This window comes from Schistocerca americana, chromosome 3 (assembly GCF_021461395.2).
Source record: "Schistocerca americana isolate TAMUIC-IGC-003095 chromosome 3, iqSchAmer2.1, whole genome shotgun sequence".
Taxonomy (NCBI): domain Eukaryota; kingdom Metazoa; phylum Arthropoda; class Insecta; order Orthoptera; family Acrididae; genus Schistocerca; species Schistocerca americana.
Window position 1 is genome coordinate 730,689,320 of NC_060121.1, and position 72,089 is coordinate 730,761,408.

Below are 72,089 nucleotides of genomic sequence, written 5' to 3' on the forward strand. Positions count from 1 at the left end.
CGCATGTTCTTTGAATTACACACGCTAGAAGGGTAAAACAGGCCTCATCAGAAGAACTGAAAAATTAAAGTTCGTCTGTACGCTTTAACTCGTGTACAGCACTAAACTTATAAGGATACAGATGCAGGTAATTTTTGATACTGTCTCGACACATCGATCTCTTTGCACATACAAATGATGAGATTTCGTCTTTTTTAAGCTTTCTCCACTCGAGGAAACTTTGCTGCTTTTCGAACTCGTTTTCGGATAGTTACGGTTTTCATTCGCTACAGACACCGTTTCGCGTCAATTTGCCACTAAGATTTGCATTACAAACTTTTCCTGAAGGTCTTGCCAAAACGCTTCCAGTCTTAAAACTCTTGCACAAACAATTTCGCACACGTTTTATTACTAATTGTTCTTCGCGCAACACTCGACAATGAACAATTGCTGTTTTATCGTGAGCACCATTTTGCTTTGTATTCAACTCTTCTCTACACACGCCTGCTTTTGTCACACACTCAGACGTTATGATGTAGCGAAGTACTCTGAACAGAGCACGCGCAGAACGGTATCAGCAACCGTATCGTGCACCGGAATTACAGTTTAGAGCATATTCTGTGACAGGTAGTTATTCCGTTTATTAGCAAGGATCAATTCTGTGTCAATTTTACAAGTATCTTCCGGGCCAGATTTACTGCGGTACAGCTAATGAGATTTTGTGGCTAATTAGATTAGCAGAACCGTCACAAGATTGATAATTGTTACGAAGGTAGGGCGCAGTAATTAAGCCTCGCTCCATGTTCAGTGGATTGTTTTAACGGTTGCTGATAGTGACCGTAGCTTTGTTTCTGTGTCCTTGAGCACCCAGCATGCTTCGGCGACGCATTCCGCGGCAGCAGCAACAACATCCAAGCTTGACTTACTTTTGGACAAGCGAAACGTTTGAGCTGTATTGAAAAGAACGAAGCTCCCTCAAGAGAAGCGAGTTAATTTCGGTTCGCCCAGCGAAACTTGAATATGAAGCATAATGTAGAGCCACAGCTGCGTTTATTGTGCTCCGAAAATCCTCATGTTCAGTTCGATAAACACGTTAATCTATCGGCTGTTCATGTGTGGTGTGGTGTGGTGTGCTCTGGTCTGTCATCGTGCGACATGAATGGGCCATTATTCTTTGAAGGTTCCGTAACTGGTGAGGTGTATCTTCGCATGCTGCAAACACCGATTTTAGCTGCAATCCGAGAGGTGTTCGGAAATGAAAGATTTTACCTACAACAAGCTGGGGCTCCGCCTCACTACAACGGAGGTGTCAGAGCCTCCTTGGATGAAAATCTACCTGGACGATGGATAGGTCGAAGAGGAGCTGCCGAGTACCCACCACGGTCGCCAGACCTTACAACTTTTGAGTCTACCTATGGGGGACCTTAAAAAACTATCGAGGAGTTGTAACATTATGTGATAGCCCTACCATTTTAAATCATTCACTAACCGAGCAGTCGCTCAGCAACAGCTATAGTTAGCAAATAACGTCCTATGACGTGACGTGTTTATTGTGGAAGATCCGTCAGAGATACAGTGAATTATTGGCTTTGAAAGCAGCTGTGCGAAAGGCGGACAACAGAAGAACATTTTTACACATTCTTCTGATGAACGAGATATTTTCGATGAACAGTTACTCATTCTTCTGTCTCCCGTAATTGGCGTCGGGCACGCATGTCTTGCCACCGTATTATTATTGTTTAAAAAATATTATTTTAGTGTAGTGTTAAAGTGCCATACTGCATAGCAGTAGATTCATGTGAGAAGCTATATTGTGCGACGTGTATCTGGAAATGTTAAAAGATATAAGTTCGTTATATATCGACTGCCATAAATTCAAAGTTAAATGGAACTTGTGTATGGATTAATTATTTAGTATGGAACCAATGTCTCACTACTTCATGACCATACTTATTTAATTTTCTTTTATGTTTCTGCAAATTTTGATGGTTCACAGTCACAAATTGCTTCGTCGAAATCGGACGGCAGTTGCATACGGCGAAAAAGTTTCTCCGCACCTTATTCTAGTGGTAAATGCATGATAAACTTAGGTCCCTTAGGAAATTCATGTTGAGCTATCCAAAAACAATTATATTTTCAATAGTCATTTAGCCCTGACCAGTAAAGGTATTCAAAACCACTACAATAACTAGTTATGTCTATTGGCCTAAAATGCAATATATATATACCATTAATTGCTCTTCTCTGGAAATATATTTCCACCGCCAATTCTAGCTGTATGTTAACGCACAAAAGTGAATATATTGTTATAGAGTCCTGTGCGGCAATCACACCGGCAACACTGATAGCCGAGGTGCGGTCAACAATTCAGCGGCATCGACTTTGGCTGCTAATGGGGGGTCACTTTGAACAAATAAAATAGCCCTTGCCCTGTGCAAGAATTGTAACAGTATGTTATTTTGTTCAATTAATACTGACTATGAAAGAGTGGCTACATTTTTCTGGACACACACAAAAATATATAATACTGCTGTTACACGAGTGGTTTCGAAATGAAACCTCTGGAGCAGCATGTACTTTCGAATTGGAATTTATTGAATTTTAGGCCCATTTTCGCTTGTTATTTAGGATTATAATTTGTTTTAGGCATTATGAGTTCACAGAAGGATAGAGATGTGGAACTGTGTCTAGAAGAAACGCGAAATTGCTTTCAAATATATCCCTTGAAATGATGAGTGTTCGAAACTGTATCTCCCAGTAGTTTCAAAGTGAAACCACAACTTTAGAACAATTGATTGTTTATTCTTTGCCAATTTCTTCTTGTATTTGTTGCTTACTGTTGTGATACAGGTCAATTCCGTGAAGGATTTTAAAATTACATTTTTTTATATTCTTGAGACTCAAAGGGTTAAGCAATGTGCAAATGCTGAATGTGACGATATATTTGAGTCTTTAGTCACCTTTTCACTAAACTGCGTGAGACCGGTCCTGTACCCAGCAGTCACGTTTCATATTACATGTGCACGACTTCTACCCTTACCATTTACACCGGATTCAACACCTCCGAGAAGGAGACGACGGTAGACGGTTGCAATTTTGTCATTGGATAATTACAAGTCATCGCAAGTAATCGTATTAATACAGTTTAAAACACTTCCACTCGTAACGGTGCCAGTAATTAACACCTGACGACAGCACAAATATCTCTGTGGAGACACTTTTTCGAAAACGGTTCTCAGTAAATATGTGATCCGGTATGATACGACAATCAGCTGACTGGGTGTCTTGTGTTGTCCTATGGTCCTACAAGGGCCCGTTATCTAGTCTTTCTTGAAAACGAGCTTCCAGCATTAGTGGAACAGGTTCCTTCGGCTACAAGGATGAGTATGTTTTTCCAGCATGACGGAGCCCTTATGCATCCCAGTCGTCAGGTGTACACATCATCTACATAACCTCAACCTAACGTTCCCCAGAAGATACATCGGCAAGAATGGTCACGTTTCTTGAGCACTAAGATCTCGGGAGCTGGTTGCTTAAGGTATTTGCCTGTGGTGACGGCTGAAAGACGAAATCTACAAAGAAAAAGTGGACGCAAGAGATGAACAGTGGTGCCTCCATAAAAGAAAGCCAAGATTGCCCGAGAAGAGTTACACGCGCTGTCAAGCGAACTCGAAAGTGTATTCGGTTTACACTCTAACACCTCTGTCACTGCAACCAATAAAAATAGGGCACATGTATTATGGAGTGTTTTGTTCGAGTAACGTTATAGCGCCACCATCTCCTAAGACATTTACTGTTTGTCTTGACATGCTCCGTGTATTGCAAAATAAAACCGTTCATAAGGATAAAAACAATTACAACCGTTTATATGGGGAAGCATTTAAAACAGGCAACTATCGTCATCTTCGTATACTTCCAGTGAGCCGAATAGATTGTTTATGAACAATTTGCCTTGATATTGCTCCCTCTACATATACTTCTTGTCTTGATATTGTTTCCCAGTTTTCTCCTCCAGTCTTCAGATCTTCCTTCATCTGACCCAGCCTTCTTTTTCTCGCAAGTCCTATACCTCTTTTGTCCTGCACATTTCAATCCAAGTACTGTTAAAGGTTTTCCACTGCATTGCGTGGTGATAGAGCAACCAATATGTGGCATGAGGAGAAGAAACCAAGTCTGAGTTGCGAGGCTGAAATTAATTTTACTTATTCACCAAAGACGAGCGTCTCGCATTATTCGAAGACATTTTCAGACTGGCCGATTAATTTAGATAAGCAAGTTATGGATATCGGTGAAAAAACATCCGCATAAATAAATTGCCCTCGTCACGTGCAAGAAAAATAGTCGAGGCTGATACATGCTCCTGTCATGTATTTAAAAGTGTAACACCCGATAACCTTGCCGGGACGCGTAATGTGGTCCAGTGAATACAAGGCAGGATCAGGCCCTATAATCTGTCACATGGCAAATATGCTGGAAGACTCGATCTACATTCTGCGGCCACATACTTGTATTGTATTGTATTTTATGTTAACCGGGGACCTAGAAACGACGGAGAGGCTCCGTCCCCGCCGCAGCCACAGTGGTCCACAACCCCACGACGAATACCGCAGTCCACTTCACACCTCCGCCGCCCCACACCGAACCCAGGGTTATCGCGCGGTTCGGCCCCCGGTGGAGCCCCCAGGGAACGTCTCACACCAGACGAGTGTAGCCCTTATGTTTGCGTGGTGTACGCGTACGTGGAGAACTTGTTTGTGCAGCAATCGCCGGTATAGTGTAGCTGAGGCGGAATAAGGGGAACCAGCCCGCATTCGCCGAGGCAGATGGAAAACCGTCTAAAAACTATCCACAGACTGGCCGGTTCACCGGACCTCGATACAAATCCGCCGGGCGGATTCGTGCCGGGGACCAGGCGCTCCTTCCCGCCCGGAAAGCCGGGCCACATACTTACTGCATATCCGGTACTATTCAGCACTCTGTATGTGGACACAACATACAGAAGGACGCTTCCAGCATATTTACCGTCTGACATGGCACGGGCCTGATCCTGCTTTGTATTCACTGGACCACATTACGCGTCCCGGTAGGGTTATCGGGTGTTACACTTTTAAATACATGACAGGAGCATGTATGAGCCTCGACTATTTTTCTTGCACTTGACGGGGGCAATTTATTTATGCGCATGTTTCCTCATCGGTATTCACAACTTGCTTATCTACATTTACCGCCCAATATAAAGATGAATTAGGCAAAACGCGTGTCCTTAATGAACAAATAAATACTGATTTCAGCATCGTACCCAAGGCTTTTCTTCCTCTATTAATGTTCTGACAGGCAGTTAGTCTACAGCATTTTCAGATGTCCAAACCACTTGAGCTGTGCATCACTTAGTCTCTCATTCACTTAGAGACAATGGCATCTCACCTCTGATGACTTCATTGCTATTTTCTCTCTTCTCGTCTACTGCACTGGTGATGGCAGTAACTTCATTTCACATTATTGTAACTTGCACAAATCTGCACTGTTAATTAAACAGCACTCAAAGCTGTACTCCCTACCTCCGCACAAGATTCCGCACTTTACGAATCATTATCAATTTTTTTTTTCTGCTTTCAAACGCTCATTTCGGCATCTTTTGGATATGACAAAGATACCGTTTGAAAACGGACGCTGTTGGCCAGCTTGTTGGACCTGAATACTGTTTCGTCGCTGACCATTTGTACAGACAATATTCCCGTCCAACTAAACGACGCCTGCCTACTGCCAGCTGGAGTCTAAAAATAGAACGAGAATTGCTAGACGTCTGCGGGGGCTGGTGAACGGCGCAGAGGCTAAACGAGCGAGCTGAATGAGTGAGTCATTGGCAGGAAGTGGCGTCCTTGATGGAGCCGTATCGCGCGCGCTGTTTCGCAAAGTTATCTGCCCGCTGTCGCGGGGTCACGGCACGGAGCCCACAGCTGCTAGCACAGTAGCTGTCCCCGCCTCCCCTCCCGAAACACACACACACACACACACACACACACACACACACACACACACACAGTGCCGCCTCTCAACACCACCGCCGCCACTGGCGCCCGCGGCCCGGGTCACGCCTGGCCGCCGCCCGCCGGCAAAACCAGCGGCCGTCAGCTTCCGGCAGGCCCGCCCGCGAGCAACGACCGCTTCACCACAGTGCTGGCTATTTGTAACACTTCGTGTTCGTGGGCAGTTGAGAATAACCAACTTCGACAGCGAAACAGCTCGTATTTACACTACTGGTCATTAAAATTGCTACACCAAGAAGAAATGCAGATGATAGACGGGTATTCATTGGACAAATATACCGTAACTGACATGCGATTACATTTTCACGCAATTTGGGTGCGTAGATCCTGAGAAATCAGTACCCAGAACAACCACCTCTGGCCGTAATAACGGCCTAGATACGCTTCTGCATTGGGTCAAACAGAGCTTGGATGGCGTGTACTGCCCATGCAGCTTCAACACGATACCACAGTTCATCAAGAGTAGTGACTGGCGTATTGTGACAAGCTAGTTGCTCGGCCACCATTCACCAGACGTTTTCAGTTGGTGAGAGATCTGGAGAATGTGCTGGCCAGGGCAGCAGTGGAACATTTTCTCTCTCCAGAAAAGCCCGTACAGGACCTGCAACATGCGGTCATGCATTATCCTGCTGAAATGTAGGGTTTCGCAGGGATCGAATGAAGGGTAGAGCCACGGGTCGTATCACATCTGAAATGTAACGTCCACTTTTCAAAGTGCCGTCAATGCGAACAAGAGGTGACCCAGACGTATAACCAATGGCACCCAACACCATCACGCCGGGTGATACGCCAGTATGGCGATGACGAATACACGCTTCCGATGTGCGTTCACCGCGATATCGCCAAACGCGGATGCGACCATCATGATGCTGTAAACAGAACCTGGATTCATCCGAAAAAATGACGTTTTGCCATTCGTGCACCCAGGTTCGCCGTTGAGTACACCAACGCAGGCGCTCCTGTCTGTGATGCAGCGTCAAGGGTAACAGCAGCCATGATCTCCGAGCTGATAGTCCTGCTGCTGCAAACGTCGTCAAACTGTTCGTGCAGATGGTTGTTGTCATGCAAACGTCCCCATCTGTTGACTCGGGGATCGAGACGTGGCTGCACGATTCGTTACAGCCATGCGGATAAGATGCCTGTCATCTCGACTGCTAGTGATACGAGGCCGTTGGGATCCAGCACGGCGTTCGGTATTACCCTCCTGAACCCAGCGATACGATATTCTGCTAACAGTCATTGGATCTCGACAAACGCGAGCAGCAGTGTCGCAATACGATAAACCGCAATCGCGATAGGCTACAATCCGACCTTTATCAAAGTCGGAAACGTGATGGTACGCATTTCTCCTCCTTACACGATGCATCACAACAACGTTTCACCAGGCAACGCCGTTCAACTGCTGTTTGTCTATGAGAAATCGGTCGGAAACTTTCCTCATGTCAGCACGTTGTAGGTGTCGCCAGCGCCGCCAACCTTGTGTGAATGCTCTGAAAAGCTAATCGTTTGCATATGACAGCATCTTCTTCCTGTCGGTTAAATTTCGAATCTGTAGCACGTCATCTTCGTGGTGTAGCAATTTTAATGGCCAGTAGTGTAAATACAAACGAATGTTTGATATACTTTTTTTAAATCTAGAAAAGGAAAAAAAATCCTAGCCCCATACAGATTCCTAAACCCATTCACATAGGCTTGAAAATTAATGACAGTTTTTAACAGCTATCAAAATATTTGTACGATTTAAAACGAGAACAGTGGGGCGCATGCAACACGTAACACACTGAAGAGCGAAAGAAACTGGTACACTTGCTTAATATTGTGTAGGGGGCCCGCGAGCACGCAGAAGTACCGCAACACGACGTGGCATGGACTCGACTAATCTCTAAAGTAGTGCTGGAGGGAACTGACATCAAGAGTCCTGCAGGACCGTCGACAAAACCCGTAAGAGTACGAGGTGGGGGGGGATCTCTTATCTCTTCCGAACAGCACGTTGCAAGGCATCCAAGATATGCTCACTAATGTTCATTTCTGGGGAGACTGGTGGCCAGTGGAAGTGTTCAAACTTAACAGAGTGCTCGTGGAGCCGCTCTGTAGCAATTCTGCACGTGTGGGGTGTCGCGTTGTCCCGCTGGAGTTGCCGAAGTCCGTTGGAATGCACAATGGACATGAATGAATGCAGGTTATCAGACAGGATGCTAACGTACGCCTCAACTGTCAGAGTCGTATCTAGACGTATCCGGGGTCCCATATCACTCCAACTGCACACGCCCCACACCATTAAAAAGCACCAACAAGTTTGAACACTCTCCTGCTGAAATGCAGTGCCCATGGATTCATGAAGCTGCCTCATACGCGTACACGTCCATCCGCTCGATGCAATTTGAGACGAGACTCGTCTGACCAGGCAACATGTTTCCAGTCATCAACCGTCCAAGGTCGGCGTTTGACGGGCCCGGGCGAGGCGTCAAGCTGTGTGCCGTGCAGTCATCAAGGATACCAGAGTGGGTCTTCGGCTCCGAAAGTCCTTATCGATATTATTCGTTGAATGGTTGGCACGCTGACACTTGGTGATCGCCCAGCATTGAAATCTGCACCAGTTTGCGGAAGGGTTGCACTTCTGTCACATCGAACGATTCTCTTCAGTTGGCGTTGCTCCGTTCTTGCAGGATCTTTTTCCGGTCGCAGCGATGTCGGCGATTTGACGTTTTACCGGATCCTTGATATTCACAGTACACTCGTGAAATGGTTGTAGGGAAAATCCCCACTCCATCGCTACCTCGGAGTTGCCGTGTCTCATCGCTCGGGCGCCGACTATAACACCACGTTCAGACTCACTTAAATCTTGATAACCTGCCATTGTAGCAGCAGTAACCGATCTAACAACTGCGCCAGACACTTGCTGTGTTATATAGGCCAGCGTCATATGTTTACATAACTCTGTATTTGGATATGCATGCCTATTCCAGTTCCTTTCGAGCTTCAGTGTAGTAAGTGAACTATTTCTTCGTTATTAAGTCAGTAGTGTAAGAGTAAGGAGCTAAAATACTCATGCATCAATATCTGTTGTATGCTCCCCACATTTTTAGTTTTAAATCTTACAGCTTTTTCATAGACGTTGAAATTTCACAATTTTTCAGTACTATCTGTATGGAGTTAGGAATCTGTATGGGCTAGGAGAAATTTTATACTTTTTAGTCAGTTTTAAAACCGTATATTAAAAATTAATTTTTATTTAAATCATAATTTTCTGCTCTTTAGTCTAGATATGAAAAATTTTTCAATCGATTTCAAACATTTTGATGAAATTACAACAGAGACAAGTAGTAAATTTAGGATTTATTTCAGTTTCTCTTTAGCTGACTGAACCATTATATAACTTCCTCCTACATCTACATCTACATCTATACTCCGCGAGCCACCTTACGGTGTGTGACGGAGGGTACTTATTGTACCACTATCTGATCCCCCCTTCCCTGTTCCATTCACGAATTGTGCGTGGGAAGAACGACTGCTTGTAAGTCTCCGTATTTGCTCTAATTTCTCGGATCTTTTCGTTGTGATCATTACGCGAGATATATGTGGGCGGTAGTAATATGTTGCCCATCTCTTCCCGAAATGTGCTCTCTCGTAATTTTGATAATAAACCTCTCCGTATTGCGTAACGCCTTTCTTGAAGTGTCCGCCACTGGAGCTTGTTCAGCATCTCCGTAACGCTCTCGCGCTGACTAAATGTCCCCATGACGAATCGCGCTGCTTTTCGCTGGATCATGTCTATCTCTTCTATTAATCCAACCTGGTAAGGGTCCCATACTGATGAGCAATACTCAAGAATCGGACGAACAAGCGTTTTGTAAGCTACTTCTTTCGTCGATGAGTCACATTTTCTTAGAATTCTTCCTATGAATCTCAACCTGGCGCCTGCTTTTCCCACTATTTGTTTTATGTGATCATTCCACTTCAGATCGCTCCGGATAGTAACTCCTAAGTATTTTACGGTCGTTACCGCTTCCAATGATTTACCACCTATGGCATAATCGTACTGGAATGGATTTCTGCCCCTATGTATGCGCATTATATTACATTTATCTACGTTTAGGGAAAGCTGCCAGCTGTCGCACCATGCATTAATCCTCTGCAGGTCCTCCTGGAGTACGTACGAGTCTTCTGATGTTGCTACTTTCTTGTAGACAACCGTGTCATCTGCAAATAGCCTCACGGAGCTACCGATGTTGTCAACTAAGTCATTTATGTATATTGTAAACAATAAAGGTCCTATCACGCTTCCCTGCGGTACTCCCGAAATTACCCCTACATCTGCAGATTTTGAACCGTTAAGAATGACATGTTGTGTTCTTTCTTCTAGGAAATCCTGAATCCAATCACAAACCTGGTCCGATATTCCGTAAGCTCGTATTTTTTTCACTAAACGTAAGTGCGGAACCGTATCAAATGCCTTCCTGAAGTCCAGGAATACGGCATCAATCTGCTCGCCAGTGTCTACGGCACTGTGAATTTCTTGGGCAAATAGGGCGAGCTGAGTTTCACATGATCTCTGTTTGCGGAATCCATGTTGGTTATGATGAAGGAGATTTGTATTATCTAAGAACGTCATAATACGAGAACACAAAACATGTTCCATTATTCTACAACAGATTGACGTAAGCGAAATAGGCCTATAATTATTCGCATCTGATTTATGACCCTTCTTGAAAATGGGAACGACCTGCGCTTTCTTCCAGTCGCTAGGTACTTTACGTTCTTCCAGCGATCTACGATAAATTGCTGATAGAAAGGGGGCAAGTTCTTGAGCATAATCACTGTAGAATCTTAAGGGTATCTCGTCTGGTCCGGATGCTTTTCCGCTACTAAGTGATAGCAGTTGTTTTTCAATTCCGATATCGTTTATTTCAATATTTTCCATTTTGGCGTCCGTGCGACGGCTGAAGTCAGGGACCGTGTTACGATTTTCCGCAGTGAAACAGTTTCGGAACACTGAATTCAGTATTTCTGCCTTTCTTCGGTCGTCCTCTGTTTCGGTGCCATCGTGGTCAACGAGTGACTGAATAGGGGATTTAGATCCGCTTACCGATTTTACATATGACCAAAACTTTTTAGGGTTCTTGTTTAGATTGTTTGCCAATGTTTTATGTTCGAATTCGTTGAATGCTTCTCTCATTGCTCTCTTTACGCTCTTTTTCGCTTCGTTCAGCTTTTCCTTATCAGCTATGATTCGACTACTCTTAAACCTATGATGAAGCTTTCTTTGTTTCCGTAGTACCTTTCGTACATGATTGTTATACCACGGTGGATCTTTCCCCTCGCTTTGGACCTTAGTCGGTACGAACTTATCTAAGGCGTACTGGACGATGTTTCTGAATTTTTTCCATTTTTGTTCCACATCCTCTTCCTCAGAAATGAACGTTTGATGGTGGTCACTCAGATATTCTGCGATTTGTGCCCTATCACTCTTGTTAAGCAAATATATTTTCCTTCCTTTCTTGGCATTTCTTATTACACTTGTAGTCATTGATGCAACCACTGACTTATGATCACTGATACCCTCTTCTACATTCACGGAGTCGAAAAGTTCCGGTCTATTTGTTGCTATGAGGTCTAAAACGTTAGCTTCACGAGTTGGTTCTCTAACTATCTGCTCGAAGTAATTCTCGGACAAGGCAGTCAGGATAATGTCACAAGAGTCTCTGTCCCTGGCTCCAGTTCTGATTGTGTGACTATCCCATTCTATACCTGGTAGATTGAAGTCTCCCCCTATTACAATAGTATGATCACGAAACTTCATCACGACGTTCTGCAGGTTCTCTCTGAGGCGCTCAACTACTACGGTTGCTGATGCAGGTGGTCTATAGAAGCATCCGACTATCATATCTGACCCACCTTTGATACTTAACCCAGATTATTTCACATTCGCATTCGCTAATAACTTCACTGGATATTATTGAATTCTTTGCTGCTATAAATACTCCTCCACCATTGGCGTTTATCCTATCCTTGCGGTATATATTCCATTCTGTGTCTAGGATTTCGTTACTGTTCACTCCCGGTTTTAACCAACTTTCCGTTCCTAATACTATATGCGCACTATTTCCTTCAATAAGAGATACTAATTCAGGAACCTTGCCCTGGATACTCCTGCAGTTTACCAATATTACGTTAACTTTTCCTGTTTTTGGTCTCTGAGGACGGACGTTCTTTATCAACGATGATAATGTCCTCTCTGGTAAGCCGTCAGGTATTTTATCGTTTCGCCCAAGGGGGGGTCCCTCTAACCTAAAAAACCCCGTGTGCACGCCACACGTACTCTGCTACCCTAGTAGCTGCTTCCGGTGTGTAGTGCACGCCTGACCTGTCTAGGGGGGCCCTACAGTTCTCCACCCAATAACGGAGGTCGATGAATTTGCAACCATTATAGTCGCAGAGTCGTCTGAGCCTCTGGTTTAGACCCTCCACACGGCTCCAAACCAGAGGACCGCGATCGACTCTGGGCACTATGCTGCAGATATTAAGCTCAGCTTGCGCTCCGCGTGCGATGCTGGTTGTCTTCACCAAATCAGCCAGCCGCCGGAAGGAACCAAGGATGGCCTCAGAACCCAAGCGGCAGGCGTCATTCGTTCCGACATGTGCTACTATCTGCAGCCGGTCACACCCAGTGCGTTCAATAGCTGCCGGAAGGGTCTCCTCCACATTACGGACGAGACCCCCCGGCAAGCACACCGAGTGCACACTGGCATTCTTCCCCGACCTACCCGCTATTTTCCTGAGGGGCTCCATAACCCGCCTAACGTTGGAGCTCCCTATAACTAATAGGCCCGCCCTCTGTGACTGTCGGGACCTTGCCGGAGAATCGGCCACTGGCCCAACAGGCGAGGCATCCTGTGGTGGCTCGGAAACGATGTCATCACCACTAGGAAGCACCCCGTACCTGTTGGAAACGGGTAAGGCAGCTGCCACGCGGCCAGATCCCACCTTCGCCTATCGGCCAGGCACGCGCGAGCCCACCACTGTCCGCCATTCACCCTGGAGTGATGGCTGACCGGTAAGATGCTCACTGCCGGAAGACGCAGCGACACCAGGGGTTCCATGTGATTCCAAGGCCACCGAAGTAGGCATAGGTCTCACCACAGTTGCCCCAACGCCACTACGAGCCGACGCCTGCGCCTCGAGCTCGATGAGCCTAACAGACAAAGCCTCCACCTGCCCCCGAAGAGTGGCCAATTCTCCTTGCGTCCGCTCACAACAACCACAGTCCCTACACATGACTATGTTTACCCCACTCTATACGGTGACAAATTCCCAAGATAATCTTCTGATGAGCTACTCTGATAATCAAGAAACACTCACTGAAATACGAGACGCGAAAACTACGCTAGGTTTTCCCAGAAAAACTATTTAAAAGCTAAGCGCAGCAAATAAGTACAAAAACGCTTTATACAAACAGTACTCGCTGCTGCTGGTGCTCTCGCTCTGGCTGTCACAAGACGTGTATCTCGCGAAAAGACAGTGAAAATAAAATTAAGAGATTCCAGCTCACACGGAGGTTCACCAGCAATCTTTCTTCCCACGAACCATTCATGCACGGAACATGAAAACAGAGAAATTGCACCGGTACACTAAGTAACCCCCCCCCCACGCCAGACAAGAAAACGAGTAAATATTGCATTGTCGTCCTGTTTTCAGAGCAACATTACCAAATAAATAGTTAAAATAATCCCTATAACGAAAAGAAAGAAACTGACAGCAGACGATTACTACATTGGTGGTGAACACGTTTAGTACGTTACTCCGTGTAAGTGTTAAGGTGTAAGACTAAAGAGTGATATGAAATGGGACGATCACGTAAAATTAATATTGGAGAAGGCGAAGATTTACTTGGATGCGTTCTGGGAACGCGCAGCGCAACTGTAAAAGAATTCGCATAAAAGACCCTAGCGCGACTAATTCTAGAGTGCTGTTCCACTGCTCTGAGACATTGTTCAGTAGGCGTGACAAACATCTAACGAATTCAGAACGTGTTACTCAAAAATGGCTCTGAGCACTATGGGACTCAACTGCTGTGGTCATAAGGCCCCTAGAACTTAGAACTACTTAAACCTAACTAATCTAAGGACAGCACACAACACCCAGCCATCACGAGGCAGAGAAAATCCCTGACCCCGGAACGTGTTACTAGGAGCGTAACATGCCCATATCGACTACACCAATGTCTAACTGAAATACTCAGACAACTTAAATGGGAATCCTTGGCAGAGAGACGACGAGCTTTCGTCAAACTTGTTGGGTAAATTTAGAGAACTTGAATTCCAAGAAGACTGCGTCACTACAGCACTGACACCATCGTAGATTTCGCGTTGGGATCATGAGAATAAAATGAGAGAGACTGGAGCACGTACAGAGGTTATTTTTCCCTCGTACAGTACGGTAATTGGCCTGCACACGATCAACAACATTGGTACTATGTACCCTCAATAATGCACTGTACGGTAGCTTGTGGAGTATATGAGACGGTACCCAAAAGTTCCCAAAATTTATGTGGCACGCGCTTACACACGGTAGCACACCCAAACGCAGCTAAGAGCAGCGTAATACACGTTTCGTGCATCGGTATACCTAGCGGCTTCGATGTATGTAGGCGCGTTTATTGTTCCGCAGTTTTCCATATTGACGTTTGCTTATGTTGCGATTTTGCAATGACCTACCTGAGAGAACGTTAGGGACGACCATCCGCCGGTATTACACAAGAAAATGACAATGTTGTTAGGCATGAGATTGTGACGGATCGTAGGCAGACCATCCACGACGTCTGGAACACCGTGGGATTGTCACGTGGAACACATGTCAGCCGATTTTGTCAGAAACATGGGACATAAGAAGGATTACTGCAAAGTTCGTGCCACGGCTCCAAAAGGAGCACCGCATGAATGCAGGGAACTGATAGCACTACTGCGAACGGACTCCAATTGTCTTTCTAAGTTCCTTACAGGTGACGAAATTTGCGTTTATTGTTATGACCCTCAAACGAAAGAGCAATCATCCACGTGGAAAAGCCAATCTTCACCTCGGCCAAAGAAAGCAGTCAATTTAAAAGAAACGTCAAATCCTTCCTGATCTGTTTCTTCCATACTGATGGGATAATCCACAAGTATGTCGTGGTCAACGATTACTGGAGAATTCTATAGTTATGTCCTGAAGTGGCTAAGAGAGGACGTGAGAAAGAAACGTCCAGAATTTGGCGCAGGAATGACCGGGTCCTTCACCAACGCGAGGCCAGGATTCACATGACCTTGGCTCTATGAGATTTCTTTCTGTTTCCCAAGTTGAACATAAAGTTGACGGGACGAAGATTTGACACGACAGAAAAGATTCAAGCTACTTAGCCTGGTAACTCCACTTAACACGAGCAATACTAATGCACTCTCGGTAGCCGTTCACCCTGTTACGAAGAACTGCAAGCGTAATCATTTACATTCCAGCCGACAGTGTGTACTTCGGCATCTGATCACGTGTTAGTGAGCTTAACTGTTTTTGGTTCCAGGCAGTGTATGTCAATCATATTGCCATTGCGAGAATGTTACAAAGATTTCAGAAAATGAAATTGCCAGCTTGCTACGTGCCGTGTTGTGACTGATACAAGCTTTGTGCGTGCGTGTGCGTGCGCACATATTCGAGTTCAGATTAAGACTACTATAACAGAACCATTATTAGCTGCCGAAAATTAAGGGGCCTTAGAATGCTAATTTCTTAACCTTCCAACGCAGGGAATGTCTTCAGAAGAGGAGGACTCCAGCATTTGAAATTTTTCGGGTAACATAGCGGAGTATGATGGACGGCCACTTAGCTATGGCCAGCTAGTTGGAGCAAAGCACAGTAAGGTGTGAGAAACGTGTATGGAAGGAAAGATAAGTAACTCAGCAGTATTTTGTGTGTGGTGTGAAAAAGAGACTCCAGTTGTACACCTTACATCTTAGCAGTTACGAAACAAGTTGGGCGTTCTGCAGAAGTGCGACAATCAAAACCAGAGTACCGCAAATCACTGTATTCAACATGAAATAGTGATACGAGTGATTTCCTTCCGCCATCCAAACCAATTGGCCTTGTACAGCAAATCATTCGAGACTGTTTTAGTAATTTCCGGATTTCCATTATTGCACAGTTGAGGAAGGAAGTGTGTGCTGGTTATGGATTTCCAGTAAGATGACTTTTAGCATAGTTCAATAAATTTTGTTAAAGTGAGTGTATGCATGTTTTAGTAAACGGTTAATTTTTGAGGATGAACAAGCTAGATTAATTGACATTTTCCGTTTGATTTTGTATCACTAAAATCTGTATTCTTGTTTTAGCCGGCCGGAGTGCCGAGCGGTTCTAGGCGCTACAGTCTGGAACCGCGCGACCGCTACGGTCGCACGTTCGAATCCTGCCTCGGGCATGGATGTGTGTGACGTCCTTAGGTTAGTTAGGTTTAAGTAGTTCTAAGTTCGATGGGACTGATGACCTCAGATGTTAAGTCCCATAGTGCTCAGAGCCATTTGAACCATTTGTATTCTTGTTTCTATTCTATTACTAGCTGAATAAGATCATTTCTCTTGGATTTATTTTCATGTGTTTTCTGCGAACATTCCAGATCATTCGGGAACACAGTAAAAATGAACATTCAAAAAATTGTAAAAATGTTAGTATGCAACACTAAAAACTACTCTCGAATACTCAAAAACACTCACCAGTACTCTTGAATCCAGAAGTGTTCAGCAATGACCTGATTTGAAATAAGGTACTATGCCAGTTACTTCGTTATAGAACACAGAGAACATTCCAAAACACTCAAGAACATTTAAAAAATTCAGGAACCTTCTAAAATCCAGAAAATTCAGTAATATTTTAGAACATTCGTTGACATTCAGAAATATTCATAAAAGCTCTGACAACATAGAACTTTTTTTACCGTGAAATATAAAATGCTGCGAAAGAGACGGAAGATGCCCTTGTAATCAGCACTATGTGATAGCGACCACTTCACTCAATCACATCTTCAGAATCATAACAGCTACCACAACCATTAAAGTACACAACTGAATCAAGGGTAGCACCTGACACGAAAACCAGTGACTCGCGGTAGTCGCATAATACAAGATTTTTATTCGCCACCGTACCCTTCAAAGTAGCTGTAGATGTAACTTATGATTGTCTACAGTTTGCGTTTATCGCACCGGACATTAATTCTGCGTAAGTCATGCTGAATCGCACAAGTCAGAAAATGACGACTCTTTCATGCCCACACTAGCGTTTACGTATACCTCTCGACTTCGAGAATGTATGTATCGAGGCCGTCGTGAACGGCACGTTGAACTTTGACCTTCCTTTCTCAATAAGACTACACGTTTGGAGGTAACAGATCCGCTATACCGGAAGACAGGAACGAGGGATGGAAAATTCGACCGGAGTCGCATCGCGGAGCAGCTCTGCCGAGTGGCAAGTCGTGCGCCGCCTCGGCTGCCGCTGCCGCCCACTTTGCTTTAGCGTCGCCGCCCGCCTGGGACAGCCATTGTGTTTTTTTGCCCTTCGCGGCATCTGTGCATCGCGTCCGGGAACCGAGCCACCCAGCAGAACAGCTTTCGCATATGCTCCGACTCTCTGACACGCAAACAAGTATCTTGTTCCTCAACACATTCCGTACCTCTGAAAACAGATTTCTTCCCTCTGCCGGCAATTGGCACTTTTTCAACAAACGGAACACAGCAGCTCGGGAATAAAATACTTGATCACCTCGTTCTTGCCTGTTTCTTGACGAGTATCTGAAACGTACTATGGCGATCGCAGTCATTGCTACAGAAATGCCATGGAAGTCATAAAGCTACGCTGCAAATTTTTTCAGATTCCCAAAGCACAAAACTAAACTGTTCTGTTACGTTTATTTGTTTGATTTTCAAAAATTTCCCTCTTACAATACGTAGTTTAACATGAGTATTAAAGTTAAACAGATGTCTTTGAGATGTTGCTTACCTCCTGTGGAATTTCTTTGGTGGGAGAGAGGGAGGAGGGAGGAGGGGGTGCGGGAAGAGGGGATGAAGCGTCTGGTCTACAAGAAGACACACATACAAATTCCACTGGTTGCCCGTTTGGCTGAAGCTGCAGCCGTTATTTATTTAAGGGGAGTTAGAATGGGAAAAAATTTTCACATTTTCGCATTTTTCTCTCATTATGAAATTTGCAATTTTCGAAATAAAATGGTATATACATCACTTATAAACTCACATGGGAAGTATTTTATTGTTTTAAATAGAACATACACCGGTTGAACATGTTAAAATTTTTGTGTGCATTACTTCAAGATCTAATAAAATCTGTAATTTGTTTATATAGAAGGCTGTGGATCGCTGTGTTATAAACGTTATGTCCAGACGAAAATGGGCACCAGGTTGAGGAAGTTGAAACAAAGTTTGAGAGACAAGAAACTTTATGATAAGAGGCAGGCTGACAGACAAAATGATTGATGATCTACAGCAGTGTTATCGGATGGCCATTAGAAATAATACTGAGGATCTGTTGAAAATGAAGCTGGCAGTATGAGCTACCTTATTCCACAGACTGTCAACTGATGAAAAACCAACACACCACCTTTGCCCTCCTGGACCTGATTCATGGTGCAATTACCGCAATGATCAATACTCAAACAGTTCATACAGCCATAAAAATTCCATTACTGCAGCAGTCATGGATATCATAAAAACTATTTACAGAGACCTGGCAAATCCTGAATTACTGAAGAAGTGTCTGCATGGTCAGACTCAAAATCCCAATGAGTCGTTCAATAATGTTATATGGACTCGCTTACCAAAAAATGTTTTTGTTGGAATGAAAGTAGGGTCTCATTGATGCTGTTATTGCTTTTCATGATGGCAACATTGGTAGGGTGAAAGTGCTACAGCATATGGGAATTAATCCTGGAGCAAACTGCATCAGAGAACTTGAAAGGATGGACAAGGTTCGCATTGATAAAGCAGAGTATACAGCACAATTGGCCACTAAGGATCCCAGAAAGAACAAAAGAAGGAAAAACTTGGAAAAAGATCAAGATGATGATATACCGTATGGTGCAAGGTGCTTCTGAGTGAGTTACAGTCGTTTGAAACTTTAGAAGCCGTTCCTGAACATTCACATTTTCTGTTGCATTTTTCCCTAAATCTCAGAAACCACTTCGAGTAGAGTATTCAGATTTTCAGGGAGTATTAACATACATATCCTAAATCTACTGAACTAACAGGAGGACATAATGTTACGTATAATTAAAATTATTTAGGATAACGTACAAAAAAGTACACAAAATTTTAACCGTGTAATTAAAAAATTGTATTTCCGAAAGCAGTGGCTGAAATGCAATTATTGTACTTCAGTAGACTCAGAGCATACAGTTTAATGTCCTGTAAAAGTTTCATGTCAATGGCTACAGCCGTTCCTGAAATACAGGAAAGCCAAAAGTCACTAAATTTAACATTGTCGGGATAGGGCGTTCCAACTCCCCTTAACACGTGATTGTTTTGAGCATGTCACACAATCATCAGCACGAAGATGCCACTTGTGAACAAATTCTAACGAACGACACTTTCAGGAACATCTCTAAAACAATATTCATTGCACGGCAGTTTGAACGCCGTCTCTGAAAATCACTAGCGTCAAAGCCTACATTGACATTCAGCGGGCAAACAGTGCATCTGCGACATTTTTGTCACACAAAAAAGTGTTCTATCTCCTCTAACCGCTATACATATAAATATTTACACGGTGCATGTGTTACTACACCGTGAGTTAGAGATATATTACGATTTCACAGAAAAAAATTGTTTCAGAAATTCATCGTCAATCATGCTTCAGGTCAGATACGCGAAAATTATCTCAGCATTCTAGCAACACCGATCATTACTCAAGGGGCGTGGTACGCATGAAAAAAAGGTCTATTTGCTGAAGGTTTTCAAAGTTAAAGACTAGAACGAAGCGTCTCGTGTGTACTGCAGCTGCACATCTGTCTGATTTCCGACAGCTGAAAGTGAAAGGGAATACTTGAGTGATTCGGCCAATTTCGGGCAACAGTACGGAGCACCTACGTGTTTGCACTGCAGCAAAACGCGCACAGCGAAAAAGGTATACTACACACCAATTACGGGGACCAAACATCGTTTCCGTTGGCGCAAAGCCGTGCACACGGCGCCGGTATTGCGCCGGTAAATATTATGACGAAGCTGTTCGCCGGTAACACGTGCACACACAGGACATGCGGGGGCGGCTATTTGTTTACTTCTGAAGCGCACGCGTGGCACGAGGCGTGTTCCGAGGCACGCGCATGCGCAGTAACGCGCTTCTGAACAAAACGCTGCGCCGCGCCGGCCAGAGAGCGTTGCACATTGAAATGGGCATCAGAGCGCTGCCGGCCTGACGTTTTTTCAACGCCAGTCTTACTTTGTGCAGTTAGCTTGTGCTGTGATAATGAGTTTACCGACTGGATCTAAGTCAAAACCTACTAAAGAATGGATCATGAGCGAGTGAGGGCCCAACGCGAACTCTATAAACACACTCAACAAGTTGGGCTCAGGCAAACAAAAAAGGAAATGATATAGCACTGTGTTCTTGCCGGCCGGGGTGGCCGAGCGGTTCTAGGCGCTACAATCTGGAACCGCACGACCGCTACGGTCGCAGATTCGAATCCTGCCTCGGGCATGGATGTGTGTGATGTCCTTAGGTTAGTTAGGTTTAAGTAGTTCTAGGGGACTGATGACCTCAGAAGTTAAGTCCCATAGTGCTCAGAGCCATTTGAACCACTGTGTTCTTCATTCCTGGTGGCCTTTGTTCTTGCTCCAATTTTTAGACTGAGGAAATTAATTTTCTAAATGACATTTATCACAGCAACATCTCCTAGAAGCTCCTCCAACAGCCACGCCAGTTTTTCAGTCCTGCCAATTTAGGTTTTCCAACAAAAATAACGTCATCATGTACACAGGTCCAGTTTGAAAAGAATGCGACAGATAGTCGGCCGTAACCTTATAGCTGGAACCATGCGGCATTTGTCTGAAATAATTTATGGATACAATGCAAAACCTAAATTTAAGCTGGCCGGATGAAGACTGGAGCCTCCACACTCCCGATTACAAGGCGACTCTTGTTTAAAACAGTGCTATCTCATTCGATTTATCCCAAGTATACAATACCGTTCTCGCACTCCTGTAAACGTGGCGATGTTGTTAGAGTTCGTATTCCAAACACCAACTACTACTGGATTTCATGGCAATTTATGTTATGATTGTCAAAATCACACAATAAATGTTATTTTCAGGCTGGTTCCATTACTAGAAATTTTAAAGCCAAAGGAAGAACACATTTAATTGATACTTTACTAACGGCTGTTCTGTTGTGATGAAATCTCTTCTGTGCATCGAGCGTGTCCACTTCTCGCGTAACTTTTTGTCAATTCGGAAACTTAACACACTATCTTTTGGTCGCGACAAGTGTTTGCTTTTACAGACAGGGACACAGCACTTCTGTGTAATTCAGCAGATATAGTTGACAGTGTTACTAACAACAGCTGACTCACATATAACTGCATCAATTCAGGAAGACGGCGATGGCTGTTGTAACACTACCTTTCGTTGTTATACTGTTCTTGAGAACAGTCCAAATGACGTGTGACTTCCATGGTAGTATGAATACCGTGATACAGATGTTGCGCAGGTTTAGTTGCTACTGAGATCGCTGCCAGATCCTGATAACTTGTCACTGCGCTAACTGTGAATTTACAATAATGTGTCACACAGTTACGTCATTTCTTGTCCACTCATATTTTATAACAAGTCCATGGTGACCGGCGAAAGTTTGGCGGAATCTCCACCGGGCGCAGAGACTTGCCTTGAGGATGGCTAAATTCACGACACGAGGCATGGCTATCAATGGGGCCAGACCCTAATGAACGTAAAATTACTGCCCCAATTACAATCCAAATTGAAGATTTAATCGTCCCTACATATTTGGAAATAGTGAATTCGTCCAGCAGCTAATGATAATAGCCGTCCCACTGCGCGAAAGCCGGCCAGGGTGGCCGAGCGGTTCTAGGCGCTACAGTCTGGGACCGCGCGACCGCTACGGTCGCAGGTTCGAATCCTGCATCGGGCATGGATGTGTGTGATGTCCTTAGGTCGGTTAGGTTTAAGTAGTTCTAAGTTCTAGGGGACTGATGACCTCAGATGTTAAGTCCCACAGTGCTCAGAGACATGTTTTTGTACCGTTCCACCCTCGAACAGCGCGCGGGAAAAACAAACACCTATATCCTTCCGTGCGAGCTCTGATTTCTCTTATTTTATTATGATGACCATTTCTCCCTATACAGGGTGTTACAAAAACCTACGGCCAAACTGTCAGGAAACATTCCTCACACACAAATAAAGAAAAGGTGTTATGTGGACATGTGTCCGGAAACGATTAATTTCCATGTTAAAGCTCATTTTAGTTTCGTCAGTATGTACTGTACTTCCTCGATTCACCACCAGTTGGCCCAATAGAAGAAATGTAATGTTGATTTCGGTGCTTGTGTTGACATGCGACTCATTGCTCACATCAGTACGTAGTGTTCGTACGCTTCTCAACAACAGATTCGGTGACCGATGGAGTGGTAGAGGCGGACCAATTCCATGGCCTCTACGCTCTCCTGACCTCAACCCTCTTGACTTTCATTTACGGGGGCATTTGAAAGCTCGTGTCTACGCAACCCAGGTACCATACGTACAGACTCTTCGTGCTCGTAGTGTGGACGGCTGTGATACAATACGCCATTCTCCAGGGCTGCATCAGCGCATCCGGAATTCCATGCGACGGAGGGTGGATGCATGTATCCTCGCTAACGGAGGACATTTTGAACATTTCCTGTAACATAAAGTGTTTGAAGTCACGCTGGTACGTTCTGTTGCTGTGTGTTTCCATTCCATGATTAATGTGATTTGAAGAGAAGTAATAAAATGAGCTCTAACATGGAAAGTAAGCGTTTCCGGACACATGTCCACGTAACATATTTTCTTTCTTTGTGTGTGAGGAATGTTTCCTGAAAGTTTGGCCGTACCTTTTTGTAACACCCTGTATAGGTGCGCGCCAACAAAATATTTTCACACTCTGAAGAGAAAGTTGATGACTGAAATTTTACGAGGAGGTCCTGCCGCGCTGAAAAACGTCTTTGTTTTCCATGTGCAAAATGTAGTATCGTAGCTTATCGATAATGCCGGAGCTGGCGACTCGATGACGATTCCTGCAGGTGCCACGAACGGCGCTTTGAACATCGCCGCCAACTCGCTGACCTGACCGGTGAAGAACCTGGGCCGCCGACCAGAGAAGACCGCCAGGACGATGTTACAAGCAGTAGTTGGGCGCCTTCTTCTACTTAGAGATTAGTTGCGTGTTGCTGGTTGTGTAAGATCCTCATTTGTTTTCTGTTATTGTGAATAACTCACCTTTACTGTACTGGGACGAAGACGAATGAGCACACTACGTGAGTAGTGAATAAGATCCTTGACACTGTTGAGTTTCATCTGTGGCTGACTTGCTAGTTAGTCAGTCGTGTACCGCTGGGGCATTCTTACTGGAGGCATAGTAGTGAGCAGTTGAGGTTTTTAGAGAATGAGATCCGTTTTCTGCGAATCTGCGAAAAGTTATCTGGAATGCTTTATTGTCGAGGTGAAAACTCTTGTATAATACTTTCTTGTTCCTTTTACTGATGGAGAAGAAGTGCTTGTGACATTCTGAAATACCCAGGTACAGTCTCGGTCTTTTCCTCAGCGCACACTGTCAAGATTTCGTATTTTTGTAGTGCAGTTTTTTGTTTGTGTCGTTACGAGAGAGTCAGTTTTGCTCAGCAATTGAACACGATACTGTGTATGTTACAGGAGAAAAAAGTTTATTCAGTTTTCTCTCACATACAGACAAATTTTTTTTAGGTAGCTTGCGGTTGGTGCCGACGATTACACCGAACCGTTGATAGCTAGCACTACCGGCAAACATTCAGTGTACAACATAGGCACACGCCCGTGTTGGGCTTCTGCTTATAGGGAGCCACGGCTGCCCCAAGTTGTGGACAGTGCAACAGTTCAGCACAAGTTGAGTAAAATATATTATTCAAGATGTACAAATCTGCTTCCCTGCCCAGATTCCTACGGCGACAGATCCTTTTGGTCACCTTCTACCCATTAATCATCAGCAACGAGTACATGACATTTGGTTCCTCGGAACACAACGGCTACAGACTCTCATAGCAACTCAAAATGTCTTGTTCTATACCGTACTGCAATCGTACATTTTACGAGGGTTTAGTAATCCACGGTTAATGGAATACAGAACGAGCGTGCACCATTCCTAGGTGTTCCAAAGAGCAAGGTACCTCCTTTTCTCGCAGTCCGCCTCCGCGGCTGAGTGGTCGGCGCTGCTGGCTGCCTTCGGGAGGACCCGGGTTCGATTTCCAGTACAGCCAGTGACTTTTCTTTGGTGGGAGGACTTGTACGGGGTGCACTCAGCCTCGTGAGGCCAGATGAGGAGCTACTCGATCGCTTAGTAGCGGTTCCGAGTTCAAGCAACCTGGCACCGAGCGGGACAGCGCTGTGCTGACCGCAGCCCCTACATACAGCACCTAATGACGCCACTCGCAGAGGGTGATGCGGCGGTCGGTCGGCTCCGATTGACCCGTCTAGGGCCAGAACGCTGAATTTTACCTGTCTTACCTTATCTTTTTCTCCTCCTTCTGATACCGCTGCTCCTGCAGCAAGCCAGTAATTAAGTGATTCAATGACTAAATAATAATGTGCTTGCCGAAAGAAGAAACAGCCCTCTTTCAAGAGTGCCACATGAGTCGCTCGCTTTTTTTATGCACTCTAAAAAAATGTGTATGCTACTTACTTAATTTACCTGAGGTTTTCGTCCTCTGATGCCTTCTCAAGACTAACTTACGTCACATTTTTATACTTGTGCCGCCTTGTCGTTCTAATCTTTTATGGAGCGACTGTTCTACGAAGGCCGTCACATTCCCGGCATTATCTCTTCCTATAATCGTCACAACTGGTTTGCATTAATGAAACCGACAGACTGCACTCAATTACCGAGGACGCTAAAGCGTTTCTACGGCTATATCAGTAAACCATTTGCCACCGTACGGCGTTTGGTGGAGGAAACGTAATTTACTAGCACCACGCTACCCCATGGTACTTCATTAGTGATTGATGGGTTGTTAGAACGACGGTTTTTTTTTTTTTTTTGGTAGGGTTTAAGGGCGCTCAACTGCTGAGGTCATTAGCGCCCAGTCACTGGTGTTAGAGCACAAGGAACCTGCTAAAACTCAAGGGGATTGGGGGACATCAAAAGGACCTGACAAAGATGCAGATGAAATAAGTAAAAGGTTAAATGTCTTTGGTCAAGCCAGTTAAAGTTATAAAACGCAGAAGACGAGCAGTTGCTCGAGCGTCATCAGCTAAAACATCCGGTAAGGTAGATGGCAGGGACAGGACAACACGAAATTGACTAAAACGGGGACACGACAATAAAACATGGCGCACCGTTAATGCCTGACCACAAGGGCACTGCGGGGCTGGGTCACCAGAGAGCAGGTAGCGGTGGCTAAACCGGCAATGCCCAATCCGCAACCTGGTCAGAAGGACCTCCTCGCGCCGAGATGGTCGGGAGGAAGTTGTCCAAGCAGTTGGGAGCGGTTTTACTGCCCGGAGCTTGTTTCCTTGGAGGGATGACCAAGCATCCCACCACAAGGACACAAGCCTCTTACATACATCCCCACAAACGTCAGATGACGGGACACAATGGGAGGCTGGCCGAGGCTGGAGGACTGCAGCCTTGGCTGCAGCATCCGCAGCCTCATTCCCAGGCACTCCTACATGTCCGGGGACCCACAGAAAGCTGACAGAACCGCCATTATCAGCGAAACAATGGAGGGACTGCTGTATTCGTTGAATCAAGGGATGGACCGGATAGGGAGCCCCAAGGCTCTGAAGAGCACTGAGTGAGTCAGTGCAGAGGACATACGATGAATGGCGGTGGCGGCGGGCATACTGAATGGCCTGATGGAGAGCAAAAAGCTCGGCCGTAAAGCTGGAACATTGGTCAAGGAGCCGGTATTTAAAGGTGGCGGTCCCGACGACAAAGGCACAGCCGACACCATCGTCAGTTTTGGAGCCATCGGTGTAAATAAAGGTGTGACCAGCAAGTCGAGCACGAAGTTCGACGAACCGTGAGCAATACACTGCAGCCGGAGTACCCTCCTTCGGGAGTGCGCTGAGGTCGAGATAAATACGAACCGGAACCTGGAGCCAAGGTGGTGTCGGGCTCTCACCCTCTCTGAAGGTGGTAGGGAGGGCAAAATCCAATTGTAGAAGCAGGCGACGGAAGCGGACTCCGGGGGGCAGCAGGGCAGACACATATAACCCGTACTGACGGTCGAGAGAATCAGCGAAGAAGGACTTGTAAGAGGGGTGTTCGGGCATAGACAACAGCCGGCAGGCATACCGACACAGCAGTATGTCGCGCCGGTAGGTCAACGGTAACTCGGCAGCTTCAGCGTAAAGACTCTCGACAGGACTAGTGTAGAAGGCTCCGGTCGCAAGACGTATCCCCCGATGGTGGATGGAGTTGAGCCGGCGTAAGAGGGATGGCCGAGCGGACGAGTAGACGAAGCTCCCATAATCCAGCTTCGATCGGACTATGGACCGATACAAGCGAAGCAGGACAGTGCGATCCGCTCCCCAAGATGAACCGCTAAGAACTCTGAGGACATTAAGGGAACGTGTACAACGGGCCGCCAAATAAGAGACATGTGGAGACCAACACAGTTTCCGGTCCAACGTGAGCCCTAGAAACTTAGTTGTGTCCACGAATGGGAGAACAACGGGACCGAGATGTAAGGATGGCGGAAGGAACGCTTTATATCTCCAAAAGTTGATACAAACCGTCTTCTCTTCAGAGAACCGGAAGCCATTTGCCACGCTCCATGAGTAGAGGCTGTCTAGACAACGCTGGAGGCAGCGCTCCAGGAGGCATGTTCTCTGGGCACTGCAGTAGATCGCGAAGTCATCGACAAAGAGAGAGCCTGAGACATTAGGTGGAATGCAATCCATAATTGGATTGATCGCGATGGCAAAAAGGGCTACGCTCAAGACGGAGCCCTGAGGCACTCCGTTCTCCTGGAGGAAGACGTCGGACAATACGGAACCCACACGTACCCTAAACTTTCGATCCGTTAAAAAGGAATCAATAAAAAGGGGCAGACGACCGCGTAGGCCCCACTTGTGCATAGTGCGGAGGATACCTCCTCTCCAACAGGTATCATAAGCCTTCTCCAAGTCGAAGAACACGGCTACCGTTTGGCGCCTTCGCAAAAAGTTGTTCATGATGAATGTCGACAAGGTCACAAGGTGGTCAACAGCGGAGCGGCGGCGACGAAAGCCGCATTGGACATTAGTAAGTAGTCGTCGAGATTCAAGAATCCAAACTAACCGAGCATTAACCATGCGCTCCATCACCTTACAGACACAGCTTGTAAGGGAAATGGGGCGGTAACTAGAAGGAAGGTGTCTATCCTTCCCGGGTTTGGGTAGAGGAACAACAACAGCGTCGCGCCAACACATGGGGACCTGACCTTCGGTCCAGACGCGATTGTAGGTACGAAGAAGGAAGCTTTTGCCCGCCGGAGAAAGGTGGGCCAGCATCTGAACGTGAATGGCATCTGGCCCCGGAGCAGAGGACCGGGACAGTGCAAGCGCACGTTCGAGTTCCCGCATAGTAAATAGGGCATTGTAAGTCTCCAGATTCAGCGAGTGGAAGGAAGGTCGCCGAGCCTCGTCTGCCTCTTTCCTGGGAAGGAAGGCAGGATGGTAATGGGCGGAGCTTGAAACCTCCGCGAAAAAGCGGCCAAAGGCGTTGGAGACAGCCACAGGATCAACAAGGACCTCATTACCTGAGGTCAGGCCAGGTACTGAGGAGTGGGCCTTAATGCCCGACAGCCGGCGCAGGCTACCCCAAACAACGGAAGAGGGAGTAAAACTGGTAAAGGAGCTCGTGAAAGAGGCCCAGCAAGCTTTTTTGCTGTCTTTGATGACTCTACGGCATTGCGCTCGGAGTCGTTTGTATTCAATACAATTCGCCAACGTAGGATGGCGGCGAAAGGTGCGTAAAGCACGTCGTCGAGCACGGATAGCGTCCCTACAAGCCTCGTTCCACCAGGGGACGGAAACGCGACATGAAGAAGAAGTAGTACGAGGTATGGAACGTTCGGCAGCATTGATAATAACAGCCGTGAGGTATTCGACCTGACTGTCACAACTGGAAAAATCGCGGTCCGGAAAGGTCGCCAGGGAGGAGTAAAGTCCCCAGTCAGCTTTCAGTATGTTCCAGCGCGAAGGACGTGGGGATGGGGTGTGGTGCAGGAGACGAACGACACAGGGGAAGTGGTCGCTCGAATAGGTGTCAGAAAGGACATACCACTCGAACCGACGGGCAAGAGTGGTAGAACAGATCGAGAGGTCCAAGTGGGAGTAGGTATGAGTAGAGTCCGAGAGGAAAGTCGGGGCGCCGGTATTGAGGCAGACAAGATTGAGATGGTTGAAGACATCCGCCAAGAGTGAGCCTCTTTGACAGGATGCAGGAGAGCCCCAAAGGGGATGATGGGCATTGAAGTCGCCAAACAATAAGAACGGCGGGGGAAGCTGATCGATCAGGTGCATCATGTCAGCCCGACTAACAGCAGATGACGGTGGAGTGTAGACGGTACAAACGGAAAAAGTAAAAGCAGAAAGAGTAATGCGGATAGCTATTGCTTGGAGTGGGGTGGTCAATGGGATGGGACGGTAATATACATCGTCCCGAACGAGCAACATGACCCCACCATGAGCTGGGATACCGTCCACAGGGGCGAGGTCATACCGCTCCGAGGTATAGTGGGAAAAGGCAATACGGTCAGTCGGGCGCAACTTGGTTTCCTGGAGACCAAGGACGAGCGGACAGTGCAGGCGGAGGAGCAGTTGTAATTCCTCCCGATTAGATCGAATACCCCTTATGTTCCAATGAAACAACGCCATTGCTAGTCAAAAAGTTGGGGGAACGAGACGGGGAAGAGCTGGTCACCTCGATGGCCGCGGAGGGCCAGGTTGCGAGGCAACAACGCTACAACTGACGGTAGGCGGATCCGGTTCCATCGACTCGTCGCCAGCTGCGGCCGCTGTCCCTGATTGTGTAGGAGGGGCCGCATCATTTGCCGACAAAAGGCCGGCGGAACGCCTGGCAGCAGAGCGTCCCGGCGAAACTGAGGACGGCCGGGAGCAGCGACTCACGGATGAAGCGTCAGATGAAACGCGCCGGGGTGGAGAGGGGGATAGAGATTTCTTCTTGGAGGCCTTCTTGGAAGGCCGAGGAGGCACAGGGATGGTGGGCTGCACCCGAAGAAGGTCCTCACGCGCGGGGTCCGTTTTGGAACGCCGGACCTCGGAAGCTGGGGTCCGGAACGTTTCCCCGATGGACGCCTGAGAAGAGGATCGCTTCTCAGGTGGCGTGGGGGGAGGAGGAGGAGGAAGGGTGGCCCCTGGGGCAGGGGGGGTGGGGGCCGCGGGGGAGGAGGATTTGGAAGGGAGGGATTTGGGAGGCGGAGGCAGAGCCCCCTGACGGGCAGAGGAGGCGGAGGGGGGACAGGATAGAGGTGAGGATACAGCGGAAGGAGTGGACACAACTGAGGCAAACGAAGTGGCCAGTGACACGGGATGAAGGCGGTCATACTTCTTCCTGGCCTCAGAATAAGAGAGCCGATCCAAAGTTTTGAGTTCCTGTATCTTTTTCTCCTTCTGATAGGCGGGGCAGTCCGGGGACCTAGGCGAGTGGACGCCAGGACAATTAGGGCACCGAGGTGGTGGGGTGCAAGTATGTTCCTCACGAAGAGGACGTCCACAGTCGCCACAAAGGGGCTCAGCCTCACACCGGGACGACATGTGCCCAAAGCGCAAACACCTAAAACAGCGCATAGGAGGCGGGACGTAAGGTCGCACGTCGCACCGGTAGCACATCACCTTTACCTTCTCCGGGAGAACGTCCCCCTCGAAGGCGAGGATAAAGGCCCCGGTGTCGATGCGACGGTCCTTGGGGCCGCGCTGGACTCGCCGGACGAAATGCACGCCGCGGCGCTCCAGGTTGGCCCTGAGCTCCTCATCAGATTGTAGCAGGAGGTCACGATGAAAAATGACCCCCTGCGTCCTATTGAGTGCCAGATGTGGGACAATGGAGACTGGGATGTCCCCTAGGCGGTCGCACGCCTGGAGTGCCGCCGATTGTGTGGCAGAGGTGGTCTTGATAAGAACGGACCCTGATCTCATCTTGCTGAGAGCCTCGATTTCCCCGAAGACGTCCTCAATGTGTTGAACAAAGAACATGGGCTTGGAGGTGGCGAACGTCCCCCCATCTGTTCGAGAACAGACCAAATAGCGGGGGAAGTACTTCGCCCCAAGCCGGCGGGCCTGTCCCTCCTCCCATGGAGTGGCCAAGGGGGAAAGGGCAGGAGAACCAGAACTAGAAACGGTACCTTTTCTTTTGGAAGACTCGGCCGCAGAGCGACCTGATACATGTTGACGTTTCATGTGCGAAACGTCCGCCCCGATACCACCCACTCCGACCAGGGGCTCTCCCCACGGGCGCCACCCAGCCGCAGCAAGGGCCACCTGGCAGGATGACCATTGCCGGGAGTCCTGATGCCCCAAGGAGACGGGCATCTACTCCTTGGCCAACGTGGGGAGGGTGCAGCTCAGGTATCGGCAGTACGATCCCTGTGTTGTCAGGGGGCTACAACCTAGAGGGTACATGACGACCCCACCACAACGGGCTGGCTACCGTGCTGGATTTCTGGTGCCATGGAAAGTCCATCATGATCGCTGGTGCAGATGGAGAGGCACTATGGGCGTAACGTGGACAACCCATCAGGCGTTTAGGCCCAATTTAAGGAATAATGGGTATGGTGACAACGCCGGTGCAATGCTGAGTGCCAAGGTCTTAGTGCACTTAGGACCAGTGGTACACCATGTAAGGTGTCCTTCCCCAAAAGGCTCGTACTTCTGTAGAATTTTGAAAAATGGAGGTCAAACCCCAAGGGGGACCATCACATTAAGGCCAAAACATTTGAGACTCCTTTTAGTCGCCTCTTACGACAGGCAGGAATACCGCGGGCCTATTCTAATCCCCGGACCCGCAGGGGGGAGAACGACGGTGTAAGCTCTAACTCATTACCTAATTTTACTGCCACGTACTCGCGGTATTTTTAGAAAAATTGATGGTTTCTTGACTCATCCTTGAACGTGGCTAGTCGAAATTTTTAGACTGAGCTTTTCCGAGATTAGAATTGTCCTTGCCGTAGCAATTTCCACTGTAGACTGCTGAAAATTTCCGAGACGCTCTTTAGTTGATTAAACAAATTTGTGTCGAATTGCTCAGTTCTTTTATTAACATCCATAACTTTTCCCTTACTCCAACCCAGACAAATCAACTGTCGATTCTCATTCGACCGATTATTTTCCTTGCGACCGTCTTTGTGCGTGCAGTGCACTTTCTTAAGGTTCTTAAATCCTCGGAACGTATTTCGACGGTTTCCTCGCGTACAATCACGCTCAATATCTCCGATGAGGACAGTACCATTCAGCAGCATTAGAAAGCGTTACGAGTAGAGGAGCTATAACGCACGCAAGGACGTCGTGAATCGTGTCTTCTTCGATAGGTTTTTGGAGCCTCACACAAGGCATTCGGGTTTAGCTTCTCTGTCAACCTTTGGTTATAATAATAATAAAAGTAATAATAATAATTCCCGTGGAGGCCCGGGAAAAGAATAGGCCTCCGGTATGTTCTGCCAGTCGTAAAAGGCGACGAAAAGAACAAACCACTAATAGGGCTAACCCCCCCTTTTAGTGTGATTAGTTGGTTCAGGACAGAACTAAAGAAGCCTCGGACAAGCGCCGTCATGGTCGGGAACGACGCTTGAACCCTATGCCCGCCCACAATGGTAACGACACTGCTAGCCAACTGGAAAATGATTCAAATCCAAATAGAGGTGTTTTGTAGGATATGCTTCCTGCAACCACCCTCGAAGGAAAACAAAGACAGAGGATGAGATGGTCAGATGAAGTTAATCGACACCTCATGTTTTGTTATTACCAAGCAACAAACCTAGGAACCAACGCAACTGGATACAGATCACAAGTATACACAACATTTATTACCAGATACCCAGAATTAAAATTTTTAACAGAACAAAGACTACTTGATCAGATCCGTGTAATAATCAAAAATAACAGGATACCCCAGTCAGAATTAGAAAACATCAAACAACAAGTACAACAAATACTGGAACAAAATAATGTGCAATCAGAAGAAGAAGAAGAAAATACAGAAAAGGACTCAAACATCCCAGAGCAAACAAACGAAGAACAACACGCATCAATTAAACAATCAGAGGAAAACGAAATCTTAAGACAGCCACCAGAGCAAGCACAAATACAACACGAAGTAACACACATGTTAGATATAGAAGAAAAATTTAAGCTGACATATGTAGAATACAAAGTCACAAATACAGACATTAGACCATTCTTGCATAGACCGCCAAATAACCCACAAGTCGAAACAACAATAAAAACTATCAACACAATCATACACAACAAAATAAATGAAAACACAACTATGGAAGAGTTACAACTACTGGTTTATATAGGAGCACTCACTACACTAAATGTACACACTAGGCAGAGATCAGAACCAACCAACACACAGAAGAAACCCACAAAACCAGCATGGCAACACAGGCTACAGATCAGAATAGAAAAACTGAGAAAAGACATCGGACAGCTGACACAATTTATAAGAAATGAAATGTCGGAAAAAAAAACGATAAAGGTTAGGTACAATCTCACAACAAGAAGTGATAGAGCAATTAGATGCAAAGAAGCAGAAATTACAAGCATTGGCCAAACGGCTTACAAGATACATAGAAAGTGAAAATAGAAGGAAACAAAACCAAACATTCAACACAAACCAAAAGAAATTTTACCAGACAATAGGTAACACACGCATTAAAATAGACACTCCACTAAACATAACAGACATGGAACACTTCTGGAGCAACATATGGTCAAACCCGGTACAACATAACAGGCATGCACGGTGGATGCAAGCAGAAACAGACACATACAAGATGATACCACAAATGCCTGAAGTGATAATTTTGCAACATGAAGTCACCCAAGCAATTAATTCTACTCACAATTGGAAAGCCCCTGGAAAAGGTAAAATAGCAAATTTCTGGCTAAAGAAATTCACCTCAACACATTCACAACTAACTAAATTATTTAACAGTTACATTGCAGACCCATACACATTCCCTGACACACTTACACATGGAATAACTTATCTGAAACCTAAAGATCAAGCAGACACAGCAAACCCAGCTAAATATCGCCCCATAACATGCCTACCAACAATATACAAAATATTAACTTCGGTCATTACACAGAAATTAATGACACATACAACACAGAACAAAATTATAAATGAAGAACAAAATGGCTGTTGCAAAGGAGCACGAGGATGTAAAGAGCAACTGATAATAGATGCAGAGGTGACATATCAAGCTAAAACTAAACAAAGGTCGCTACACTATGCATACATTGATTACCAAAAAGCTTTTGATAGTGTACCCCACTCATGGTTACTACAAATATTAGAAATATGCAAAGTAGATCCTAAATTGATACAGTTCCTAAACATAGTAATGAAAAATTGGAAAACCACACTTAATATCCAAACAAATTCAAATAATATCACATCATAGCCAATACAGATTAAGCGTGGAATATACCAAGGAGATTCATTAAGTCCTTTCTGGTTCTGCCTTGCTATGAACCCACTATCCAAAATGCTAAATAATACAAATTATGGATACAATATTACTGGAACATACCCACACAAAATCACACATTTGCTATACATGGATGATCTAAAACTACTGGCAACAACAAATCAACAATCCAATTACTAAAGATAACAGAAGTATTCAGCAATGATATAAGGCTTTTGGAACAGACAAATGTAAGAAAAATAGCATAGTCAAGGGAAAACACACTAAACAGGAAGATTACATATTGGATAACCACAGCGACTGCATAGAAGCGATGGAAGAAACAGATGCCTATAAATATCTAGGATACAGACAAAAAATAGGAATAGATAATACAAATATTAAAGAAGAACTAAAAGAAAAATATAGACAAAGACTAACAAAAATACTGAAAACAGAATTGACAGCAAGAAACAAGACAAAAGCTATAAATACTTATGCTATACCAATATTGACCTACTCATTTGGAGTAGTGAAATGGAGTAACACAGACCTAGAAGCACTCAATACACTTACACGATCACAATGCCACAAATATAGAATACATCACATACAGTCAGCAACTGAAAGATTCACATTAAGCAGAAAAGAAGGAGGAAGGGGATTTATCGACATAAAAAACCTGCATTATGGACAGGTAGACAATTTAAGAAAATTCTTTATAGAACGAGCAGAAACTAGCAAAATACACAAAGCAATCACTCATATAAATGCATCGGCTACACCACTGCAATTTCATAACCACTTCTAGAACCCTTTAGATCACATAACATCAACAGATACGAAGAAAGTAAATTGGAAAAAGAAAACACTACATGGCAAGCACACGTATCATCTAACACAGCCACACATCGATCAAGACGCATCCAACACATGGCTAAGAAAAGGCAATATATACAGTGAGACAGAAGGATTCATGATTGCATTACAGGATCAAACAATAAACACCAGATATTACAGAAAGCATAATATTAAAGATCCAAATACCACAATAGATAAATGCAGACTTTGCAAACAACAAATAGAAACAGTAGATCACATCACAAGCGAATGTACAATACTAGCAAATATAGAATACACCAGAAGACATGACAGCGTAGCAAAAATAATACATCAACAGCTTGCCTTACAACATAAACTTATAAAACAATATGTTCCCACATACAAGTATGCACCACAAAATGTACTGGAGAACGATGAATACAAATTATACTGGAACAGAACCATTATAACAGATAAAACAACACCACATAACAAACCTGACATCATACTCACCAATAAAAAGAAGAAATTAACACACCTAATCGGAATATCCATACCCAATACAACAAATATACAAAAGAAAACAGGAGAAAAAATTGAAAAATACATCGAACTGGCTGAGGAAGTCAAGGGCATGTGGCATCAGGATAAAGTTGACATTATACCAATTATACTATCAACTACAGGAGTCATACCACACAATATCCACCAGTACATCAATGCAATACAGCTACATCCAAACTTATATAGACAACTACAGAAATCTGTAATTATTGACACTTGTTCAATTACCCGAAAGTTCCTAAATGCAATGTAACATATACCGTACAGTTAAAAGGAAGTCACGCTTGATCAAGTCCGAGTCACCTTCCATTTTTAACCAGACATAACTTCTGAGACAAGAAAAAATGGTTCAAATGGCTCTGAGCACTATGGGACTCAACTGCTGAGGTCATTAGTCCCCTAGAACTTAGAACTAGTTAAAACTAACTAACCTAACGACATCACAAACATCCATGCCCGAGGCAGGATTCGAACCTGCGACCGTAGCGGTCTTGCGGTTCCAGGCTGCAGCGCCTTTAACCGCACGGCCACTTCGGCCGGCTGAGACAAGAAAGAAATAATAATAATAATAATAATAATAATAATAATAATAATAATAATAAAGCGTTACAGGGGAGCGCAAAAACTGCAGAAACATCTCAGGCAACATACTAACGAGTTAAATTTGGCATGTAAAGGAGAACTGGAAGTTTGTGGTAAGGACTATGGGACCAAACTGCTGATGTCATCGGTCACTAGGCTTACACACTACTTAATCTAACTTAAACTAACTAAGCTAAGGACAACACACACCCATGCCCAAGGGAGGACTCGAAGCTCCGACGGGGGAGCCGCACGGACCGTGACAAGGCGCCTAAGACCGCACGGCCACCCCGCGCGGCAGACAGAGAGAGAGAGAGAGAGAGAGAGAGAGAGAGAGAGAGAGAGAGAGAGACAGGTGGGGGGGGGGTTAGATGGGATTTTTTTTATTTGTTTATCCATATTGATTAAATCTTCAAAAACATTGTTGAATGATACTATTACAGGTATATAAAAAATAGTAAACATCACATCCGGACACGAATATTCAGGCTTTTGTCGATTACACTTTACGCTGTAGGCGACATATTCGTCTTGTCAGTAACAGCAAATGTATTGATGATTTTTTTTTTTTGTTGTGGTTTTACGGCGCACAACTTCAATGGTCATTAGCGCCCAGACTACGTTAGGAATGCACCGCGAGGCACAAGTTTAAAACAGCAACTAAAAGGGAAAACACGATAAAAGACAGACTGACAGGCATAGGATTAAAAGAGAACAGCATAATCAAGTGTTCTTAGAGAGGTTTGTCAAGTTGATAAAACGAAGAACGCGAGCAGCTGCTCTTGGGTCATCCGCTAAAATGTCATCTAGAGTACATGGCAGGCCAAGATCAAGACGCAGTGTGTTAAAATCTGGACACGACGTTAAAATGTGGCGGACCGTCAGCAATTGCCCACATGGGCAGAACGGCGCCGGCGCAGCCGTCAGCAGATGGCGATGGCTGAACTGGCAGTGTCCAATTCGTAACCGGGCCAAAACGACCTCCTCCCGTCGAGAAGGGCGGGAGGAGGACGTCCAAGTCGCGGGAAGAGGTTTCAAGGCCCGAAGCTGCTTGTCCGTAAGTGCAGCCCAATCGGCATGCCACAGCGATAAAATGCGCCGACAAATGGCCTTGCTACAATCTGACGAAGGGACACAACAAGAAGCTGTCCGAGGCTGGAAGACCGCAGCCTTGGCCGCAGCATCTGCAGCTTCGTTCCCAGGGATACCGACATGGCCAGGAACCCACATAAAGCTAACCGGAGAACCGACGTCCACCAGCTGCTGAAGAGAGCGTTGGATCCGGTGCACGAAAGGGTGAACCGGGTACGGATCACTGAGGCTCTGGATGGCGCTCAGGGAATCGGAGCAGATGACATATGCAGAATGTCGGTGGCGGCAGATGTAAAGAACAGCCTGGTAGAGGGCAAAAAGCTCAGCTGTGAAGACCGAACAATGGCCATGGAGCCGGTATTTGAAACTTTGTGCCCCGACAATAAAAGAACACCCGACCCCGTCATTGGTCTTAGAGCCATCTGTATAAATGAAGGTCATATTAATGAACTTCAATCGAAGTTCGACAAAACGGGAGTGGTAGACCGAACCGGGGGTAACCTCCTTTGGGAGCGAGCTGAGGTCAAGGTGTACGCGAACCTGAGCCTGGAGCCAAGGTGGCGTGTGGCTCTTGCCCACTCGAAAGGCTGCAGGGAGTGAAAAATCAAGGTGTTGAAGGAGGCGACGAAAGCGAACTCCAGGGGGTAGCAGGGCAGAGACATACAACCCGTATTGACGGTCGAGAGAGTCGTCAAAAAAGGAACGATAAGACGGGTGGTCGGGCATTGACAGTAGCCGACAGGCATACCGACAAAGCAGTATATCGCGCCGGTAGGTGAGTGGCAATTCACCAGTATCAGCATGAAGACTCTCGACGGGACTAGTATAAAACGCTCCGATCGCAAGTCGTAAACCCCGATGTTGTATGGAGTTGAGTCGGCGTAAGATGGACGGCCGTGCAGAGGAGTATACGAAGCTCCCATAATCCAGCTTGGAGCGGACGATCGACCGATAGAGACGAAGTAAGACGGTTCGATCCGCTCCCCACGACATACCACTGAGAACACGGAGGACATTTAGAGAACGGGTACAACGGGCAGCCAAATATGACACATGTGGAGACCAGCTAAGTTTCCTGTCAAATGTAAGGCCTAAAAATTTTGTTGTCTTCACGAATGGGAGAGCAACGGGACCGAGTCGTAAGGACGGTGGGAGAAACTCTTTGTAGCGCCAGAAGTTAATACAGACCGTCTTCTCGGCAGAAAAACGGAAGCCATTGGCGACACTCCAGGAGTAAAGACGGTCAAGAGAACGCTGAAGACAGCGCTCCAGGAAACATGTACGCTGCGCGCTGCAATAGATGGTAAAATCGTCCACGAAAAGGGAGCCCGATACATCAGCTGGGAGGCAATCCATTATTGGATTGATCGCTATGGCGAAGAGAGCGATGCTCAAAACTGAGCCCTGTGGCACCCCATTCTCCTGGCGAAAGGTGTCTGACAGGACAGAACCCACACGTACCCTGAACTGTCGATCCATTAAAAAGGAACGAATAAAAAGAGGGAGGCGACCGCGAAGGCCCCATGTATGCATGGTGCGGAGAATGCCCGCCCTCCAACAGGTGTCGTAAGCCTTCTCTAAACCAAACAACACAGCCGCGGTCGGGCGCTTCCGCAAGAAGTTATTCATAATGAAGGTCGACAAGGTAACCAGATGGGCAACAGCAGAGCGGCGCCTACGAAATCCACATTGTACATTGGTAAGTAGGCGTCGAGACTCGATCAGCCAAACCAATCGAGAGTTAACCATTCGCTCCATCACCTTACAGACACAGCTGGTAAGCGAGATGGGTCGATAACTGGAAGGCAAGTGCTTGTCCTTCCCCGGCTTAGGAATCGGTACGACAATAGACTCGCGCCAGTATGCGGGAACATGTCCCTTAATCCAGATGCGATTATAAGTACGAAGAAGGAAACCTTTATCCGCAGGAGAAAGGTTCTTCAGCATCTGAATATGAATAGAATCAGGCCCTGGAGCGGAGGACCGTGACCGGGCAAGTGCATTTTCGAGTTCCCGCATGGTGAATGGGGCATTATAACTTTCACGATTCGAGGAGCGGAAGTTAGGTGGCCTAACCTCCTCTGCCTGTTTTCGGGGGAGGAAGGAAGGGTGGTAATGAGCGGAGCTCGAAACCTCTGCGAAAAAGCGGCCGAAGGCATTGGAGACATCCTCAGGGGCCACAAGGACGTCATTCGCGACCGTCAAGCCAGAAACTGGTGAGTGGACCTTAGTGCCAGATAGCCGGCGCAGGCTACCCCAGACAATAGAAGAAGGAGTAAAACTGTGGAAGGTGCTTGTGAAAGCGGCCCAGCTGGCTTTCTTGCTTTCTTTGATAATACGACGACACTGAGCACGTAATCGTTTATAAGTGATACAATGCGCCACTGTCGGGTGGCGTTAAAAGGTGCGTAAAGCACGTCGACAAGCACGTAAAGCGTCTCTACATGCTGCGGTCCACCAGGGGACCGGTACGCGACGTGGAGAAGAAGTAGTGTGAGGGATGGAATATTCAGCAGCAGTGAGAATGACTTCCGTGAGGTGTGCGACCTGACGACCGCAGCTTGTGAAGGTTTAATCCTGAAAGGTCGCCCTGGAAGAGAAGAGCCCCCAGTCTGCTTTGGAGATGGTCCAACTAGATGAGCACGGAGAGGGGGTATGCTGCAGGAGATGGATAACACACGGGAAGTGGTCGCTCGAATATGTATCAGAAAGTGCATACCACTCAAACCAGCGTGCAAGTTGGGTAGTGCATATAGAGAGGTCTAAATGGGTTGGTTGGTTGGTTGTTTGAGGTTAAAGGGACCAAACAGCAAGGTCATCAGTCCCTTGTTTCAAATAGACTCCATTCTGCTAACGGGACATCTCAGTATAGTCAGAAAAATAAAACGGATAAAGGGGAAACGTAAAAGGGCAGTCACGTTGTCATTAGTAAAAACAAATGAGGGAAGTTGGCAAGAGAACGAACCCAACACTATGCTGAAACAGCATAGGCAAGACCACCTGTGACTTAAAAGGTACAACTGCTATAATGCAGAAAGTACGTATGGGAATAGAAAAACTAACCAAGCCTTAAAAAGAAGGGGTAAAAACAGAGTAAAAGAGAAAGAAAAGAGGATTCCGGTCAGGGAGGTGAATCGGGAATCTCTGAACACTGCCTACAGTGGGAGACACCCAAACACTCACCGCCCTGCCCCAACACCAGAGGGAGATTAAAAACTTTAAAACTGAGAATAAAAACCACTCTCCCGGAGGAAACCTAGAACCAGAGAGACCATCCGGGAATCGTCAGCCAACATCAAAGGTAAAGTGTGGGGGAGTCTGTACTTAGCACGCAGAGCCAAAAGAAGGGGGCATTCAACCAAAATGTGGGCCACTGACTGGAAGGCTCCACAACCACATAGCGGGGGTGGCTCATCACGCAAAAGGAAACCATGGGTCAGCCTGGTATGGCCAATGCGGAGACGACACAGTGTGGTCGAGTCCTTGCGGGAGAGGCTAAAGGAAGAACGCAATGGGCCTGTATTCACCTTAATGGCACGAAGTTTATTAGACAGTGGAGTAGCCTCCCAAGAATTGGCCCACGACTGTGCAAAGTGGGATTTGATGTGAAGCCGTAAATCCGCTGCAGGAGGGGTTACAGAAAACGGGGGGTAAGTAACTGCTCCCCCAGCCAAACGATCAGCGAGCTCATTACCCGGGATACCCACATGGCCCGGGACCCATAGGAAGTCAATGGAACAAGCAGCACGGTGAAGATCAGCGAGATGGTCATGGATGGCAGAGACCAAGGGATGGCGCGAAAAACACCGGTCAATAGCAAGAAGGCCACTCATCGAGTCCGTACATAACAAAACGCGGTTGTGTTGGGATTGTTTAATAAAGGTAAGGGCCCGGGAAATTGCCATCAATTCCGCAGTAAACACCCCACATGAGGGTGGCAGTAGATGATTTTCCGTTCCAACAAAGGACGTGAAGGCATACGCAACATGATCAGCAGATTTAGAGCCATCAGTGTAAAAAACAACAGCATCCCGAAACTCCCATAAAATTTGGCGGAAAAAGGAACGGAACACCACCGGGGGGATAGAATCTTTCGGACCGCGGCGGAGATCCATCCGAATTCGAGGCCGAGGAACTAACCAAGGAGGGGTGGAGGGGAGGGAGCGAGGAAGACAGGACAAAGAAGGAAGCCGAAAATCACGGGTAAGAGACGCAAGGCGCAGCCCAACCGGTAAACCCGCCCGAGGGCGGGAGTCAGGCGGGCGACGTCTTTGGTCTGGGAATAGGATAGAATAGGAAGGATGAGCGGGAGAAGAACGGATAGTAAGGGCATAAGACACCAGAAGCTGGGACCGCCGAACAGAAAGGGGGGGGGATCCCAGCTTCAACCAGGAGACTATCAACAGGGCTAGTAGGGAAGGCACCGGTGGCCAAACGGATACCACGATGGTGGACTGGATCCAGCACGTGCAGCGTGGAAGGAGCAGCTGAACCATAAACTTGACAACCATAGTCCAAACGTGACAGAACTAGAGCACGATAAAGACGGAGGAGGAGGGAACGGTCCGCACCCCAGGAGGAGTGGGCAAGGAAGCGAAGGACATTGAGTTTACGGAAACATCCTACCTTCAGGAGTCTGATATGGGGCAGCCAAGTGAGCTTGCTGTCGAAAAGAAGACCTAGGAAACGAAACTGTGGAACCACAGGCAATCTTTGTGCAGCGAGATAGAGCTCTGGATCAGGGTGGACCGTAGTACGGCGACAGAAGTGGACCACCCGCGATTTTAAAGGAGAGAATTGAAACCCGTGGGAGAGGGTCCATGCAGAGGCACGCCGTATAGCCACCTGGAGCTGCCGTTCTGCAGATGGCATCGAGGAGGAACTAACCCAAATGCAGAAATCATCCACATACAGGGCAGGGGCGACCAAGGGACCGGCAGAGGCCACAAGTCCATCGATAGCAATGAGGAAAAGAAGGACACTCAAGACAGAACCCTGTGGGATGCCCGTCTCCTGGGTCCGTGGAGAACTAAAAGCAGTACCAACTCGAACTCTGAATGACCGATGGATCAGGAACTGGCGGATAAAAATCGGGAGTGGGCCCCGAAGACCCCACTGATGAAGGGTTAGTAAGATGTGATGGCGCCAGGCCGTGTCATAGGCCTTGCGAAGGTCAAAAAACACTGCAACCAAATGGCGGCGCTGGGAAAAAGCCTGCCGAACTGCGGATTCCAAGCGAAGCAAATGATCGATTGGAGATCGTCCCTCTCGAAAGCCACACTGGTAAGGGGACAATAGATCCCGAGATTCGAGGACCCAAGTGAGCCGACGGGCTACCAGCCGTTCAAGTAACTTACAACCAACATTGGTCAAATTAATTGGCCGATAGCTGTCAACAGATAGGGGGTTCTGACCAGGCTTAAGGACAGGAACCACAACGCTATCCCTCCACTGAGAAGGGAAGTCACCCTGGAGCCAGATACGGTTAAACACCCGAAGAAGATGGTGCCGTTGTGGAGCACTGAGATGTTGAAGCAGCTGGTTATGAATGGAATCTGGGCCAGGAGCCGTATCATGAGAAGCAGATAGAGCAGAAAGAAATTCCCATTCAGTGAAAGGTTCGTTGTAAGATTCTGACTCACAAGTGGTGAAACATAAGGTGACAGCTTCAGCCTGCTGTTTTTGATGAAGGAAAGCAGCTGGATAGGAGGCCGACGCTGATGCCACTGCAAAATGGGTCGCAAGATGTTCTGCGAGAACTAATGGGTCCGTACAAATGCCATCTGGGAGGTGAAGGCCTGGGAGGGTGGACTGCCGATGGCAACCTTGGAGAGAGCGAAGTGTAGCCCATACCCGTGACAGAGGGACAGTGGAACCAAGGGAAGAAACGAATCGTTCCCAACATATCCGCTTGCTCTGTTTGACTAAATAACGGGCTTTAGCGCGAAGGCGCTTAAAGGTAGAAAGGCTGGCTACAGATGGGTGCCTCTTAAACTGTTGCAAAGCTCGACGGCGATCACGGATGGCAATGGCAATGGCCGTACTCCACCACGGGACTTGCCGACGACGAAATTGTCCAGATGAGTGCGGGACAGCAAGGTTAGCAGCGCGAACAATCGCGTCAGACACGTCACGTAGGACGTCATCAATACAACCCGACAAAGAGGGAGAAAACTCGACCTGTGCAGTATATAGAGGCCAATCGGCGCGGTGGAAAGACCAACGAGGTAACCTCTCCATCGGGGAGCGGGAAGGGAGCGTGATAATCAACGGGAAATGGTCACTATCACAAAGGTCGTCGTGTGGCGACCAGTGTAATGAAGGGAGGAGAGAGGGAGAAGAAAGAGAAAGATCAATGGCAGAAAAGGTACCATGACCAGCACTGAAATGAGTAGGGGAGCCATCATTAAGAAGGCACAGGTCGTGGTCTGCAATAAATTGGTCGATAAGAAGACCTCGTCTAGATGGAAAGGCACTGCCCCACAAAGGATGATGAGCATTAAAATCCCCAAGGAGGAGGAAGGGAGGAGGAAGTTGCTGAAGAAGGGTGGTTAAGGCAGCAGGTGTAAGAGTCCTGTCGGGAGGGAGATAAAGATTGCATACTGTGACTGCAGAGTCTAAGTGGACCCTGACAGCAACTGCTTCCAATGTAGTTTGGAGAGGAATCCACGTGCTAGCAATGTCTGTACGGACCAACGTACAAACGCCACCAGAAGCCCGCAAGGGTCCGACCCGATTTCGACAGAAAACACGGAACCCACGGAGGGTCGGTGAGTGAGCATCAGTAAAATGAGATTCCTGAAGAACCACACAAGCTGCTGAGTAGGACGAAAGAAGGGATTTCAATTCCGGAAGGTGACGATAGTAGCCATTACAATTCCATTGGAGAACCACAGAACGATGGTTTAAATGAGGGCTGAACACGCTAAATCCAGTCATACCGCCGGGTCCCCACCCGTCACCGACAAGGAGGGGGCGACATCCATAAACGACAGGTCAGAATCCGGTTGTGAAGCCGGGGAAGGGACCTCCGGTGACACCAGAGGCTCTTTGTCCCGAGACTTATGTTTCTTCTTCTTTTCAGGCTGAGTTCGAGGAGGGCTGTGTGGCATAATGGAGCCAGCTGCAGCAAGATCAGGAACAGAAAGAGACCGGGCGACCTGGGGGCCGATAGACCGCGGCTCTCGCGGTCGCCGCGCTGCAGCAGACCTTTGACCTGGAAGGTGCCGGGAAGGGGCATCCCGGGAGAGGCGCCCTTGACCGGCAGACGCCGAAGGAGTGGGACACTTCTCCGGCTGGGGAGGGGGAGCGGCGCCCAGAGGAGAAGGTGTGGGAGCTGCAGGGGAGGGGGGAAGGAGAGGGGTCCGGGACGGGGGTAAGGAAGGGGGAGGAAGGGATGAAGATGTAACCAAGGCGTAACTAGATGTCATGGACACAGGGTGCAGTCGTGCATATTTCTTACGGGCCTCTGTGTAGCTTAAACGATCAAGAGACTTATACTCCTGTATCTTTTTTTCTTTCTTATAGACTGGGCAATCTGCTGAACGTGGAGAATGACTACCATGACAATTTACACATACAGGAGGGGGAACACAGGGACTCCCCTCATGGAGTGGACGTCCACAGTCACCACAGAGAGGGTCCTGGGTACAGCGAGAAGACATGTGGCCAAAACGCAAGCACTTAAAACACCGCATAGGAGGTGGGATGTACGGCTTCACATCACAGCGATAGACCATAATCTTAACTTTCTCAGGAAGGGTATCCCCTTCAAAGGCCAGGATAAAGGCACCAGTATCAATACGATTATCTTTAGGACCCTTCTGAACACGCCGAACAAAGTGAACACCCCGCCGTCCGAGATTGTCCCGAAGTTCCTCATCAGTTTGAAGGATGAGGTCTCTGTGAAAAATCACACCTTGTACCATATTTAGAGACTGGTGAGGGGTAATGGACACGGGAATTGTGCCAAGATGGGTACAGGCACGAAGGGCCGCAGATTGGGCAGCCGAAGCAGTTTTTATCAGTAATGAACCCGACCGCATCTTGCTCAGGGAGTCCACTTCGCCGAACTTGTCTTCAATGTGTTCCACAAAGAATAAAGGTTTGACACTGGTGAAAGTATCTCCATCAGTCCTGGTGCAAACTAGATAACGGGGGAAAGGTTTTGCCCCTAGACGACGGGCCTGACCCTCCTCCCAGGGGGTAGCCACGGAAGGGAAGGCCGAAGGGGCAAGAGAAGCAGCACTTGAGGAATCAGTACCACGCAGAGAGACGGCCGCAGAAGAGCGGCCAGAGGTTTGGACCCTTATGCGTTTCATCTGCATAGCGTCCGCCCTGATACCACCCACTCCGATCAGGGGCTCTCCTCACGGGCGCCACCCAGCCACAGCAAGGGCCGTCTGGCACGGCGGCCATTGCCGGGAGTTCCGATGCTCCAGGATGACGAGCAACCACTCCAAGGCATGCATGAGGAGGTCACAGCTCAGGTATCAGAAGTGTGATCCCTGTGTGTTCAGGGGGCTCAACCAAAAGGGTACATAGCGACCCCACCACACGGGCTGGCTACCGTGCTGGCTATGCACCCTAGCATCAGACAACGACGTAGAAGAAAAGGTGGAATATACTAGGAGGGCACACGTTCGGAGACACTAGGTAAGGTGCTCTTCCCCAAATGGCTCACACTACGGAAGAGAAATTTTGGAATGGAGGTCAAACCCCAGAGGGGGACCAAGGAATGCCAAAAGGAGGAGATGATTACGCAACAAAGCCAGAGTGTAAAACCAACAGAACCAGGAGGATAGCGGGGGCCAACATAAGCAAGGACACCAATAGAGGGAGAGGAGAGGGCGAGGGGAAAGGGGTATGGAGGGGAAAGGAGGGGAAGGGAAAGGAAATGCAGCCCGGGAGAGAAAGAAGGCTGCAATGGCTCGGGGCCCCGTGCTCGCCACGCACGTATCCACGAAAGAGTTGTGGACCCCCTGGGGGGGTCTAAATGGGAATAGGTGTGAGATGTGTCCGAAAGAAAAGTAGGGGCGCCAGTATTGAGGCAGACAAGATTGAGCTGGTTGAAAAGGTCTGCTAACAGGGAGCCCCTCGGGCAGGATGCTGGAGAGCCCCAAAGGGGATGGTGGGCATTGAAGTCTCCACTTAACAAAAATGGTGCAGGTAGCTGAGCAATAATTTGCATCATGTCTGCCTTGGTAACGGCAGACGACGATGGAGTGTAAACGGTACAAATGGAAAATGTAAAAGTGGGGAGAGTAATTCGGATGGCAACTGCCTGCAGGCCGGTGTGCAACGTGATGGGATCGTAGTAAATATCATCCCGGACCAGCAACATAACCCCTCCATGAGCCGGAGTACCTACCACAGGGGCTAGGTCAAAACGCGCAGAGGTGTAGTGTGCCAAGGCAATTTGATCGCATGGGCGTAGCTTCGTTTCCTAGAGGGCTACGACGAGCGGACGGTGCAAGCGGAGCAGCAACTTCAAGTCCTCTCGGTTGGAGCGAATGCTGCGAATATTCCAGTGAATAAGTGCCATCGTAAGAAGAAAAGGAAGATGAAAGAAGGGGTCACCTCGAAGGCCGCTGAGGGCCTGGCTTCGAGCGAGCACTGCCGCCGCTATCTGTAGGCGGACAGTCATCGTCCATTGATTCTATAGGTTCATCGGCCATCTTGATAAGATGGCCGGGAGGGGGAGCTTCCTCCGCCGGTGAACGGCCAGATGTTCGGCTACCAGCGGTGCGGCCAGGCGAAACGGATGACTGCCTGGGGCGGCAACCGCTGGGTGGCGCAGGATAAGAAATGCGCCGTGGCGGAGAAGGAGGTACGTAGGAAGTCTGCACGGGACGGTTCCTTCTTGAAGGCCTGTGCATCTGACTTCTGGGTCTTCGTCTTAGCAGAAGCTGATGAAGGGGCTTGTGTCTGTGGGGTGATGGGAGGAAGAGGAGACGTCGACCGCGCGATCTTAGCACTGGCCGAACGGACGACCGTGGTGCTGAAGGTCAGATCGCATGTCTGGGTTGCCACCTCCCTGGTAGTCCGAAGAGAGGCGACGACAGTACTGTATTTCCCCGCTGGGAGCAGCGTGGGCTTCCTACTAGCTAATAGCTTGCGAGCAGCCGAGGTGGACACTTTCTCTTTGACCCGAATTTCTTGGATACGGCGTTCTTCCTTGTAGAAGCAGCAGTCGCGGGAGGACGCTGCATGGTCACCCTGACAGTTCACACAACGAGGAGACGGAGGTGGACAGTCACCCTCATGGGCATCCCTGCCACAAGTGACACATTTAGCGGCATTGGAACAAGACTGGCGAATGTGATTAAAACGCTGACCCTGGTAGCAGCGAAGGGGCGAACAGAAGTAACCTCGTAGCCCGCTTTGTTGCGCGATGGCAGCTGAACACTATCAAAGGTCAAGAAAAGTGTCCGGGTCGGTACAAGGTCATTGTTGACCTTTTTATGACCCTATGGACAGCCGTCACGCCCTGCTCAGCGAGGAAAGACTGAATCTCCTCGTCAGTCAATCCGTCGAGGGATCTAGTATAGACCACACCACGAGACGAATTCAAAGTTCGGTGAGCCTCCACCCAGACAGGGAACGTGTACAGGAGTGTGGCTCGAAGCAGTTTCTGTGCCTGAAAGGCACTCTCAGTTTCTAGTAACAAGGTACCATTACGCAACCTTGTACAAGACTTAACAGTACCGGCTATGGCATCTACGCCCTTCTGGATAACGAAAGGGTTGACAGAGTAAAAATCCTTTCCATCCTCAGATCGAGAAACTACGAGGAACTGTGGGGCAGGCGGTAGTACTTTTGTCACTGGTGGCTGGTCATGTTTCCGTTTGTGGGCAGAAGTCTAGAGAGAAGAAGAGAAATCCATTGCGGAGGAATCCCCCATGATTGCCAGCGTCTCCGACGGCGCGCTTCTTCCTTATGGGGACCCTCTCAGAGGGCACTCCCGCCTTAGGTGAATGTTTACACCTCAGGTCACACCTCCCGAGAAACAGACGGATGGACCAATCGGCATGGTCAGAAGGTATCAGCTCAGGCAATCACCCCTCCCTGGGCCTGGCCTTTGCCAGGGGGTACGTGCATGCCTTGCTTGTCTACCCAGGGCGGGGAATTACGCGTTACCCCGGCACCGGCTACGCGTGCGAACGCGTGGGTCGGCCTTCAGGCGCGCACAGGGAGGAAGGAAGGAAAAGGAAGAGAGAGAGGACAGACTGTCTCAAACGCCGAGACGGAGACCAGAGAAGACAAGGAGAAGAAGGCAATGAGAAGAAGGCAAGGGAAAGAGTAAGGAAGACAGTGAGATGGACAAGAACAAAGAAAGGAACCAACCAAAGGAAGGAAGAAACGAGAAGTGAAAAACCAAAAAGACCACAAATATAGGCCGTGGAACCGTCCGTCTCCGGACGCAGGCGCTAACTACCCCCTTGAGGGGGATGGCCTCCTTTTAGTCGCCTCTTACGACAGGCAGGAATACCTCGGGCCTATTCTAACCCCCGGACCCGCAGGGGGGATTGATGATTTGTAAAATAGACTTGTATAATAGAACCAAACTGCTGCTACGAGATTTTACTTTAACCTGGTGTCGATACCGACTATGGGTGTCTTCATCAGAAAGTCCAAAACAGTTACCTAAAAAGATTACAAAATCATTAACGTAGAAAAAAGTCCAAGAACGGATGGTTACTGGACCGAACAGATTTTTGAGGAGACTATACTCATACGTCGTAACAGACGAATAGGTTTAGGAGGACAATGCTTGGTTCAAATGGCTCTGAGCACTATGGGACTTAACATCTGAGGTCATCAGTCCCCTAGAACTTAGAACTACTTAAACCTAACTAACCTAAGGACATCACACACATCCATGCCCGAGGCAGGGTTCGAACCTGCGACCGTAGCAGTCGGAGGACAATGCTCCCATCATGTAAAATAACTTACGATATTTAAGATAATTTTCATTTATTGTTGCGTCTCAGCTGTGCATTTTTATTTAGATTACATGTTTCGATCACACAGAACCACATATCAGAGTACTCTCATATGTGGTTTCAAGAAGACAAGACGAGTTACTGACGCCAACTACCTACAACTGAAGATGATCCTGAGTGATCGAAATACGAAATCTAATTAAAAATGTACAACCAAAATTGTTTTTCCTTCAAAGACAGAGTTGACACTACAGGACTAAAAGGCGACGTTCAACACTGGAATAAACTTTGTAAAGGATGAGACATGCGAGAGACGAATCTTTTTATCTGCCAAATGTTTGTCAAGTACAGTACTCAGAAAATCGGAGACTCCTGAGTCATGGAGGTATTTCATTTTATCTCAAAAATTATTCTGGGTAATTACGGCGTAAAGAATCCAGTGGAATGCAAAATACGGCACGCTGTGAAGAAATGCATATTCATGAAGTAATTTTTATGTCGGAAGGAGTTAGCTAGCGCCTGGAGACTGAAATTCCCTCCATAAAAGGGTCGACGAAGGAGAGAGGTAAGAAAGAGTGAGACCTGAAGCGCTGAGCCAGTCGCCAGCGCCGCGGGCGACGCAGAAATGCCGCCCACAGTTAGGTGGTTGGACACGCAACGTCCGCCTGCTGCATTCGCAAAGCGAGCGAGAGCTCCAGGCGCCGCCGGGAACGACTAGCGGCTCCCGGCGGAACTAAGCGGCCAGCGCCGCCGCCGTTTCCTTTTAACTGCAGCACGGCGAAAGCGCGGATTAAAACTTGCCAGCTAAACAGAAGCCTAATGGCCTCCGCAGGAAATAAATCGGGAGAGAGGCAGGTCCCGCAGCACGCGAGGGGCTAAAAGCTTGGCGGCGTTTCTCGCCAACGCCACTATCAGCCGGCCCACCTGCAAACAAATCACGGCGCTTTATCGTCCCGGCCTCGCGGGGCTATCTGCTCAACTGCTACTACATCTTACGGGGATTCCTCCGGGTCGCTCTGAATAAGCGCCGCCTTGATAATACTGAATCTTACCTACAGCGATGGTATCTACGACTATTACGGTTCTCTGGAACAGTGCTGACACTCCGTTAAATAGTCCGTTACCGCACACAGCTAAGAGGCGACGCTATATTTCATACTTCCAGCCATTTTAGTAAATTGGTCATATCTAGTATAGACCCTACTTACGAGAATAGCTGTCGCAGAAGACGTCAAATGTAGCCATCACGCTACACTGCATGCTATACTGAAGAGCCAAAGAAACTGGTACACCTGCCTAATATCGTGTAGGGCCTCCGCGAGCACGCAGAAGTGCCGCAACACGAGGTGGCATGGACTCGACTTATGTCTGAAGTACTGTTGGAGGGAACTGACATCACGAATCCTGCAGTGATGTCTATAAATCCGTAAGAGCACGAGGGGGTGTAGATCTCTTCTGAACGGCACGTTGCAAGCCATCCCAGATATGCTCAATAACGTTCATGTTTGGGGAGTTGGGTCGCCAGCGTAAGTGTTTAAACTCAGAAAAGTGTTCCTGGATCCAATATCAATACAGGACGTGTGGGGTGTCGCATTGTCCTACTGGAATTGATCAAGTCTGTCTTACAGAGCCTCCATCAGCTTGAACAGTCCCCTGCTGACATGCACGGTCCATGGATTCATGAGGTTGTCTGCCTACCCTTACACGTCAAACTGCTCGATTCAATTTGAAACGAGACTCGTCCGACCAGGCAACATGTTCCGTCATCAACAGCCCAATGTCGGAGTTGACGGGCCCTGGCCAGGCGTAAAGCTTTGTGTAGTACAGTCATCAAGGGTACGCAAGTGGGCTTTCGGCTCCGAAAGCCCATATCGATAATATATATCGTTGAATGGTTCGCACGCTGACACTTGTTGATGGCCCAGCATTCAATTCTGCAACAATCTGCGCAAGCGCCGCACTTCTGTCGCGTTCAACGACTCTCTTTAGCCGTTTTGGTCCCGTTCTTGCAGGATCTTTTTCCGGCCGCAGCGATGTCGCAGATTTAATGTTTTATCGGATTCCTGATATCCACGGCACACTGGTGAAATGGTCGTACGGGAAAACCTCCGCTTCATCGCTACCTCGGACATGCTGTGTCTCATCGCTCGTGCGCCGACTGTAACACCACTTTCAAACTCAATCTTGATAACCTGCCATTGTATCAGCAGAAACCGAACTAACAGCTGCGCCAAACACTTGTCTTGTATAAGCGTTGCCGATCGCAGTGCCATATTTTGTCTGTTTCCATACATCTGTATTTGAATACGCATGCCTATACCAGTTTCTTTGGCGCTTCAGTGAATTTCTTACACCAGCCGTATAGCAGTTCGAATGGCTCCGCTAGAGGTCGGTTGGGTGTGGTTATTAATTTTTAGATAAAATGTGAAAGTGGGCACTATTTCTGACATAACGGTAATTAATCATCCTCTCTAATAATGAACTGTGTGTCCTACGACTACTAAATGAGAAAAGATTTCAATCGGTTTTTATTTATTTTGATAAAATTATGTATAAAAAATTAAGAAACAATTGAAATGCTAATGCAAAACATCTTGACATATCTGACAGGTGGGTGGGTGTGGGGAGGCGAATGTTGTAATAAGAGTTAACTGTCGGTTAAGATACGCAAATGAAGAAGAAAGCGCAACAGGCGGAGATGCTGGAGGACTAAATGTTGCTGCCAGGAAAGAGAAACATGGTAAGTACGTGCAAGGCTTAGAAGCGAAAAAAAGAGCAAAAGGTCTTTTATGAGTAGCAGCCAGAGTCCAAGAATGTAAAAATCGTGCACAGTTTTGAATTTATCAAATGAGTCTGAAACCCGTAAGAAAATCTCGAAACGAACTACAATCGGTACAAAGTATTAGAAAGTACGCGAATTTACTCATCAGTTCCTTATGAAATGAAGCGCTACAGGTCACAGCTCATTTCTCGTGTTGAATGTTTTTCAGCGATACAATTAGGAATCGGCTACAGTGAACTTTATACATTAAATTGTACTCAGATTTTATTATTATATATTAACATTGGCAGGAGAAGGGATATTAATTTAATTACACTTCCTATTCGTGTTGGAAACGTCATTTGCTTGTTTAGTTACTGTGGACTATGAAACTAACAGTATTAAAAACAGCAGTTTCTCAGTTGACATCGTGCGGTTCTTCCGCTATTAAATGCCAGACAATCTGAGTATTTGATGACAGTGTGACACCTCTTTTTGCGCGACGTCAAACATCTTTCAGAAAGAAATACGATAGTGTAATATCGGCCCTACAGGCCAGCATCTGGCGACCGTTGTCTATGCCACTGTGAACGCAGCCTTGGAGCACAACCTCCCTGGGAGTAATGATCAGATCCCAGCGGCACGGTTCGCATTACAAAGGTGAGAGTTTCACGCCGTGGCACGCGCAGCGCAAGCTCCGTCGCTGTGGGACGCAAAGCCAACAGCTAGCGCACGTGAAAGGCGTGAGGCGACAACATAAATACGTGAGCTGCGGCTCAGTTCTAACTCTGTAATTGGGCCGCGTTGCCAGCTAGCTCTGCACCGGAGAGCCGGAATGTAAAAGGTGCCTGCGTACCAACACTTCAGATAATGGATAACGAATACGCCTTGTTGTTGTTGTTGTTGTTGTTGTTGTTGTCTTCAGTCCTGAGACTGGTTTGATGCAGCTCTCCATGCTACTCTATCCTGTGCAAGCTTCTTTATCTCCCAGTACCTACTGCAACCTAAATCCTTCTGAATCTGTTTAGTGTATTCATTTCTTGGTCTCCCTCTACGATTTTTACCCTCCACGCTTCCCTCCAATACTAAATTGGTGATCCCTTGATGCCTCAGAACACGTCCTACCAACCGATCCCTTCTTAGGTCAAGTTGTGCCACAAACTTCTCTTCTCCCCAATCCTATTCAATACTTCCTCATTAGTTATGTGATCTACCCATCTAATCTTCAGCATTCTTCTGTAGCACCACATTTCGAAAGCTTCTATTCTCTTCTTTTCCAAACTATTTATCGTCCATGTTTCACTTCCATACATGGCTACACTCCATACAAATACTTTCAGAAAAGACTTCCTGACACTTAAATCTATACTCGCTGTTAACAAATTTCCCTTCTTCAAAAACGCTTTCCTTGCCATTACCAGTCTACATTTTATATCCTCTCTACTTCGACCATCATCAGTTATTTTGCTCCCCAAATTACTACTTTAAGTGTCTCATTTCCTTATCTAATTCCCTCAGCATCACCCGACTTAATTCGACTACATTCCATTATCCTCGTTTTGCTTTTGTTGATGTTCTCTTATATCCTCCTTTCAAGACAATGTCCATTCCGTTAAACTGATCTTCCAAGTCCTTTGCTGTCTCTGACAGAATTACAATGTCATCGGCGAACCTCGAAGTTTTTATTTCTTCTCCATGGATTTTAATACCTACTCCGAATTTTTCTTTTGTTTCCTTCACTGCTTGCTCAATATACAGATTGAATAACATCGGGGAGAGGCTACAACCCTGTCTCACTCCCTTCCCAACCACTGCTTCCCCTTCATGCCCATCGACTCTTACAACTGCCATCTGGTTTCTGAACAAATTGGAAATAGCCTTTCGCTCCCTGTATTTTACCCCTCCACCTTCAGAATTTGAAAGAGATTATTCCAGTCAACATTGTCAAAAGCTTTCTCGAAGTCTACAAATGCTAATCTAGCTTCTAAAATAAGTCGTAGGGCCAGTATTGCCTCACATGTTCCAATATTTCTACGGAATCCAAACTGATATTCCCCGAGGTCGGTTTCTGCTAGTTTTTCCATTCGTCTGTAAAGAATTCGCGTTAGTATTTTGCATCCGTGACTTATTAAACTGATAGTTCGGTAATTTTCGCATTTGTCAGGACCTGCTTTCTTTGGGATTGTAATTATTATATTTTTCTTGAAGTATGAGGGTACTTCACCTGTCTCATACATCTTGCTCACCAGATGGTAGAGGTTTGTCCGGACTGGCTCTCCCAAGGCCGTTAGTATTTCTAATGGAATGCTGTCAACTCCCAGGGCCTTGTTTCGACTCACGTCTTTCAGTGCTCTGTCAAACTCTTCACGCAGTATCGTATCTCCCATTTCATCTTCATCTACATCCTCTTCCATTTCCATAATATTGTCCTCATGTATGTCGCCCTTGTATAGACTCTCCTTCCACCTTTTTGCTTTCCCTTCTTTGCTTAGAACTGGGTTTCCATCTGAGCTCTTGATATTCATATTCGTATACGCAATGGTTTTGTACAAAAATCAGCAGCGCCAATTTCGTGTCATCTCAGATTAGCTCCGTCGTCTGCCACGAGACAGTATCACAAGTTACTTTCGGAGCGTTCAAAAACAGACCCTCTGCGAATTTGGTCACATGATAATTTAATCTAATATACGCCATGGGGAAAAAAAATATAACATCTAAAAAGACGACGTCGATTTTGAGCCGATTATAGAGCGTTCCACCGGAGTAATAGTAGATGTAATGACAATAGTTTGAACGTCATCCGTCAGAAATGCCGTAGTGAGATAGCTACCAGAGCGCCATCTGTGTCCACCATTTAAAAGGAAATGTCAGTGGACATAAGTCTCAGTGTGGTGCAGAAGTGTAGAGTAAGACGGCCATGGTCTTCAGCGAAGAAAGCAGATTCTGTCTGCATGCAAGTGACTGTCGTTCACGCTTACAATCTATATCCAGTGACAGCTGTCTCGAATAGTGCATTTGTCCGACACACATTGGTAACACGCCAGACCATATGGTCCGTGGTGGGATTGGCTGCAACTGTCGTTCACGTTTGGTGTTTGTAGGGGGAACACTGACCAGCGCTCGATGCTTGCAGAATGTTGTCTGACCAGTTCTTCTGACGTTCTTGCAACAGGAAGCTGATGTACTGTTCCAGTAGGATAAAGCTCACCCTCATACTGATCGTAAAACTCCACGTGCTCTGCAAGAATTGGAGCAGTTTCGCCGGTCAATACGGTCGCCTGATCCGTCTCCATTCGAGACTTTCGGCCATGATGGGGCGACAAATCACTTATGCGGCTCGGACACCCGCAACTCTTACACAGCTACGCAAAAAGATCGAGCACCAGCGGAATAACGAATCCCAAGACAGTATCCGTCAGCTTTATGGTTGACTGCATGCAAGAGTCAGTGCCGCACTGTCAGCCGTGAGAGGTACACGACGCACCGAAATTGGTGTCTCGGCATTGGTCCATACGCTGTACCTCAGAACCGCTTGAGTTACTGATCTGCAAACGTAATCATTCCGTATACTCCAAGGGTATAATTTCTACAATGAATTTTGGATGAACTGAGAAGAAAAAAAGCCCTCAAAGGATGTTCCATTTTTTCCGGCAGTGTAATAGACAACAGAGCTTCCCAGTTGGAAGATCATTAACCAAATGGTTCAAACGGCTCTGAGCACTATGGGACTTAGCTTCTGAGGTCATCAGTCCCCTAGAACTACTTAAACCTAACTAACCTAAGGACATCACATCCATCCATGCCCGAGGCAGGATTCGAACCTATGACCGTAGCGGTCGCGCCGTTCCAGACTGTAGCACCTAGAACCGCTCGGCCACTCCGGCTGGCAAGATCATTAACCGCCGCGTGGTGTAAGGCGCCTTCCCACGGTCCGCTCGGCTCCCCCCGTCGAAGCACAAAGCTCCTCCCTCGGGCATGGGTGGGTGTGCTGTCTTTAGCAAATGTCAGTTTAAGTTAGATTAAGTAGTGTGTAAGCCTAGGGACCGACGACCTCAACAGTTTGGTCCCACAGGAACTTATCACAAAAATCATTAACCGAGTAAAAGCAACCAACGAGTAATGTTACGCTCTGGTAACGGGACCGAATTAGCGTTCTGGGAGGACCAAGGTTCATATCCTCTATTTTCGCTTGCCGTTGTTAGCATACACCAGGATGCTCCAGTTGCATGGCTCACGTCAATTAATACTAAACTGCACTGATACTTTATGGTTGGAGGGTTGAAATCAAATGTTTTGTATCACTTCGTGAATGGTAATTTTCATTTGAAAGGTGAGGGGAAAGGCGGAGGTAAGACAAACTTTACGATACTCGAGTAAAACACAGTTTTAACTCCAAAACGTTATATGGTAAGTAATAAAAAGCTGCAATGAGCTAATATACACGACAACTGAGTGTTAATATACACGGAAAGGTAATAAAACACAGAACAAAACGCAGAAAAATCCATTCATAGTCGCATTTTCTTTGATAAAAGCAAGTAAATCACCCAGGAATTCCCATTAAACACTTTAGTCATGAGAAACTTCCTGGCAGATTAAAACTGTGTGCCGGACCGAGACTCGAACTCGGGACGTCTGCCTTTGGCGGGCCAGTGCTCTACCTCTGAGCTACCCAAGCACGACTCACGCCCCGTCCTCATAGCCTTACTTCCGCCAGTACCTCGTCTCCTACTTTCATGAACTTACATTCTTATATCTCTCTCTCTTCGGAGCCATCACCAATGTGAACTGCCTAGCCCGAACTAGCATCATGGAGCTTGACTGCCTCGTTGTCACGTCGTAGTTTGCTCCGCTTAGCATCAGGCAACGCAACAGGTATACCAAATATTTGTTCTGCTCATTGTGCGATGTAAGACAATCGAAATTACTCGGTGTTTCAAGTAAGTCTTCCCACTTCAGGTGTGACAACAAATCAATATATTTGAAACTTCCTGGCAGATTAAAACTGTGTGCCGGACCGAAACTCGAACTCGGGACCTTTGCCTTTCACGGGCAAGTGCTCTGCCATCTGAGCTACCCAAGCACGACTGACGCCCCGTCCTCACAGCTTTACTTCTGCCAGTACCTCGTCTCCTACGTTCAAAACTTTACAGAAGCTCTCCTGCGAATCTTGTAGAGCTAGCACTCCTGAAAGAAAGGATATTGCGGAGACGTGGCTTAGCCACAGCCTAGGGAATGTTTCCAGAATGAGATTTTCAATCTGCAGCGGAGTGTGCGCTGATATGAAACTTCCTGGCAGATTAAAACTGTGTGCCGGACCGAGACTCGAACTCTGGACCTTTGACTTTCGCGGGCAAGTGCTCCCGAGTTCGAGTCTCGGGACGGCACAGAGATTTACTCTGCCAGGAAGTTTCATATCAGCGCACACTCCGCTGCAGAGTGTAAATCTAATTCTGGAATCAATATATTTATCTGTTTTACATGTCTAGAACTCAGATAATACAAAATGGTGAAAATAATAATATAATTCTGCCAGGTACTGCTGATTTTCTGTTACACTGACCGTAAGCTCCAAAATTCCATTGTCTTCATAGCCTGGTAACATGTTGCATATATTCCGTGGTGCAAAGATCAGGCAGGTTCCTGCTGGCCAGGAGATGATGTGCGTCGTGGAGGTCAACTTAATACGCTTACACGTGCAAGATGATACCCTTCTGGTGGCTATAGTTTGCAAGCGTAAACAAGCGAGAACTCACACAGGCGAGGGGAGACTAGCGGTGTGGGAGAACTCCCACCTACCATACTCACTGATTTGTTCTGCAAAAGCAGCTCACACTTTGTCACAGCGATTGCCGATGTCGTCTGATGTCGTGGGAGTCGTACTGGAAGCGTGTCATGGATTCATTTCACAATAAGAAACAAAAACAGCGTGCAGGCGGAACACCCCAAAGCAAAATCAGGTGAAGAGCACAAAGCATTCCATAACGGCTACAGCGCAATTGCTTGCTGAAGTTTATTGCAAACGAGGCTGTTCAGGACCGACCTCTACTGGCATATTTCCTACCCCACACCTACAACTGCTACGCTACAGTGTGTGCGTAGTACATAGTTTTATTTGTTTACTAACACTGGCCATCTGACATGTCTTTTTTCTTTGCCCATTTCTCGATCTTTACGTTTTCTTCTGAAGTCCTTAATAACACGAACACACGTTTACACTCGCCAACAACGATACCATCCTCCAACTCGACGGTAAATTATCATTTATGTGCGACCTCACTGTATAAGCTCCAACACCAAACTTGACACATTACATGCATAGCGACCGCCTTGCTCTCCCTCGCAGACTTCGGTACGGTGAGTCTCGGAAAGGCATATAAAGGCAAAACCGATGTCACGCATAGGTAACGGAAAATGGACCTGCAAAGCCTCCTCCTTATAGTAACTGTGTTTCTCAGTACTTCGAAGTAGCCCGAGAGGTGGGACAAGGTTATAGAGCAAGGTGGCGCAGGTGTTAGCACACTGGGCTCGCATTCGAGAGGAGGACGGTTTAAACCCACTTCCAGCCATCCTGATTTAAGTTTTTCATGATTTCCCTGAATCGCTCCAGGCAAATGTCGGGATGGTTCCTTTCAAAGGGAACAGCCGATTTCCTTCCCAAACGTTGATACCTTCCGAGCTTGCGCTCCGTCTTTAATGACCTTGATGTCGACGGGACGTTAAACCCAATCTTCCCTCCTTTCCACGGCTGGAAGCATGTCCGAAACGGCTAAGTTTGTAATCTGTTCACGTGTTCCAGTGGTTAATATATACCGCATACCGTACGTGGCAAAATGGTGTCATCCAAAATCAGTGCCGAGACAACTGTGATACACCACGGGCCACAGTCGACAGGGAGGTGAACGACGGCCGCGGAGATGTGTACGGGCAAATAAACGTGAAACTGTTGGGGAAACAAACTGCCCCGATGAACCAAGGGGCTACCAACAGTGTCTCCTCAAGGGACTGTGCAGCGAAAATTGCTCCGTATGTGCCTCTGCAGCAGTCGGCTAGTTCATGCACCCATGATAAGTGCTGTTCGACGACGAAGGCTGGAATTTGCATGTCAGTAGGTATTTGAATGTCAGTACCGCAAATGGACCACTGAGTGGCAACAGGTGGCCTTTTCAGATGAATCACGTTTTATGCTCCTTCAGACAGATGGCCACTGGCGTGTGCGGACCAGCAACAATCGCCGGAAGGGTCCAGGGCGGAGGAGGGAGCGTTATGGCCTGCGGAGTGTTGTCGTGGCATTCCCCGGGTGATCTCGTCATTTTGGAAGGCAAACTGGCTCAACACAAGTATGTATCTATCCTTGGGCGCCATGTACACCGCTATACTCAGTTTGTTTTCCGTCGGCACGATGGCATCTACTAGCAGGACAATGCAACGTGTCACGAAGCTTGCAGTGTACGTGCGCAGTTCGAAGAGCACCAGGATGAATTTCCAATAGTCCCCTAGCCACCGAGTCGGCGTCGGTGGTCGAGCGGTTCTAGGCGCTTCAGTCTGGAAACGCGCGACTGTTACGGTTGCAGGTTCAAATCCTGCCTCGGGCATGGATGTGTGTGATGTCCTTAGGTTTAAGTAGTTGTAAGTTTTAGGGGACTGATGACCTCAGATGTTAAGTCCCATAGTGCTCAGAGCCATTTGAACCATTTTGAACCCCTAGCCACCAAATTCACAGGATTAAAATCCAATAGGGAATGTGTGGGACTACCTTGATCGCGCTGTTCGCGTCATTGACCCTCACCCGACAAAAACAGCGAAGCTGGCCACGGCAGTGTAGTCGGCATGGCTCCACATCACTTCCTTCCAGACACTCTTCCTGTCCGACTGCACTGCTAAAGCCCGTTATTCCGGCATTTGACAGGTGGTCACATTACCGTGACTGAACCGTGTACTTCTGCCTTCGCCAAAGTGAAGCGTTTAGGATAACTAACATTTTAAATGTTCCAGTTCAATTAACAACTAAAATTTTGAGTTTATGAACAATTACATATTAAACTGCAATTTCGTGTACCTGAACAGGAAGCTGAATGCACAGCCTTACACGGGTCCAGTTTTGATGAACTGTTGTAAACGGCGGAAGGATATGGAAGGTAGTTAAAGTAATGGAACCTTACGAAGATTAGCAGATCTCACTGTCCTGAAATACAAGACGCAATTTTTTTGACATAGAGGAGTCCAGGTTTGAAAAAAAAGGGCTACGATAGTCAACTACCAAAAAAGAGAGGTTGGCGAGACACAAATGACGGGACGTGAATCGACGCGAAAACGGATTAGTGTATGCGCTACAGTCTGGAACCGCGCGACCGCTACGGTCGCAGGTTCGAATCCTGCCTCGGGCATGGATGTGTGTGATGTCCTTAGGTTAGGTAGGTTTAAATAGTTCTAAGTTCTCGGGGAGTGATGACCTCAGAAATTAAGTCCCATAGTGGTCAGAGCCATTTGAACCAAAGACGTTCAGGCAGCCAGTTGATAAGCGACTTACAGTTCAAAATTTAATCCGACCGACTGAAATTTTATTTCTAGGTTTTGTATGTTCAGAAAGTATTGCCCGATGTGTAATTCTCTTTACGTACCATGGAAAAGAATCTGAAGTCTATCTCGGGACCGAATCACCGAATAACACATCATTCCCCAGAACGTGCGAAAGTTCTGAGGAATGATGTATCTTAACATGGTGTATGTGCATCTTAACATGGTGTATGTGCATATTAATTACAAATGGAAAGAATGCTCTGCAACAATAGCTGGTTCCTGAAATGGGAAGAAGCATCGATTTCTTCCCGCTGCCCCCCCCCTCCCCCACTATTTTCCTCTCTCCTGTGTGTGTGTGTGTGTGTGTGTGTGTGTGTGTCGGCAGACAGCAGACGAGGGGCGGTACCCCTCTGCAGACATATGTGGCTACGAGGGTTAGTCAGCCCGCCACAAGGGCGTGATAAAGGGGAGCTACCACTCCACGCCCGCTCCCCGTTGTTCTTCTTCAGCAAGTGCCGTGCTTGCTCGACAAGCTATACATTTCGCACAGGCCGCAATTTCCGTAGACAGAAACACGCTACTGTAAGCACTAGAACCACCAATCGCTAAACAGCAACACGAGAAGCTGTGCAAAGTGGCACGAGAGATGAAGTGTCTATTTGCACGCAGCACTGACTTCACAGACTATGACTTGGCGATGGTAATGACTACTTCCGTCTCTGTTGGGGGTTCTTTTTTCCTATCAATACAAGAGAATCATACTCTCTTAAAAAAGAAAAGAAAAGATAAGAAAGCGAACCACCTTATGAGCACACAACGAACGGGATTCACGAAATTCTCTCAGAGTTTATCAACACTACTCTTTTTTAATAAACCAATATAAAAATACACAACAATCTTTGGATGTCAGTCAAATGCACTGAAATTACTATTAAACAGCAATAGCACATACAGTGCGATGCGTGATGCTATTAATGATTATATTCGTGTACGTTGATTGATTAGAAGTAAATTACATTTTTCTTTCAAATTTTCTGAGTGCTTGCTGTTCAAGGGCACCTCGACGAAACGATATCTTTGTGGTCAACATCCACACATATATATCCACAACCCATGAAGAGTGCATGGCGTAGGATGCTTCGTACTGATATTAGTTATATTCTGCTCAACTCCACTCCCGTACGAATCGAGACAAAACTGTCTTTACGTCTCTTTACACGCCGTGATCTCTATTAACCCTATTCTCCGAACATGGTGTCCTGACACCCTTATTCCCCAGGTATTTCCACTAAACCTCCTTGGGCATTCCCGTTACAGTTTCATAAAAGCTATTATATTGACAGCGAGTCAGTTCCCCCGATGTCTCCTGCTCTGCATACTAGTACTGAAACTGACACCAGATGCTGGAGCAAAGCTCTCGAATAGGTTCTTATCTTTGCTGGGAGGATTGAAGAAAAGTATAGTGCTCATGTTAAGTCTGTCATTCACTTTTCTCTATGCTGATTCCATGTGTTACTTCCGTTTCATACAACCTTTTAATATTACCCTTAGATAGTAAAACGATAAGACAGCCTCCAAAAGAGCAAGAAAATGAAACTAGAAGATATAGCATCAAATAAGACTGTAAGTAATGTGTCGTTCCTTTAAGATGAACAATGCGGATTAAAAATATAGTCCGATACTTTTTTTTTCGGCTTTTTACTGTCTCTCAATTACGCTGACTTAATAGTTATTTTGTGCGTTATTTGACGTTGCGGATATTTTATTTTTATTTTGTATTTACTCAAAGAAACTAAGAGTTACGGAATATTAGAATTCAACGTCTAGTTGCCATTGAGATCATCATACTTGTTGCACAGGATTAATAAGGGAAGTGTGAATAACGATGGTAATGAATCTAATTTAAGGGACCAGGCCGGTATCCGCTGAAGAAACAGCACGCAACCTACAAGGTAATGATTAGAGGACGGTACAAAATGCATTCCTGAGTTCAATGTCTTAATCATCGTGTCTAGTTGTTCAGTATTACAAGCAACAAAATTGGTCTTAGCTTATTCCTTGTAGTGGGCGAACGGCAGCACTACGGTATTCCTATAAGCGTTCATCTTAGGGCTCTTGCTTTTTCTTGGTATATTGATGACCTTTCATCAATAACATTAACAGGCGCCATATAGTAATATCGGGTAAGAACATTTTCAAGGACATTAATAAATGATTTCTAGCCAATTCTTTGTGATTAAGGATTGAAAAGAAATACTATACGTTGTTCAGTTTTTTTAAGAGGTCTCCCCGCCGTATACGCCTGAAATATGACAAGCGGATAGAGGATGTTAACAGCATTAAATTCGTTATAAATCCAATTGAGAGGAGCATGTCACAGAACTCCTGAAGCGCGAAACAAATATTTCCTTGTAATGTGGATGTTGTCAGACATAAGTGACACAAAAACAAGAAAGCTTACTTTCACTACATAATGTCATACGATTTTGTTTTCTTTTTTGTGGTAGTCCATCCAGCCAAGCTGTAGTTTTCCGATTTCAGAAGCATATAATGCGAACTGAGATTAAAGGAAGCGGGTATAGTAACTCCTCTTTTTGAAGATATTAATTCTTTATAAAAATTTGTCATAAATAAAATACAGAGTGTTCAGAAATTCCGGTTACAAACTTCTAGGACTTGTAGAGGGTACTGAGTACATAATTTTGAATAGGAAGCCATGTGCGGAAAGCAATAGTTTCCGTTCTACGACGGTTTCAGTTCAAATGTTTAACTCATTCACTTCTGCTTGAGGAACTGAATTACGCGTAACGCAGTACTGTTAGGTAACAATTCGAAGATAAACCTAATGAAACATCAATTTATCACTTAAGCAGATTTGTTTGTAGTAATACCTTAACATTGTGTGTTTACGTTAATCCAAAACAAAAAAAGAACTCCGCATACTGTACGTACAGAAATGCGACAACCTAATTCGCTTCCTCAAGCACAAGTGGATGAGCTAAACATCCGAACTGAAACCGTCTTAGAACGGAAAAGGTACGTTTCCGGTCATGGGTTCCTATTCAGAATTCACTCCTTTCTACAAGTTCCAGAAGTTTGTAAAGGGGATTTTCGAACATCCTGTATTTCTTCTTCAAGCCAACCCATCAGTTCAGTTCATGAAACCAATACTTCTGTTAAGACCAGTTTTCACAAAGATTTATAGTCATTTATTTTGGCCCAGATGTCCGTTATTAAGGAACACACATTTTCAGTAACGTGCCACAAGTCGAACAAGTTTAACTATTAACAAATTTCACTTTAAGAGGACCCTGAAGGATTTCTTGTCCTACTGACAAATTCCTTAGTCCTTATGTCCACATAACATCTTTTCTTTATTTGTGTGTGAGGAATGATTCCTGAAAGTTTCGCCGTACCTTTTTGTAACACCCTGTATACCGTGACTGTTTCATAAACTCTTACTTTTGCTGGTCTTCAGTGCAGTAATGCAACCAATACAAATAAGTGTTGCAAACTGATTTTCTTCCGATGATGCGTGACTACAAGAACATAAATTTATAATATGCACCTCAGTGTACTACATGTCCTGCGACAAGTTTGTTATTACGTATTAAATAAAAACAAGTTCAAGATTTTTTGACTTAATTCAAATCCGTGACGACTTCACTTAGAACCTGGGGAAGGAAAGAGTCAGTCTCTCTCTCTCTCTCTCTCTCTCTCTCTCTCTCCCCTTTTTTTTAATGTATGTTTTATGTATTTATTCTGTGACATTTCTACATCCTTGTGGACGAGGACTGCACATCTAATCTGATCTAATGAAACTCAGATGTTAAAATAAATCTGTTTCTCCAAATATTTTTTTTTACAGGTGGCAAGTTGATTGTACACTTCTAGAGGAGCATCACTTAAAATTTTACTTTACGGTATGTATGTTGGAATCTCAGTTTTTAGTTTAAATAAAAATTAAATATGTTTACAATCTGTAACCCGTACACTCCTCAGCATAATTGTTTTAACTCCGGATAAAGTTCTGGAAACAAGGCAATTCCCTCAGTCTCTTGCGTATTGTGTGGCGACTTATTTCGTTTCGGTTCGGTAAATATAATGGAAAGATAATGAAGGGATAGACAATGCACGCTGGTAGCTAATATCATACAATTTCCTCGAGACGAGTATTGTAATCGTGGTGCTTTGTGTAGGGCTTTGTGAGTGAAACCCTCGGGTGACTAGCATTAGTGTCTTACCGGAAAATGGTGGGTGGGAGTGTATAGGGGGTGGGGGAAGAATATCACTGCAAGAGCTTCTCAAATTAGCTCCCACGTTGCCAGACTATAACTCTCTGAAATTGTATTCGCAGTACGATTGCTTCCCATAAAAATGAGGCTCATATTCGACGACAAAATGACACCGATTGTATGAATTATTTATAAGGAAACGGGAATTTGGGTACGGTTTCCTTTCGGATAGAAAAAATAATTCCAGGCGGCGGATGGTCCAAAAATGGACTCATTCCGGAAGATTGGGTCCGTGTACGCTCTATAATTACAAGGTTCGAACCCATGTGCATCTAAACGTAATATACTGGAACAATTAAAATTAATAATTGTCTGTAATGTTTTTAATATAAGAACTGAGGAGAACGTACCGTCAGTGAGCGAGCCGTATGACCAAGATAGGGAAAGCAAATTTTTAAATATATACACAAAAATGAATAAAAAAATAGTGCGCGTAACACGTCGAACTGGCTGCACAGCCAGCAAATGGGAATGCCAAGAATATCATTCTAATTGTTTAGTTACTCTTTTACTATAACACTGTATGGTTAGTGTGCGAAACGAAGAGACTGGCTTTTGCTGCTACAACATTTCTGAATAGTAATCGCTACTGACAGTTTACACAATTTGTAGCCGCAGTGATTGTCAACTACAACCCTTAGCGTTCCTAAAATCAATGCTGTTTGCGGTTCGTCCTGCATAGCGCACCTAAAAGGAAGCACGCAATGGGTACATGTATAAGGTGAAAGGAGTTACTGAAATGGTACGTATGAAATTGTAGGTTTCCACAATTAACGCTAACTGAAACGAAATATGTGACCAATATCTATTATCATTGAGTAGTTTGGGGTGTTTTCATCCATTTTGGGAAGGTGCACTCCCAGTGACGAATTTTTTTTTTTTTTGTTTTTTTTTTGTTTCTAGGGCGCAAAACTGCATGGTCATTAGCGCCCGGTCTGTGACTTAGGAAACGGTAAAAAACGAAAATGGAAAGCAGCAGCAATGGGACCGAAACTCAAAAAATTGGAGAAACTAAGAGCAGAAGGAAAGCTTAAAAATCCACTACAGAAAGGAGTTGGTTGTCCCCAAAAAGAGCTTCAAATGACTGACGTCATCTCACTGACACTAATAAACTCGAGAACGCGATCGGCCGAGCGCGTGTCATCTGCTAAAATGGACGATATATCAGGCGACAGCTGTAGACGGGCGCGTAACGTAGTAAAATAGGGGCACTCAATTAAAAGGTGTCTTACCGTCCACAGCTGAGAGCAGTGGGGACAGAGTGGGGGAGGATCGTCGCTTAAAAGATGTCGATGGCTAAAAAGACAGTGCCCTATCCGGAGTCTAGTTAAAATTACCTCCTCCCGACGACGCGTTCGGGAGGAAGAGGTCCAAGCACAGGGAAGAGCTTTCACGTCCCGCAATTTATTATGGGGAAGTGTCGACCAATGTGCGTTCCATAAAAGAACAACACGACGACATAAAACGCTCCGTACATCGGTGAAGGGAATCGACTGAATAGCTGGCCGAAGAAGAGAGACTGCAGCCTTGGCCGCTATATCGGCCGCCTCATTGCCACAGATACCAACGTGTCCTGGGAGTCAGAGGCGCGATAGAGGCGGAGAAGGACCACTCTGTCCGCTCCCCAGGAGGTACCATTCCGGACACGGAGGGTGTTGAGGGATCGCAGACAGCGAGCCGAAAGATAGGAGACGTGGGAGGACCAGCACAGTTTTCTGTCAAACATAAGACCCAAGAATTTAGCGACGTCCAAAAACGGAAGGTTGACAGGTCCTAGACGTAAGGAGGGTCGAAGAAACTCCTTACGTCGCCAAAAATTAACACAAACGGTCTTACTGGGAGAAAAACGGAAGCCGGTTTCGATGCTCCAAGAGTGGAGGCGATCGAGACATCCTTGAAGACGTCGTTCAAGAAGGCTGGTCCGTTGAGAGCTGCAGTAGATCGCAAAATCGTCCACAAAGAGGGAGCCCGAGACATCAGGAAGGAGACAATCCATAATCGGATTTATGGCAATGGCAAACAGTACAACACTCAGCACGGAGCCCTGGGGTACCCCGTTTTCTTGGGAGAAAGTACGGGAGAGAGTGGTGTTCACCCGCACTCTAAATGTGCGCTCTGCCATAAATTCGTGAAGAAAAAGGGGCAACCGACCTCGAAAGCACTAAGAGAACAGTGTGCGGAGGATGCCTGTCCTCCAACAGGTATCGTATGCTCTCTCCAGATCAAAAAATATTGCTACTGTTTGGCGTTTCCGGAGAAAATTGTTCATGATATAAGTGGAGAGAGCAACAAGATGGTCAACTGCAGAACGATGCTTTCGGAAACCGCATTGGGCAGGTGTTAAAAGACTGCGGGACTCCAGCCACCAAGCTAAACGGCAATTCACCATACGCTCCAAAACCTTACATACACTACTCGTGAGAGAAATGGGGCGATAGCTAGAGGGGAGATGTTTGTCCTTTCCAGGTTTCGGAACAGGAACGACGATAGCTTCCCGCCATCGTCTGGGAAAAGTACTGTCGGTCCAAATTCGATTATAAAGGCGAAGGAGGTAAAGCAGACTATGGTATGATAAATGCCGCAACATTTGGATGTGAATACCATCCGGTCCTGGGGCGGAGGAGCGAGAAGAAGAGAGTGCATGTTGGAGTTCCCGCATGGAGAAAACAGTATTGTAGCTTTCGCGATTTTGAGAGGAGAAAGCAAGAGGTCGCACTTCCGCTGCACGTTTCTTCGGGAGAAACGCTGGCGGGTAATTTGAAGAGCTCGAAATCTCAGCAAAGTGTTGACCCAATGAGTTAGAAATTGCGATGGGGTCCACTAATGTATCATGCGCGACAGTGAGCCCAGAGACTGGGGAGAAACTAGGCGCGCCTGAGAACCGTCGAAGCCGACTCCAAACTTCCGAGAAGGGAGTGAAGGTGTTAAATGAGCTAGTAAAGAATTTCCAGCTTTCCTTCTTGCTATCGCGGATGACGCGACGGCATCGCGCTCGGAACTGCTTATAGCGGAGACAGTTGGCCAAAGTAGGATGGTGGCGGAAAACGCGGAGAGCACGTCGCCGCTCACGTATTGCATCACGGCATGCCTCGTTCCACCAAGGAACTGGGGGGCGCCGGGGCAATTCGGAGGTGCGTGGTATTGAACGTTCCGCAGCTGTAAGAATAACGTCTGTAATATGTGTGACCTCATCGTCGACGCTAGGAAAGTGACGGTCATCGAATGTCGCTAGAGACGAAAAAAGTGTCCAAACGGCTTGGCCAAACTTCCAGCGTCGCGGGCGCATATATGGCTGTTGAGGCTGCAGTCTAAGGACACATGGAAAGTGGTCACTCGAGTGTGTATCATCAAGGGCGAACTATTCCAAGCGCCGAACTAGCGGAACAGTACCGACCGAAAGGTCCAAATGAGAGAAATTTGTCTGGAGGCAGACAAAAATGTATGGTCCGCAGTGTTGAGGCAAACTAGATCTGCTTGGTGGAAGACGCTTAGCAATAGTGAGCCACGCGGACAAGGATGTGGAGATCCCCAAAGCGGGTGGTGGCCACTGAAGTCCCCAACCAGCAAATAGGGGGGTGGAAGCTGACCAAGAAGATGAAGGAGAACAGCTCGTGCCATTGGTGTGGACGATGGAATGTATACAGTACAAAGAGAAAAGGTATATCCAGAAAGGGAAAGATGGACAGCGACAGCTTGGAAGGAAGTGTTTAAGGGGATTGGGTGATAATGGAGAGTATCATGGAGAAGAATCATGAGTCCTCCATGTGCTGGAATGCCTTCAACAGAGGGGAGATCAAATCGGACGAACTGAAAACGGGGGAGAACAAAGCGGTCATGGGGGCGCAGCTTTGTTTCCTGAAGACGGAAGATGACTGGCGAGTAGGATCGTAAGAGGATCGACAATTCATCCCGATTGGCTCGAAGGCCGCAGATATTCCAGTGGATAATGGACATAGGGTGAACAGAAAATGGAGGAATGTGACCAAGGTTGCCGTCAACTCAGCGACTGCTGAGAGCTTGCGACCGACAGCATGGAATGGCATTCAGCCGAAGGCAGAAGATCCTGATCCATAGGTTGTTCAGGAGCAGCTCCTGCCACCAGCGATCGGCCGGTTGATCGGCCGCCAGCAGTGCGCCTCGGCGACACAGAAGACGGCCGAGGGCGATTACCGCCAGGTGGTGCTGTAGATGAAACACGCCTTGGCGGAGAAGGAGATGAACTGGGTTTCTTACTAGCATTCTTGGAAACATGATGTTTAGATGAAGGAGGAACCGATGGCTGTGAAGTTGGGGTACATAAAAAAATCTTCATGAGTATGCTCTTTTTTCGAAGTCTTGGTGTCTGACTTTTGGGCTCGAGATTTAGCAGAACTCGATGAAGGGTGAGCCGTAAAGTGGGCAGGCGAAAGTGGAGAGGTTGAACGGGCGATCTTTGCGATGGCCGATCAGACGACTGTGGCACTAAAGGTAAGGTCACAAGTCTGCGTGGCCGCCTCCTTTGTTGGCCGAGGAGAGGCAAGGACAGTGCTGTATTTTCCTGTCTGAGGCATGGTGGGCTGTCGACTGGCGAATAATTTTCGAGTAGCAAAGGTCGACACCTTTTCCTTCACTCTGATTTCCTGAATGAGCTTTTCGTCTTTAAAAATGGGGCAATCTCGAGAGGAAGCAGCATGGTCACCCATACAGTTGATGCAACGAGGGGATGGAGGTGGACAAGCACCCTCATGGGCATCCTTGCCACACGTAACACATTTGGCCGGATTGGAACAGGACTGGCTCGTGTGATTGAACCGCTGACACCAATAGCAACGCGTAGGGTTTGGGACGTAAGAGCGAACGGAAATTATCTCATAGACTGCTTTGATTTTCGATGGGAGTTGAACTTTGTCAAATGTCAAGAAGACAGTACGGGTTGGAATAATGTTCGTGTCAACCCTTTTCATGACTATGAACTGCCGTTACGCCCTGGTCAGACAGGTAGTGTTGAATTTCCTCGTCGGACAATCCTTCGAGGGAGCGTGTATAAACGACCCCACATGATGAATTTAAAGTATGGTGCGGTTCCACCCGGACAGGGAAGGTGTGTAGCAGTGAAGTACGCAGCAATTTTTGTGCCTGGAGGGCACTGACTGTTTCTAACAACAAGGTGCCATTTCGTAATCTGGAACAAGACTTTACAGGACCTGCAATTGCGTCGACACCTTTCTGAATAATGAAAGGGTTGACCGTGGAGAAGTCGTGACCTTCGTCAGACCGAGAAACAACAAGAAACTGTGGCAACGATGGAAGGACTGTCTGTGGCTGAGACTCATTGAACTTACGCTTGTGAGCTGACATAGTAGAAGATGAGGAAACCATTGCGAAAGTATCCCCCATGATTACCGGCGTCTCCGATGGCGCGCTCCTTCCTTGTGGGGGCACTCTCTGAGGGCACTCCCGCCTTAGATGATTGTTCACACCTCAGGTCACACCTCCCGACAAACGGACGGAGGGACCAATCGGCACTGTTGCCTGGGCCTGGCCGTTACCAGAGGGTACGTACGTGTCCTACCTGTCTACCCGGGGCGGGGAATTACGCGTTACCCCGTCACCGGCTACGCATGGAAATGCGTGGGTCGGCCTTCAGACACGCACAGGGAGGAAAAAAGAGAAAGGGAAAGGATAGAAGAGAGGTCTCAAACGCCGCAGCGGAGAAAAGGGCAAAGAGAAGAGGTAAGGAAAAGAGAAGGACAAAGGAAGGACGAAGACTTGCAAGCGAAGAAAGCAAAGAATTTGTTACAGTTTCGAGCGTCCGTCTCCGGACGTATACACAAAACATACTACCAGAGGGGGAGAAAGGGAAGGAAAGAGGCGGAGGTGAGGGGGAGGCGAAGATGGGGGATGGGGAAGGATGTGGAAAGGGTAGGTATGCAGCCCGGAAAGGAAGGAAGGCCACATTAGCTCGGGGTCCCATGCTAGCTACGCACGTATCCATAAAGTTGTGGACCCCTTGGGGGGAGTGACGAATGTGAGAACACCTAAACCGTACAAGGGAATCAATGAAAGTTTGAAAATCTAGAAAGTAACTGACTGCTTTAAGTGATTCTCAGTAATAAAATAGTACGGTTATTGTGAAATACACACAACGATCAAATATAATCGAAAGGGCGACATTGCAGAAAATGTCACGTTTCCATTATCTTGTGCATAACATGACTTACAGCGACGACCATACCTTATGCAATTGGAAGAACTCTTTCAAGGCGTGGCGTAGGAAAGGAAGATAAAATTTTACACAGTCTTTCTTACCTGGCTCAGCAGACAGAGACCTCAAAGCAGGAGCATTTTAAAGAAACACAAACGTTCCCAATAAAGTTTCTGAACTTTGTGAAAGGTTATAGCAGAGCAGATAATATGATGACAATTCAGTATGCATTAGATTATATGCTGTATTATAGTGTCAACGAGACTTTGCCTCTTGAACTAGATTCTATTTTGGGTGGCAGGCCTCGAGTGATAGTTTCAAACTCTTCGACAGAAAGGGTTTTCTTCCTTCACGAACAAAGACCACTTTCCACGTGATATAGGAGAATTATTCGTTAAGTATATCTGATGAATGTAGGTGACTTTAATGAACGTGTGTATGATGTGCTGTAATGTTTATACTGTTAGATGGGAGAAGGGTAAGGATGAAGCACTTAGTTCTCTCGAATAACACAAAAGGGGACCACTATGTGGTGCAGTGGACTGATTACACGAGCGACGGTCACACATAACTGAGCGGAATGTTGCATCAGACGTTGTTCTAGTCTTTCGTCTGAAGACTGGCTTGAAGCTGCTCTCCATAATCAAAAGCCTCTTCATCTTCAAATAACTACTGCAGTATATATCCATTTCAATATGCATACTGTGTTCAAGCCTTGATCTCCCTCTATAATTTTTACCGACCCCCCCCCCCCCCCCCCTCACTTCCGTCATTACCAAACTGACGTTTCCTTGGTGCTTCAGGATGTCTCCTACAGACTTTCCTTTGTTTAGCGTGTTTTTTATCAAGAAGAAAGGAGAGAAGTTATGAGTCCACCCTATGAATACAAAAACTGCCCACTGCAGACACCTTCACCAGTTCTAATAGCTGAAATATTATCCAGTGCGCTTTTCCGGACAGTTAAGAATCTCACTACAAATTTTCGAGTTTATCTGAGGGATTACTGAGCCATAAACATTTAAACATATGAAGCTTCACCCAACACGTGGCAGGAAAGAGATGGTGTTCCGTGTCAACAGAAAAGGGGAAGGGGAAGGCATATCCCACATTACTGACGGATTTAGAGCCATTGGTGTAACAAACAGTGCCATCTTGAAATTACCGTGTTCGGAACCAACAACGCAACACTATTGGAGAGAGAGAGAGAGAGAGGCTTTCGGACCCCGGAAGAAATCCATCCGAATGTGGGGCTGAGGAACCAACCGAGGAGGAGGGGTGGGGGGGGGGGCGGTTAGAACGTGGGGAAGAGGACAAGGAGGGGAAGAGCAGGGTTGGTGCGAAAGGCACCAGTGGCTAAACGGATACGATGGTGAACCAAGTCCAAGAGGACGTGGCAGCTGATCAATAAA